The sequence below is a fragment of the Triticum urartu genome, chromosome 3A (genome assembly GCF_056163025.1).
Source record: "Triticum urartu cultivar PI428250 chromosome 3A, HENAU_Tu73, whole genome shotgun sequence".
In the NCBI taxonomy this organism is placed as follows: domain Eukaryota; kingdom Viridiplantae; phylum Streptophyta; class Magnoliopsida; order Poales; family Poaceae; genus Triticum; species Triticum urartu.
The window spans coordinates 505418787-505490875 of NC_141875.1; positions in this window are offsets into that span (position 1 = coordinate 505418787).

Here is a 72089-nt window from a genome sequence, read left to right on the forward strand (position 1 = left end):
GGTTTGAAAAATCATATTTGTGTACTTGTGTTCGAGTTAATTCGATGTGCAGTAAATTAGAAGGAATTTTCAAACATATTGGTCTCACGGCATGGACACATGCATGGAGTGCCATGGCATTTAAATTTCAAAAAAAAAGATCAGAAAAACATGAAACCTTGCTTGATGTAATGTCATGCAACCAAGATGATGTGGTAAAAAAATTGGCCTGTTTGACGAAAGTTTGGATACACACCCCTCACAAACCGGAGCAACTCACTAGAAGGCTTGTGGTTCCGAGAGGGAACAATGCATGTTTGATGACGAATGGGAGATAACTTCCTCTTACGGACTTCAAATTTTTTTCTATGTTTAACGTGCACTAATACAACTGTCATGTAAAAATTTGGAAAATTTTAGGGGTCATTTGACCTTTTGAAGACATTTAAGTGATTTTACAACCATTTAATGACCGTAATTCAAATTTGAACTACATCTACATGCAATGGCTAACCATAACGGTTCGAAAAATCATATTTGTGCACTTGTGTGTGAGTTAATTCCCTGTGCAGTAAATTAGAAGGAATTTTTAAACATATTGGTATCACGGCATGGACACATGCATGGAGTACCATGGCATTTTAATTCCAAAAAATTAAAAAACTAATCAGAAAAACATGAAACCTTGCTTGATGTAATGTCATCCACCAAGATGATTTGGTAAAAAAATTAGCCAGTTTGACGAAAGTGGACACACACCCCTCACAAACCGTAGCAACTCACTAGAAGGCTCGTGGTTCCGAGAGGGAACAATGCATGTTTGATGACGAACGAGAACTAGCTTCCTCTTACGGCCTTCAAATTTTTTCTATGTTTATTAACGTGCACTAATACAACTGTCATGTGAAAATTTGGAAATTTTCAGGGGTCATTTGACCTTTTAAAGACATTTAAGTGATTTTCTAGCCATTTAATGACCGTAATTCAAATTTGAACTACATCTACATGCAACGGCTAACCATAACGGTTTGATAAATCATATTTGTGTAGTTGTGTGCGAGTTAATTCTTGTGTAGTAAATTAGAAGGAATTTTAAAACATATTGGTCTCATGGCATGGACACATGCATGGAGTGCCATGGCATTTTAATTACAAAAAATTAAAAAAAGATGAGAAACACATGAAACCTTGCTTGATGTAATGTCATGCGACCAAGATGATGTGGTAAAAAATTGGCCTGTTTGACGAAAGTTTGGACACACACCCCTCACAAACCGGAGCAACTCACTAGACAGCTCATGGTTCCAAGAGGGAATAATGCGTGTTTGATGACGAACGGGAGATAATTTCCTCTTACGGCCTTCAATTTTTTTCTTTGTTTAACGTGCACTAATACAACTGTCATGTGAAAATCTGGAAAATTTCAGGGGTCGTTTGACCTTTTAAAGGCATTTAAGTGATTTTCTAGCCATTTAATGACCATAATTCAAATTTGAACTACATCTACATGCAACGGCTAACCATAACGGTTTGAAAAATCATATTTGTGTACTTATGTGTGAGTTAATTCCATTTGTAGTAAATTAGAAGTAATTTTCAAATGTATTGGTCTCACGGCATGGACACATGCATGGATTGCCATGGCATTTTAATTCCAAAAAATGAAAAAATAATCAGAAAAACATGAAACCTTGCTTGGTGCAATGTCATGCCACCAAGATGATGTGGTAAAAAAATTGTCCTGTTTGACGAAAGTTTGGACACACACCCCTCACAAACTGGAGCAACTCACTAGAAGGCTCGTGGTTCCGAGAGGGAACAATGCATGTTTGATGGCGAGTGGGAGATAGCTTCCTCTTACGGCCTTCAAATTTTGTCTACGTTTAACGTGCACTACTACAACTGTCATGTGAAAATTTGGAAAATTCTAGGGGTCATTTGACCTTTTAAAGACATTTAAGTGATTTTCTAGCCATTTAATGACCGTAATTCGAATTTGAACTACATCTACATGCAACGGCTAACCATAACGGTTTGAAAAATCATATATTTGTGTACTTGTGTGCGAGTTAAAAAATCATCAGGCGATGTAAATATCTGGTGTTCAAAAAAGAAAATGTAAAGATCTGGCAAGACAACCGGCCCCCACACAATTGGCACTCTATTTCGCGGCTCGGGATTTGGTAGGTGAGTGGTGGGGGTCATTAATCAGACACGGTTCTGTATTGAAAACCATCAGCTATTAAGTTCACACACGGATTTTGTTGTGGGAATCGTGTGTAATTCAAACTACGGTACTCTTAAATTCCGGTGACCGGCGCATGTACTGTTCCTGTTGATCTAGATTTCGGCCGCCAATAAATACTACCTTCCTCACGTCGTCCCGCCTGCATTCTCATCTACATCTTCCCCTCGCTCGCCCTCTCTCTCTCTCAAATATCTGCCATGGCGCCGCCGGTCTGCCCACGCGCCAACGAGGAGTCACCGCCCCTGAGGACGCTCACTCGAAGAGCAGCGACGAGGACTCCTACGCGCCGTCGGACGAGGTTGTGTAGGACCCCCCAACTTTGGATTGGTTTTGAGCCTAGTAGAATCTTTGTCTGTGGAAGTCGCTGCCGCTGGCTGAGAAAGCTAGGCAAGTGGCGTTCAAGAAGGAGATGGCAGAGGAGGAAGCCAGGTACCAGGTGGCCTGTGAAGCCCGTGATGCCACCTAGAAAAAAGGAGGCAATGGAGCTTTGGGGGCGGGCGCGTCGTCATGTGGAGGAGGTGTACGAAGACAGGTACTTCACGAGGAAGGTCAAAGGCGCTAGGCACCTCATCGCTGCATGGAGGTGGGTCGATAAGCTCTAGCGTGCCACTGACGAGGAGCTCTGGTGGGCGCCCAATGAAATGGCAAGATCGTTGGCGCTCGTCCGCCAGCAAGAAACAGATCGATACGTCAAGCGTTGTGAGGCGGAGGAGGCGGAGTACTACCTCCGCGCTAGGAAGACGCCAGACACCAGGGAGCTGCTGGCGAGCGGCTACCGGAATACTGGCCCCAGGAGGGATTATTAGTTTTTGTATTGTTCGTTTTCAATTTTATGCATTGTACCTAGTAGTTAAGTATCATAACGTATATGTGATGATATTATATATATTTTGTGATGAACTAATGAACAATTAAGATATATATATTATGAATTCCATTTTCTATCTATTTTTGTATACTAATTTGAATCTAGCTGTTATCATCCACATATACAGAATGGAAAGCGTATACACACACATTGAAATGGAACATATAAGAACGGAAAACAGAGTACACACATTGAAACAAAGCAATAAATAGAGCAATATTATGATTGCTATGAATACATAGCGATCCGTGTCGAAACGACTCAACAAAATAAAACACGCCCATGAGACCATGACCAGCAGCCCTTGCCTACGGTAGCTCTTGACTCTGCCTGAACTCGTGCAGGCGTTTGTCCAAGTGGTCGATATGCTCGCGGTACATCTGGAGCGCGATCTCGAGCTCCAAGTTGGCTATTTCATCGGAGATCACTAGCTCGAGGATGCGACGGCCATGTTCCTCTACTGCGCCCAGGTGGACACCTGGTCCAAGGAGGCGGTCGAGCCTACCGACCAGCACGTTGGCACTGAGCGGGCCGTAGACAAGGCGAACGGCGCGACCCATGCGAACAGCGCGGCGGGCATCCGGTGCAAGTACAGCGCGGCCGGCCTCTGGTGCAAGTACTTCGCAGAGGTCCTCTGCCCACACCTAGCGAGGAATGGGGGTACTGACGGGACATGTACCCAGCTGTGATGCCCTGTCGATAGCAGGCAAGCACCAATGGATCTGCTCTTGCTGTGCGGCGCGTCGCGCCTCTCACTCTGCGACGCTCTAAAAGTGCTAGTTATCGACTAGAGGGGGGTGGATAGGCGATTTTTATGTAAGTATTGAAAGCACGAGGTCTTTGAAGACAAACATTAGAAATGAACCTATTGATATGTAGCAGAAGGTAGACTACACTAGACAAGCCATAGTCAAGTAGTCAATGAAGTGAAAGCACGAAGACTATCAGCAGCTAGGTAGTATGGATCAGGATGGAAGACGGTATGAAGCCAAACAGTAAACAGTCTTCACTCAGTGAAGTCAATCAGATCAGACAAGCAGGCAATGACTTCACGAAGACAAACTGTAAAGTAAAGGGGAGTGGGAGATAGAACCAGTTGCTTGGTGAAGACAGGGATTTGGTAGACCAGTTCCAGTTGCTGTGACAACTGTACGTCTGGTTAGGGAGGCTGAGATTTAACTCAGAAGACCGCGTCTTCACCTTATTCCCCTTGAGCTAAGGACACCCAGTCCTAGCCCAATCACTCTGGTAAGTCTTCAAGGTAGACTTCCAAACCTTCACAGACTTTGTTCACTGGCGATCCACAATGGCTCTTGGATGCTCAGAACACGACGCCTAACCGGCTGGAGGATTCACAATCCTCAAGTGTAACATGTTTTCAGGTCACGCAGACAGAAAGACTTCAGTGATGCCTAACACTCTTTGGCTCTGGGTGTTTTGGGCTTTATCCTCGCAAGGATCTCTCTCTCTCAAATGCTTCGGGGGTGGGTTGCTCTCAAACGACAGAAGTCATGTACTAACTCTGAGCAGCCACCAATTTGTGGTGTAGGGACTGGGCTATTTATAGCAAGGAGGCAACCCGACCTGATTTGTCCAAAATGACCCTGGGTCACTAAGGAACCGACACATGTCCAACGGTCAGATTTCAAACACACGCGCCAGCTTTACTTGGGCTACAAGCAAAGCTGACTCATCCGGCTCTAGATAGGATTTGCTCTCATTGTCTTCGCTCAAAGACATAGGATTTTAGTTGAGCATCACTTCAGTCACTCTGACTTTGTTCACTTGGACCCCACTTACCAGTACGGTGGTTCCTATGACTCAACAAAGAAGAAAAGGAAACTATGAAGCAACTATGTCTTTGCACTCCATAGTCTTCACATGAATGTCTTCTCATGTCATAATATTCACTGTGAATGTCTTCACAAACCACCATTGTCTTCAATGTATTCACACATTTTTAGGGGTCATCTCTGGTAGGTAAACCGAATCAATAAGGGACTACTACCTGTGTTATCCTGCAATTCTGACAAACACATTAGTCACTCAACCAAGTTTGTCATCAATACTCCAAAACCAACTAGGGGTGGCACTAGATGCACTTACAATCTCCCCCTTTTTGGTTATTGATGACAAACTAGTTGAAGTTTTCAACGGGGATAAAAGTATATGAAAGTTTAGGATTAAGGCATTGTCTTCATAAGTTGCAAAAGGCTCCCCCTGAAGATGTGCATATAAGTAGTTTGCTTTTGAATGCAAATGCACATGGCATGTTTTACTTTGTGGAAATCCTCTTCAACTTACGAAGACAATTCATCATGCATATATAAGTATAACGAAGATAATGATGTGCATAACGAGAAATGGGCATCTGCAGAATGACTTCATGCGGAATTTATCATCGCATCACAAAGTAGCAGCAAGAGCAGCAGACGACCATCAAGTTTAAGCGTTACAACTCAAAAGCCAAATAGTTTCAAAATGAGAGTTGTAAGAACTTAGCAAAAATAATGCAACCACTCATATGGACCTCCTTGAAGACTATCAACTCATATGCTTCTCCCCCTTTTGTCAGTAATGACCAAAAAGGTTTGAAGACATAGAGTATCTCTTGTTCCCAGCAGGAGTAGGAGATGGAGCAGGGTCAACGTTGGAGTTTGGTGGTGCAGACGGGCCTGACGCAGAATCGTGATGTAGTGTAGTTGAGGTTGGTGAAGTGGCGTCATCTTCTTCATTGACGACTCTGGCAACAATAGTTGCAGCCGAAGATGAATGCTCAGAATCTTCAATTGAGGGAGTATGACGCCAACTTGCATTTTGAGGAGGCCTGGAGTCAAAATTGAAGTTCTCTATGAAGCCATCTTCGCAAAGATCTTCTTCAGGAAAGAGCATTGTGAGGCTCTTCCAGGACCACCTACAGGCTTCATGTGCAACAAATGAGTTCTTGGTGGCCAAGCAGCCCTGACTATGTCTCATATTTTGGATATTACCCCCTGGCCTGGCTTTGGACGTTAAGTCGCCAGTATATTTTGAATTGCGCCATTGGAATCATGCGCTTATAAATCATTGGATTGTTACCCTCAATGGGCATGGCAATGTAAGCCAGCAGTATAAATCAATCCTACAGGTATGTTTTCCTGGTTATATGAATATGCGAGGTTTGATAACCCGTCCTGGCTTTTAATTTTAAGTTGCTAGTATCTTTAGGCTTGAATGGCCTTAATGCTAGTCTTTTTCATAAATTGCATAAGACTATATTATGTTTGGGTTGTTACCCGTCCTGGCTTTTGATGTTAAGTCGCGAGGGCATACGTTGTTTAAACTCTGTGGAGGATTTGCAGAGCTATGACTTACATAAATGATTAAGTTCAAGCCCATCATCAAAAATTGAAATTGGTGTTTCAAAAGGGTTATCAATTGTTGATTTTCACAAAGTCTATAAACCGTCGGGTTACAAAAATATCGGATTACAATGGATGCGCATTAAGTCGCCATCGGCCAAGAGCCAGTGAGTGTTTAAACTCCGGATTTACTTGTCAATTGATAAGGTATTTAAATCTTTAATAGCCAAACTTGGCTGGATTGTCATGATGATATTGAATGATTGAGGTTTTCATACCGGATTATATTGTTCAAATTTGAATAGCCAATATGGCTGGATCTTTGTAGGGTTATCGATAACCAGTATTATGATTGAGGTTTTCAAAGTCGCTTTAGCGCAATGGCTATTATTTTATCAATGGATATGATTTATTCTACAATGGAAGGAATAGTCCTGAGTCACTGCAGGCTTACAACCCGGCACTTGGGGGCTACATTATTCAAGTTGAGATTACATCAAATATGCAAGTCCCATGTCACTGCCAACATGCACCATGGCACTTGGGGGCTAATGCAAAGTCATTTTTTGCTCGCTTTGTTGAAGACCCGACTAATCACATTGTAATGAGCTAGCCCTTGGGGGCTACTAATTGATCCTGTTAAAAATTCAAGGTACGCAAAGTTAAATCCATTATATTGAAGGGTCCATTGCTCAGTTGGTAAAGCACAAGGCTCTTAACCTTGTGGACATGGGTTCAAGCCCTACGCTGGAGGCTACATCATATGATGTTATTTTCAAATGAAGTATATATAAAGTCCCAGCTCAGTATTATCTTACTGAGTCGGCCCTTGGGGGCTACACTGGTTGAAGTTTTCATGAGTATAAGGCAATTACAAGTCCCAGGTTGCTGCAAGCATGAAAACCCGACACTTGGGGGCTACATATGTGGAATATTCAGTTTTGACTAATGAATGAGATGAACAACATGGATTTCTTAAAGGTTGCAACATTTATATTGAAGCAAGTCTTAAGCTGTTACTACGCTCCCTTCTTAAGACTTGGGGGCTACAAGTGATATGCGTATAAGAGAGGTACATTTTCAAGCTTGATGTTAGCAACAATTATGACCCGGTGCCATCAATATTTACAAACCGGCAATTTTGGCAATGATAAGCCAGCAAGTTCTACATCTTCAAGCCGGCTGAAAATCAGAAGAGTTTTTCAAGACCAATATTTTTGTTAAGCATTGGGAGCTGAATCAAATGAATTATTCTTCACAATATTTTTCTGTGTGAAGCCAATGTCAGCAAATTGATTATGAAGCTAGCCTATTGACCCGGACTTTCCAGAAGAAGGAAATGACAAGGACTTAAGGATGATTAGGTGCCGGCTTACAAGAACTTTTAACCCCGAGCACAACCGGACAGATTTGTTCTTGTGTTTATTTTGCAGGATCAGTTTAACATGGATAAATCCAAATTAGACTGGGGGCTAATGTCGGGGATATACCCCGCGGTACGATCCGGGCGGATATATGACCCAACCGGACTTGGCGACTCATTGATGACCCGCCTGGATGACCCGACCGAGCCAGGTGACTCATTGGTGACCCGGCAGGAGGGTCAGAGGAGCGACAAGACCTGGAGGCCTAGAAGGCGGTTCATGGAAGGCCGGCTCGTACTATGGTGGGCCGGCTTAAGAGAAAAGGCAAAAGGAATATTCCCTTGCAAAGGAAGCAAGACTAGGACTCCATTTGTAATAGAGTAGTCCTAGTCCTACTAGGACTCCACATGTAACCCGCCCCTCCAACTTATATAAGGAGGGACAGGGCACCCCAAGAGGGACAAGTTTGACAAGTTAGGGTTAGACAGGCAAGTATATACCTCTCAAGATGAGCACCCTTGTAATCGTGATCATCATCATCAATATCAATTAAGCAGGTTGTAGGATTTTACCTCCACCATGAGGGGCCGGACCTGGGTAATGTTGGGTGACATAGCAATAATTCAAAATTTTCTACGCATCACCAAGATCAATCTATGGAGAGACTAGCAACGAGAGAGAGGGGAGTGCATCTTCATACCCTTGAAAATCGCGATGCAGAAGCGTTACAAGAACGCGGATGAAGGAGTCGTACTCGCAGCGATTCAGATCGCGGTTGATTCCGATCTAAGCGCCGAACAACGGCGCCTCCGCATTCAACACACATACAGCCCGAGGACGCTTCCTCCTTCTTGATCTAGCAAGGGGAGAGGAGAAGTTGAGGGAGAGCTCCGGTAGCACGACGACGTGGTGGTGGAGCTTGCAGTTCTCCGGCAGGGCTTCGCCAAGCACTACGGAGGAGGAGGAGGTGTTGGGGAGGGAGAGGGCTGCGCCAGGGGAAGGGGGCCGATGCTCTCTCTCTCCCTCACTATATATAGGGGGGAGGGGGTGGAGGAGGCGCCCTAGGGTTCCCTAGGGGAGGGGCGGTGGCCATAGGGGAAACCTTAGATGGGTTTGGGCGCCCCCACCCTAGGAAACTTGCCCCCCAAGCCGGGAGGGGCGGCTGCCCTAGGGGAGGCGCCCCCACCTCTCTAGGTTACGTGAGAGGGGGTGGGAGGGGCGCACATCCCCTTAGTGGGCTGGTGTGCCCCCTCCCCTTGGCCCATAAGGCCCCCCAACGCTTGTCGGGGCCTCCGAAACACCTTTCGGTCACGCTGGTCGTCACCCGGTACTCCCAGAACAATTCCGGACTCCAATAACCTTCATCCAATATATTGATCTTCACCTCTGGACCACTCCGGAGTTCCTCGTCACGTCTGGGATCTCATTCGGGACTCTGAATAATCTTCGGTAACCACATACTATTTCCCATAACAACTCTAGCGTCACCGAACCTTAAGTGTGTAGACCCTACGGGTTCGGGAACCATGCAGACATGACCGAGACACCTCTCCGGCCAATAACCAATAGCGGGATCTGGATACCCATATTGGCGCCCACATGTTCCACGATGATCTCATTGGATGAACCACGATGTCGAGGATTCAGTCAATCCCGTATACAATTCCCTTTGTCTATCGGTATGTTACTTGCCCGAGATTCGATCGTCGGTATCCCTATACCTTGTTCAATCTTGTTCAATCTTGTTATCGGTAAGTCTCTTTACTCGTTCCGTAACGCATGATCCCGTGGCTAACTCATTAGTCACACTGAGCTCATTATGATGATGCATTACCGAGTGGGCCCAGAGATACCTCTCCGTCATACGGAGTGACAAATCCCAGTCTTGATTCGTGCCAACTCAACAGATACTTTCGAAGCTACCTGTAGTGCACCTTTATAGTCACCCAGTTACATTGTGACATTTGGTACACCCAAAGCATTCCTACGGTATCTGGGAGTTGCACAATCTCATGGTCTAAGGAAATGATACTTGACATTAGAAAAGCTCTTAGCAAACGAACTACACAATCTTGTGCTCTGCTTAGGATTGGGTCTTGTCCATCACATCATTCTCCTAATGATGTGATCCCGTTATCAATGACATCCAATGTCCATGGTCAGGAAACCATAACCATCTATTGATCAATGAGCTAGTCAACTAGAGGCTTACTAGGGGCATGTTGTGGTCTATGTATTCACACATGTATTACGGTTTCTAGTTAATACAAGTATAGCATGAACAATAGACAATTATCATGAACAAGGAAATACAATAATGACCATTTTATTATTGCCTCTAGGGCATATTTCCAGCAGTCTCCCACTTGCACTAGTGTCAATAATCTAGTTCACATCACTATGTGATTGTAATGAATCCAACACCCATGGGGTTTGTTCATATCTCGCTTGTGAGAGAGGTTATTAGTCAACGGGTCTGAACCTTTCAGATCCGTGTGTTCTTTACAAATCTCTATGTCATCTTGTAGATGCAGCTACCATGCGCTACTTGGAGCTATTCCAAATAACTGCTCTACTATACGAATCTGGTTTACTACTCAGAGTCATCCGGATTAGTGTCAAAGTTTGCATCGACGTAACCCTTTACGACGAACTCTTTTACCACCTCCATAATTGAGAAAATTCCTTAGTCCACTAGTTACTAAGGATAAGTTCGACCGCTGTCATGTGATCCATTCCTGGATCACTCTTGTACCCCTTAACTGACTCATGGTAAGGCACATTTCTGGTGCGGTACACAGCATAGCATACTGTAGAGCCTATGTCTAAAGCATAGGGGACGACCTTCGTCCTTTCTCTCTCTTCTGCCGTGGTCAGGTCTTGAGTCTTACTCAATACTCACACCTTGTAACACAACCAAGAACTCCTTCTTTTCTGATCTAGTTTGAACTCCTTCAAAATCTTGTCACGGTATGTATTCATTTGAAAGTGCTATTAAGCGTTTTTGATCTATCCTTATAGATCTTGATGCTCAATGTTCAAGTAGCTTAATCCAGGTTTTCCATTGAAAAACACTTTTCAAATAACCCTGTATGCTTTCCAGAAATTCTACATCATTTCTGATCAACAATATGTTAACAACATATACTCATCAAAAATTCTATAGTGCTCCCACTCACTTCTTTGGAATTACAAGTTTCTCATAAACTTTGTATAAACCCAAAATCTTTGATCATCTCATCAAAGCGTACATTCCAACTCCGAGATGCTTACTCCAGTCCTTAGAAGGATTGTTGGAGCTTTGCATACTTGTTAGCATCTTTCAGGATTGACAAAACCTTCTGGTTGTATCACATACAACCTTTCCTCAAGAAAATTGTCGAGGAAACAATGTTTTGACATCCCATCTGCAAGATTTCATAAATAATGCAGTAACTGCTAATATAATTCCAACAGACTCTTAGCATCGCTACAAGTGAGAAAGTCTCATCATAGTCAACTCTTGAACTTGTCGGAAAACATCTTAACGACAAGTCGAGCTTTCTTAATGGTGACACTTACCATCATTGTCAATCTTCCTTTTAAAATCCATCTGCACCCAACAGCCTTACGACCATCAAGTAGTTCTTCCAAAGTCTATACTTTGCTTTTATACATGGATCCTCTCTCGGATTTTATAGCCTCGAGCCATTCGTCGGAATCTGGGCCCACCATCGCTTCTCCATAGCTCGTAGGTTCATTTTTGTCTAGCAACATGATTTCCAAGACAGGATTACGTACCACTCTGAAGTTGTACGCATCCTTGTCGACCTACGAGGTTTGGTAGTGACTTGATCTGAAGTTTCATGATCACTATCATAAGCTTCCACTTCAATTGGTGTAGGTGCCATAGGAACAACTTCATGTGCCCTGCTACACACTAGTTGAAGTGATGGTTCAATAACCTCATCAAGTCTCCACCATCCTCCCACTCAATTCTTTCGAGAGAAACTTTTCCTCGAGAAAGCACATGTTTCTAGAAACAATCACTTTTGCTTCCGGATCTGAAATAGGAGGTATACCCAACTGGTTTGGGTATTCTATGAAGATGCATTTATTCGCTTTGGGTTCAAGCTTATCAGCCTGAAACTTTTTCACATAAGCGTCGCAGCCCCAAACTTTTAAGAAACGACAGCTTAGGTTTTTTCTAAACCATAGTTCATACGGTATCGTCTCTACGGAATTGCGTGGTGCCCTATTTAAAGTGAATGTGGTTGTCTCCAATGCCTAGCCCATAAACGATAGTGGTAATTTTATAAGAGACATCATGTTTTGCACCATATCCAATAGGGTGCAGTTATGATGTTCGAACACACCATCACACTATGGTGTTCCAGGCGGTATTAGTTGTGAAAAAAATTCCACAATGTCTTAATTGTGTGCCAAACTCATTACTCAGATATTCATCTCTATGATCATATCATAGACATTTTTATCCTCTCATCACGACGATCTTCAACTTCACTCTGAAATTACTTGAACCTTTCAATAATTCAGACTTGTGTTTCATCAAGTAAATATACTTAGCATCTACTCAAATCATCTGTGAAGTAACAACATAACGATATCCACTGCGTGCCTCGGCACTCATTGGACTGCACACATCAAAATGTATTACTTCCAACAAGTTGCTTTATTGTTCCATCTTACTGAAAACGAGGCCTTTCAGTCATCTTTCCCATGTGGTATGATTTGCATGTCTCAAGTGATTCAAAATCAACTGAGTCCAAACGATCCATCTGTATGGAGTTTCTTCATGCATATCTACCAATAGACATGGTTCGCATGTCTCAATCTTTTCAAAAACGAGTGAGTCCAAAGATCCATCAACATGGAGCTTCTTCATGCGTTTTATACCAATATGACTCAAATGGCAGTGCCACAAGTATGTGGTACTATCATTACTATCTTATATCTTTTGTCATGAACATGTGTATCACTACGATCGAGATTCGGTAAACCATTCATTTTAGGTGCAAGACCATTGAAGGTATTATTCAAATAAACAGAGTAACCATTATTCTCCTTTAATGAATAACCGTATTGCGATAAACATAATCCAATCATGTCTATGCTCAATGCAAACACCAAATAACAATTATTTAGGTTTAACACCAATCCCAATGGTAGAGGGAGCGTGCGATATTTGATCACATCAACCTTGGAAACACTTCCAACACATATCGTCATCTCACCTTTAGCTAGTCTCCGCAGCCTTTTATTTCGAGTTACTAACACTTAGCAACCAAACCGGTATTTATTTCCCTGGTGCTACTAGGAGTACTAGTAAAGTACACAATAATATAACGTATATTCAAAATACTTTTGTCGACCTTGCCAGCCTTCTCATCTACCAAGTATCTAGGGTAGTTCTGCTTTAGTGACTGTTCCCCTCATTACAGAAGCACTTAGTCTCGGGTTTGGGTTCAACCTTGGGTTTCTTCACTAGAGCAGCAACTGATTTGCCGTTTCATGAAGTATCCCTTCTTTTCCTTGCCCTTCTTGAAACTAGTGGTTTTACTAACCATCAACAATTGACGCTCCTACTTGATTTCTACTTTCGCGGTGTCAAACATCGCGAGTTACTCAAGGATCATCATGTCTATCCCTAATATGTTATAGTTCATCATGAGGCTCTAATAGCTTGGTGGCAGTGACTATGGAGAACCATCACTATCTCATCTGGAAGATTAACTCCCACCCGATTCAAGCGATTGTAGTACTCAGACAATCTGAGCACATGCTCACCGATTGAGCATTTCTCCCTTAGTTTGCAGGCTTAAGAAACTTGTCAGAGGTCTCATACCTCTTGACGTGGGCACTAGTCTGAAATCCCAATTTCAGTCTTTGGAACATCTCATATGTTCTGCGACGTTTCAAAACCATCTTTGGTGCCACAATTCTAAACCGTTAGCATTACACACTGAACTATCACGTAGTCATCAAAATGTGTATGTCAGATGTTTTGCAACATCTACAGACGATGCTCGAGGTTCAGCATACCGAGCGGTGCATTAAGGACATAAGCCTTCTGCGCAGCAATGAGGATAATCCTCAGTTGACGGACCCAGTCCGCATAATTTCTACTATCAACGTTCAACTAAATTTTCTCTAGGAACATATCTTTAACAGTAGAACTAAAGCGTAAGCTACGACATAATTTGCAAATACCTTTTGACTATGTTCATGATAATTAAGTTCATCTGATTATTTAATGAACTCCCACTTAGATAAACATCCCTCTAGTCATCTAAGTGATACATGATCCGAGTCAACTAGGCCGTGTCCGATCATCACGTGAGAAGGACTACTCATCATCGGTGAACATCTTCATGTTGATCGTATCTACTATATGACTCATGTTCGACCTTTCGGTCTATTGTGTTCCGAGGCCATGTATGTACATGCTAGGCTCGTCAAGTCAACCTAAGTGTTTCGCATGTGTAAATCTGGCTTACACCCGTTGTATGCGAATGTTAGAATCTATCACACCTGATCATCACATGGTGCTTCGAAACAACGAACCTTCGTGTGCACAGTTAGGGGGAACACATCTCTTGAAATTTGAGTGAGGGATCATCTTATTTATGCTACCGTTGTTCTAAGCAAATAAGATGTAAACATGGTAAACATCACATGCAAATCATAAAGTGACATGATATGGCCAATATCATCTTGCGCCTTTGATCTCCATCTTCGTGGCGCGGCATGATCACCTTCGTCACCGGCATGACACCATGATCTCCATCATCATGATCTCCATCATCGTGTCTTCATGAAGTTGTCTCGCCAACTATTACTTATACTACTATGGCTAACGGCTAGCAATAAAGTAAAGTAATTACATGGCGTTTTACATTGACACGCAGGTCATACAATAAATTAAGACAACTCCTATGGCTCCTGCCGGATGTCATACTCATCGACATGCAAATCGTGATTCCTATTACAAGAACATGATCAATCTCATGCATCACATATATATATAATTCATCACATCCTTTTGGCCATATCACATCACATAGCATACCCTGCAAAAACAAGTTAGACGTCCTCTAATTGTTGTTGCATGTTTTATGTGGCTGCTATGGATTTCTAGCAAGAACGTTTCTAACCTACGCAAAAGCCACAACAGTGATATGCCAATTTCTATTTACCCTTCATAAGGACCCTCTTCATCGAATCCGATCCGACTAAAGTGGGAGAGATAGACACCCGCTAGCCACCTTATGCATCAAGTGCATGTCAGTCGGTGGAACCTGTCTCACGTAAGTGTACATGTAAGGTCGGTCCGGGCCACTTCATCCCACAATGCCGCCGAATCAAGATAAGGCTAGTACCGGCAAGCAAATTGAACAAATCATCGCCCACAACTACTTTGTGTTCTACTCGTGCATAGAATCTACACATAAACCTGGCTCTGATACCACTGTTGAGTAACGTAGCAAGAATTCAAAATTTTCTACGCATCACCAAGATCAATCTATGGAGAGACTAGCAACGAGAGAGAGGGGAGTTCATCTTCATACCCTTGAAGATCACGATGCGGAAGTGTTACAAGAACGCGCATGAAGGAGTCGTACTCGCAGCGATTCAGATCGCGGTTGATTCCGATCTAAGCGCCGAACAACGGTGCCTCCGCGTTCAACACACGTACAGCCCGGGGACGTCTCCTCCTTCTTGATCCAGCAAGGGGACAGGATAAGTTGAGGGAGAGCTCCGGTAGCACGACGGCATGGTGGTGGAGCTTGCAGTTCTCCGGCAGGGCTTCGCCAAGCACTACGGAGGAGGAGGAGGTGTTGGGGAGGGAGAGGGCTGCGCCAGGGGAAGGGGGCGGCTGCCCTCTCTCTCCCTCAGTATATATAGGGGGAAGGGGGTGGAGGAGGTGCCCTAGGGTTCCCTAGGGGAGGGGCGGCGGCCACAGGGGAAACCCTAGATGGGTTTGAGCGCCCCCACCCTAAGGAAACTTGACCCCCAAGCCGGGAGGGGTGGCTACCCTAGGGGAGGCGCCCCCACCTCTCCAGGTTACATGAGAGGGGGTGGGAAGGGCGCACAGCCCCTTAGTGGGCTGGTGTGCCCCCTCCCCTTGGCCCATAAGGCCCCCCAACGCTTGCCGGGGCCTCTGAAACACCTTTCGGTCACGCTGGTCGTCACCCGGTACTCCCAGAACAATTCTGGACTCCGATACCCTTCGTCCAATATATCGATCTTCACCTCTGGACCACTCCGGAGTTCCTCGTCATGTCCTGGATCTCATCCCGGACTCCGAATAACCTTCGGTAACCACATACTATTTCTCATAACAACTCTAGCGTCACCGAACCTTAAGTGTGTAGACCATACGGGTTCAGGAACCATGCATACATGACCGAGACACCTCTCCGGCCAATAACCAATAGCGGGATCTGGATACCCATATTGGCTCCCACATGTTCCATGATGATCTCATCGGATGAACCACGATGTCGAGGATTCAGTCAATCCCGTATACAATTCCCTTTGTCTATCGGTATGTTACTTGCCCAGATTCAATCGTCGGTATCCCTATACCTTGTTCAATATCATTACTGGAAAGTCTCTTTACTCGTTCTGTAACGCATGATCCCCTGGCTAACTCATTAGTCACACTGAGCTCATTATGATGATGCATTACCGAGCGGGCCCAGAGATACCTCTCCATCATACGGAGTGACAAATCCCAGTCTCGATTCATGCCAACTCAACAGATACTTTCGGAGCTACCTGTAGTGCACCTTTATAGTCACCCAGTTACGTTGTGACGTTTGGTACACCCAAAGCATTCCTACGGTATCCGGGAGTTGCACAATCTCATGGTCTAAGGAAATGATACTTGACATTAGAAAAGCTCTTAGCAAACGAACTACACGATCTTGTGCTATGCTTAGGATTGGGTCTTGTCCATCACATCATTCTCCTACTCAACCCACTCAACCCCTCTCAAGCTACCACATAGATGCGTTGGCCTCATGACTAAGTCCTCACACTAAGGACATTTGTCGTAACAAATCAACGGCACACCAAGAGACTCTGCATCTGACGCTTCAGCCAATCATGATGCCTATCCTGCTTTTGATGTAAAGCCACCAGAAGCTCACGGTTGTTGAGGACACGAGGACACTTCTGAGGCCTTTGAGTGAAGGTGCTTGCAGTGGCTTCAGTATTGGCTCAGTGTGGTATGCGCAGGTTGCCAGCCAGAGGATATGCAGGAGTTGCAGCATTTGGCACAAGAATCCCTTCAATAGGCTGTGTGAAGCTCTAGAATTCTGCATTTTGAAGGTGGAGTGGCTTCTTGGCAGGCTCGGGGTAGATGGCTTCAATAGCATATCAACTTCAGGCAGAAAAACAATATGGTTGCGCGCTGAAGGCTGATAGTCAATGGTTGAATGAAGCTTAATCAAGCGCATCACCAATGGAGCATAGAATTTCAGACCAAACAAATCAATCCCAGAAGCAGCAAGTTGTCTGATGAAAAAATCCTGAGTGTTGAATCTGATGCCATTGATAGTATAGAATAGCAAAGTCTTCATAGCGCCTTCAAGTTTAGCTTCAGAAGAATTTCCTTTGATGAGCCAGAGAGTACGCCTCAGAATGTGGTACACTATGTGTGGCAAGTACTCTAGGTCCTTGACAAAGAACTCCTTTGGGTATTCGGCGTCTTGTGGCAATGGCTTCATCATGCTAAGCATTTGGCTCATGTTTAGCTCTGGCTTCTGAAAAATGCTCTGCGGCTCATTTTGATGAAGATGACAACCAGGTTCGTATAACTCACCTAGAGTGGGCAGGGAAGTAAGCTCGATGATATCTTGAGCTTTGGCTTCGTGATGTACATCACCTGTCATCCACTCAAGGATCCAAGTCTTCAGATCCCTGTTGTAGCCTTGGATATGGAGAGTAGCATAGAACTGCAACAAAAGCTCTTCGTTCCAATGCTCCTTGTCAGTCACGAAGGCCAGAAGACAAACATCCCTAAAGCAGTCAAGGGCCTCTTCAAGACATGGTAGCCCAGCCATAGCATCACAATCCAGACGCTTGTGCGGAAATATCCGGTCTTGGTTGTACAGGATGCAAGAGTAATAGCTTCGCTGCAGATGCCTCCAAAATCTGTCAGAGGTGATCTTGGGTTTCGTGTACAGGTTCTTGGCGCTGTCAAAGAAAGTATTGTGCTCTCTGAAACTGAGCACACTGAATGAACCCTGGGTTGTGAAAGCACTTGGAAGCCTTGGCACGTGTGGCTTTGGCTTCTGAACTTGAGGCCTCTGCTCCACATGATAGTCATACCGTGGCCCGGGAGCAGTGGGTGGAACCATAATTGGCCATCTGACAGTCACCAATTCGCCATGATTGAACACACGTTCCATAGTATGTGGCCTTGGAGGAGGAACGGCGCCATCAGAGGTGATTGGCCTCACAGTGGTGTCAGCATTCACATTGGCTTCGGGCTCCACATTATCTTCAGCCATGACGGAGTCATTGGCTTCAGTGGCGTTGTTGGTGGCAGCCTCAGTGTTTTCAACCTCCATCTGTTCAACGATAGGAGGGTCGGGCATGATCACATTCTCTTCAAGAATGACTGGATCACTGTCAAAGGGTGTGGCTTCTCTTTCTTCTTCGGCTAATGCAGCCGGAATGTCTTCAGCAGTCTTGGCTTCAGACTCAGAGGCAGTCTCAGAAGGAGTGGCTTCAGGAAAAACTTGACGTGCTACTCAGCTAGTGTGTTGCGCTTCTTGTTGTGGAATGCTTGACATGGATACCTGTGGCATGATGCCCTTACGAAGCCTGCGACGCTGGCGACGCCTTTGGGGAAGGAGTGGTCTGTTCCATGTAGTCTTCATCATCAAGTACCGAAGAAGTAACTTGAGCAGGGAGAGTACGTGGTGTCTCATCTTGCACTGGGGTGTCTTGTTGTTGGTGCTCGGCCCATGAGTCATCTTAAGCAACTAGCGTCAATGGACGACCAATGCTAATAAGTTCACTGCTCGTGGGAGCAGGCGATGATACCGACCGGGGCTCGAGCTGAGGAAGGACTTTATCATCATGCACATTGTCTTCATGACCATTGTCTTCAGCTGCGTTGGGGTCAACAGCTGGAACTTCTTCACTCTCTGGAGCCCTGTGGAAGCAGGCTCATGAATCACAAGGAGACGTTCTTGGTTGGTTGAAGCAGGGAGAGCAACTGAGATAGGTTCAATGTAACATCCCAAATTTTCAATTTGGAATGTTATACATAGCTCATTCATGCACATCATATTTTACTGCATTTCGTTTCGCGATCCTCAAAATCCTAAGCAACTCAAGGACCCTCGGAGAGAGTTGGGGATTTCCCTGTTTTCATATTTGAGTTTTATCAAATATTGAAACGAGGATTTTTGGTTTTAATTATTTTTCTCTCCAAAAATATTTCATATTAAAATATATGAGAGGAGATAATATGACTTCTCCAAAATAAATGAAATATTGGAGGAAAATATTAAAACCAAATATTGATTTTATTCGGAGTTTATTGTTGTTTTATTTGAATTAGAAAATTGTACGTTTTTCAAAGTTGCATTTTAGGGCCAAGAAAATGTTCATCTCATTCTAAATATTTTATTTAGACGGTGAAAATTTGTTTTGGCATTTTTAAATTTTTATTTTATTTTCTAGGATTTATTTTAGTTTTGGCAAAACTATTAAAAAAAGAGTCTCCTTTGCCGACTGGGACGAAGCCCAGTCAGCCGGCCCAGCCAGCCCACCCGAGCGGCCCGCCTCGTCCCCGACGCGGAGCCACCGCCGCCGAAGCTGAGTCCGGCCGGGACTCCTCCCCCGCGCCGTTTGCCCCCTCCCCTAAGCTAGCCCCCCTCCTAATTATACGCCCCCTCCCCCCCCCCCCCCGCACCCCACACCGCCACCCCACCCGAGCCCCGCGTCGCCTAGCCTCGCGTTGCCGCCGCCCTTTGCCGCGCCGCCGCCTGCCGCCGTGATACGTCTCCATCGTATTTACTTTTCCAAACACTTTTGCCCTTGTTTTGGACTCTAACTTGCATGATTTGAATGGAACTAACCCGGACTGACGATGTTTTCAGCAGAATTACCATGGTGTTATTTATGTGCAGAAACAAACGTTCTCGGAATGACATGAAACTTCACGGAGCAACTTTTTGGAAAATATAAAAAATACCTGCAAAAAATGAAGGCCAGGGGGCCCACCACCTGTCCACGAGGGCGGGGGCGCACCTGCCCACCTAGGGCGCGCCACCCTACCTCGTGGGGCCCCTGGAGCTCCTCCGACTCCAGCTCCAACTCTATATATTGTGTTTCGGGGAGAAAAAATCAGAGACAAGATTTCATCGCGTTTTACGATACGGAGCCTCCGCCAAGCCCTAAAACCTCTCGGGAGAGCTGATCTGGAGTCCGTTCGGGGCTCCGGAGAGGGGAATCCGTCGCCATCATCATCATCAACCATCCTCCATCACCAATTTCATGATGATCACCGCCGTGCGTGAGTAATTCCATCATAGGCTTGCTGGACGATGATGGGTTGGATGGGATCTATCATGTAATTGAGTTAGTTTTTTAGGGTTTGACCCCTAGTATCCACTATGTTCTGAGATTGATGTTGCTATGACTTTGCTATGCTTAATGCTTGTCACTAGGGCCCGAGTTCCATGATTTCAGATCTGAGCCTATTATGTTTTCATCAATATATGAGTGTTCTTGATCCTATCTTGCAAGTCTATAGTCACCTATTATGTGTTATGATCCGTTAATCCCGAAGTGACAATAATCGGGATACTTACCGGTGATGACCGTAGTTTGAGGAGTTCATGTATTCAGTATGTGTTAATGCTTTGTTTCGGTACTCTATTAAAAGGAGGCCTTAATATCCCTTAGTTTCCGTAAGGACCCCACTGCCACGGGAGGGTAGGACAAAAGATGTCATGCAAGTTCTTTTCCATAAGCACGTATGACTAAACTCGGAATACATGCCTACATTACATCAATGAACTGGAGCTAGTTCTGTGTCACCCTAGGTTATGACTGTTACATGATGAACCGCATCCGGCATAATTCTCCATCACTGATCCATTGCCTACGAGCTTTCCATATATTGTTCTTCGCTTATTTACTTTTCCATTGCTATTGCTATCATCACCACAAAATACCAAAAACATTACTTTTACTACTGTTACCTTTTGCTACCGTTGCCACTACTATCATATTACTTTGCTACTAAACACTTTGCTGCAGATATTAAGTTTCCAGGTGTGGTCAAATTGACAACTCAGCTGCTAATACTTGAGAGTATTCTTTGGCTCCCCTTGTGTCGAATCAATAAATTTGGGTTGAATACTTTACCATCTAAAACTGTTGCGATCCCCTATACTTGTGGGTTATCAAGACTATTTTTTGGTGCCGTTGCCGGGGAGCATAGCTCTATTATTTGAGTCACTTGGGATTTATATCTACTTATCATTATGAAGAACTTGAAAGATCCAAGAACCAAGATTTATCCCTCAACTACGAGGGGAGGTAAGGAACTGCCATCTAGCTCTGCACTTGATTCACCTTCTGTTTTGAGTAAGCTTGCGACACCTAAACCTGCTTCTGATATTCGTTCTGATATGTCGCATGTTATTGATGATGCCACTTCTGCTATACATGATACTTATGATGAAACTACTTCTATGTTTGATACTACTGTGCCACTTGGTGAATTTCTTGATGAACAACTTGCTAGGGCTAGAGAGATTGAAAATATTGAATCTGATAATACTGATGAAATTGATGATGAAGACTTGCCTATTATTCCTGAGGGTTATGTTTTTGATAAAGAACTTCTTTAGCTATTTTAGCTTGCAAAGATAGATACGAACTTAAGAGGTTATTAGCTAAATGGAATAAGCAATCTCTAAATGCTAGGATGAAACCTGACCCTACTTTTGCTACTTCACCTATATGTGTTACCGATAAGGATTATGAATTCTCTGTTGATCCTGATATAATTACTTTGGTTGAATCTGATCCTTTCCATGGCTATGAAACTGAAAATGTTGTGGCACACCAGATGAAGCTGAAATTCTATTGAATAATATGTTGACAAATGAAAATAATTGGACACCTCCGGAGCCAATTCCTGAGCCTATTCCTAAACCAACTCCTAAGAAGAGGGGTATTCTATTTCTCAGTCCTCAAGATATGCAAGAGGTAAAGAAATCTATGAAAGAAAAAGGTATTAAAGCTGAAGATGTTAAGAATTTACCTCCTATTGAAGAAATACATGGTCTTAATTTACCGCCTATTGAAGAAACATATGATCTTAATCCATTACCTATTGAAGAAACTCATGGTCTTGATAACCCGACACAAGTAGTAAAGGTAAATTCTCTCTATAGATATGATAAAGCTGAAATCCCATCACTAAGTTTGCTAGCCCATGCTTAGATGAGTTTGATAAATTTATGGCTAAGCAAGAAGATTTTAATGCTTATTTTGGTAGACAATTGAAATACAATTCAAATATGCTTGAACACTTGCGTGATTATATGGCTAATGTCAAAGGTGAACTTAAACTTATTAGCAAACATGCTTCTATGGTTACCACTCAAGTAGAACAAGTACTTAAAGCTCAAAATGATTTGCTCAATGAATTGAATAGTAAGAATAATGATAATGCTGTTAGAGTGGCTACTAGAACTGGTAAAATGACTCAGGAACGTTTGTATCCTGAAGGCCACCCTAAGAGAATTGAGCAAGATTCTCAGAGAAATAATATAGATGCACCTAGTCCTTCTAAAAGGAAGAAAAAGAAAAATGATAGGACTTTCCATGCTTTTAGTGAACCTGTTATTGAACCACCTGAGAATCCAAATGATATTTCTATTTCTGATGCTGAAACTCAATCTGGTAATGAACCTGAAACTAGCGATAATGTTAATAATAATGTTCATGATGATGCTCAACCTAGTAATGATAATGATATAGAAATTGAACCTGATGTTGATCTTGATAACCCACAATCAAAGAATCAACGTTATGATAAGAAAGACTTTGTTGCTAGGAAACATAGTAAAGAAAGAGAACCATGGGTTCGGAAACCCATGCCTTTCCCTCCCAAACCATCCAAGAAAAAGGATGATGAGGATTTTGAGCGCTTTGCTGAAATGATTAGACCTATCTTTTTGCGTATGCGATTAATTGATATGCTCAAAATGAATCCTTATGCTAAGTATATGAAAGAAATTGTTACAAATAAAAGAAAGATACCGGAAGCTGAAATTTCCACCATGATTGCTAATTATACCTTTAAGGGTGGAATACCAAAGAAACTTGGAGATCCAGGAGTACCCACTATACCATGCTCCATTAAAAGAAACTATGTTAAAACTGCTTTATGTGATCTTGGAGCCGGTGTTAGTGTTATACCTCTCTCTTTATATCGTAGACTTGATTTGAATAAGTTGACACCTACTGAAATATCTTTGCAAATGGCTGATAAATCAACTACTATACCTGTCGGTATTTGTGAGGATGTGCCTGTTGTAGTTGCAAATGTTACTATTTTAACGGACTTTGTTATTCTTGATATTCCCGAGGACGATAGTATGTCTATTATTCTTGGAAGACCCTTTTTGAATATTGCAGGGGCTGTTATTGATTGCACTAAAGGCAATGTCACTTTTCATGTTAATGGTAATGAGCACACGGTACACTTTCCAAGGAAACAATCTCAAGTTCATAGTATCAACTCTATTGGAAAAATTCCATCGATTATATTTGGAGGTTTTGAATTTCCTCTTCCTACTGTCAAGAAGAAATATGATATTCTTATTATTGGGGATGTGCATATCCCCGTTGAGGTAACATAGTGTTATTCGAAATTTCTCCGGTTCCATGTTATTCGGAATGAGTTCGTTAACAAGACTTGATCAACCTTGTTAGTGGATTCCTTTTGACGAGCATGAGATGGATGAAACTAGAAGGCACAACCTTTTGTACCCCACTTTTACTTTCTGTTATTTATTTTAAATAAAATAAAAATAAATATTTTTCTATCTGTTATCTGATTATCTGTGCAATATAAAAATACCCCAAAAATAAAAGTTCTCCAAATGCCCTGAAATTTAAATATGATTTTTTCTGGAATATTTGAGAATATTTGGCACTGAGAACACAGCAGGGGGTCAACCACCTGCCCACAAGGGTGGAGAACGCGCCCTACCCCTGGGCGCGCCCCCCTGCCTCGTGGGCCCACGGTGGCCCTCCTCCACTTATCCTTTCACCCACACACTCCTTCTTCCTCCCCCAAACACGAATAACCAGCTCAAACCCGAGTCCAAGCTCGTTTTGCTGCCATTTTCGATCTCCTTGCTCAGAGCACCTCTCACAAAACTGCTTGGGGAGATTGTTCCTTGGTATGTGACTCCTCCATTGGTCCAATTAGTTTTTGTTCTAGTGCTTTATTCATTGCAAATTTTTGCTGCTTAGGTGACCATGTTCTTGAGCTTGCATGTCAAATTTGTATGGTTCCAAGTAGTTTTGATGCATGATATAGGCCCTAGGCACTTGTAGGAGTAGTTTCTATCAACATTATTGAGTTTGGTTTACTTTTATTTTGAGGTTACTAAAAAAATTCAGAATTTTTCAGAGGAAGAAAAATGCTTAGGAAAATGTTCCAAGGTGGTTCCTCAAGGAAGCAAGGACACAGGCTTGCAATGCGTGATGCTGATGAAGAGCCACCAAGAGACGCTCCAGTGCGTCCTTGTGAGTAGCCTTCTGAAAATTTTATGGATTGAGCAGGAATTAAGGAAGAATTCAACGCATATTTGCGTAACGCCGATCTTGTGAGCTTCGAGGAAGAGAGGTGCGGCCAGTATCACAATCTCACTAGTACCTTTGTGGGGAGGTTTGAATTTTCATCTTCACTTAATTCTCCAACTGTCCTGTTTGATCTTTATGAAAATTCCTATACTATGGACTCAGAGGATTTTACCATTGCTTGCAAACTTCCACAATGGGGTAGTATAAGGGATCCTCGCAAATCTGAATTTAGAGATTTTCTTGCTAGCATAACTGTGGGAGAGTCTAGAGATATAACACAAGCCACCATAGGGAGCATTCACTTTCCTTCTATACATTATTTTGCTCTCTTCATAGGTAGATGCATTAATGGAAAAGATGAGGCATGTCACATGTGTGTCCCTGACCTCGGTATTCTTAGGAGTGCTGTGTTAGGAGATGAATCTTATAATTTGGGAGCCATTGTTGCACGTAGGTTGCATCTTAATAGATTTAATGGAGATTTCTTTGGAGGAATTTATGCAACCCGCATAGCTAATTTTCTTGGTGTAGCCATACGCGAAGATGATATTGAATTACCACCTGCTTACCTAGAATTTAATGCTATGGTTCACCACCAGTTTGTCGCGAGGAATGAATCACCTCTCCAGTATCGACTAATCTTTGACAGACGTCGTGCTGTCCATATTACTCTCCCTGCTCCTGCCTTCTTTGATCATCAGGCAAAAGGAAGATATGTTATTACCAGAGAGGAGGCAGATGAGTACGAGAGGAGAGCGGAGGCCGCTCGTCGCCATGCTGCAGCTGAGGAGGCGATAGCCGCTGCATCTCAATACGACCCCAACTATTATTATGGATATCCGCCAGGCCAGCCGTGGCCATAGACCAACTTAGGCCAAAAGCCTAAGCTTGGGGGAGTACGTATTTCCCACCGACATTACATTTATGTTCACACACTTATTGCTAGATGTCGGTGCTCATACTTTTTCATTGTATCATCCATGCTAGTTTAATTCCCTTTTTATGCTTTCTTCTTGTGTGTCTGATAAACCTTAGAAAAACCAAAAAAATAGTTTAACTTTTAATTAGTTTACTTTCCATGCTTGTAGTAGTAATTAAAAAGAAAACCCAAAAATATTTCCTGTCCTTCTTTTTTCTTGTTGGGAGCTTTCCCATGTAAATAGTTTTATTTCTTTTCTTTGGGGGTCGATAGGAGAAGACCATGATTAAATTGTTGAAGTGGCTCTTATATACATTATTGTTGATCTGACAAAAGAGCCCATATTGCCTTGTCTTCTCCTATTTATTGAATGCTTGCAGATTCCAGCTTAGTCCAATGCACGTGCACTATTATTATTATTCACATTGTTCGGTCGTGCAAGTGAAAGGCAATTATGAAGACATATGATGGACTGGCTGAGATGAGAAAAGCTGGTATGAACTCGACCTCTTTCGTTTTTGTAAATATGATTAGTTCATCGTTCCTAATTCAGCCTATTATGAATAAACATGTTTGCAATGACAACTAGAGATCATAGTTTCTTGTGCCATGCTTGATTAGCTATGAGTTATAATGGTTTACCTTGCGTGCCAACATGCTATTAAAATGGTTGTGATGTGGTATGATAGGGTGGTATCCTCCTCTGAATGATTTAAGTGACTTGACTTGGCACATGTTCACGCATGTAGTTGAAACAAAATCAACATAGCCTTCACGATATTTATGTTCATGGTGGATTATATCCTACTCATGCTTGCATTCGGTGTTGATTAAATTTAATGCATGTTCATGACTATTGTCGCTCTCTAGCTGGTCGCTTCCCAGTCTTTTGCTAGCCTTCACCTGTACTAAGCGGGAATACTGATTGTGCATCCAATCCGTTAAACCCCAAAGTTATTCCACATGAGTCCACTATACCTACCTATATACGGTATCTACCTGCCGTTCCAAGTAAATTTGTATGTGCCAAACTCTAAAACTTCAAATAAATATCCTGTTTTGTATGCTCGAATAGCTCATGTATCAACTAGGGTTGTCCGTATCTTCCATGTTAGGCGGGTTATTCTCAAGAGGAGTGGACTCCGCTCCTCACTCATGAGATAAATGGCTGGTCACCGGGATGCCCAGTCCCATGCTTTATGCAAACTAAATCAAAATAATTGCAAACAAAACTCCCCCTGGGATTCTTGTTAGTTGGAGGCACTCGTTGTTTCGAGCAAGCCATGGATTGATGCTTGTTGGTGGAAGGGGGAGTATAAACTTTACCATTCTGTTTGGGAACCGCCTATAATGTGTGTAGCATGGAAGATATTGCCATCTCTTAGTTGTTATGTTCACAATGAAAGTATACCGCTCAAAATATTATTCATCTTTGTTTCAAAACCGAACTCTGGCACCCCTACAAATCCCTGCTTCCCTCTGCGAAGGGCCTATCTATTTACTTTTATGCTGAGTCATCATCCTCTTATTAAAAAGCACCAGTTGGAGAGCACCACTGTCATTTGCATTCATTACTGTTAGTTTACATTGAGTATGACTTGACTGGATCTCTTTTACCATGAATTACAATGTCTAGTCAGTCCTTGGTCTTTAAAGGTGCTCTGCATTTATGTCTTGCGGTCTCAGAAAGGGCTAGCGAGATACCATCTTGTTATATCATATTATGATTGTTTTGAGAAAGTGTTGTCATCCGAGATTTATTATTATTGCTTGCTAGTTGATTATGCCATTGATATGAGTAAACTTGAGACCTAAGTGTTATTGTGAATGTGGTTAGTTATAATCTTTGCTGAAAACTTGAATGCTAGCTTTACATATTTACAACAACAAGAGCAAACAGAGTTTGTAAAAGTTTTTCTTTATCACTTTCAGTTTGTCAACTGAATTGCTTGAGGACAAGCAAAGGTTTAAGCTTGGGGAGTTGATACATCTCTGTCGTATCTACTTTTCCAAACACTTTTGCCCTTGTTTTGGACTCTAACTTGCATGATTTGAATGGAACTAACCCGGACTTACGCTATTTTCAGCAGAATTATCGTGGTGTTATTTATGTGCAGAAACAAACGTTCTCAGAATGACCTGAAACTTCACGGAGCAAATTTTTGGAAAATATAAAAAATACCTGCAAAATATGAAGGCCAGGGGGCCCACCACCTGTCCACGAGGGTGGGGGCGCGCCTGCCCCCCTAGGGCGCGCCCCCTACCTCATGGGCCCCCTAGAGCTCCTCCGACTCCAACTCCAACTGTATATATTGTGTTTCGGGGAGAAAAAATCAGAGAGAAGAATTCATCGCGTTTTACGATACGAAGCCGCCGCCAAGCCCTAAAACCTCTCGGGAGGGCTGATCTAGAGTCCGTTCGGGGCTCTGGAGAGGGGAATCCGTCGCCATTGTCATCATCAACCATCCTCTATCACCAATTTCATGATGCTCACCGCCGTGCGTGAGTAATTCCATCGTAGGCTTGCTGGACGGGGATGGGTTGGATGGGATCTATCATGTAATCGAGTTAGTTTTGTTAGGGTTTGACCCCTAGTATCCACTATGTTCTGAGATTGATGTTGCTATGACTTTGCTATGATTAATGCTTGTCACTAGGGCCCGAGTGCCATGATTTAAGATCTGAACCTATTATGTTTTCATCAATATATGAGTGTTCTTGATCCTAGCTTGCAAGTCTATAGTCACCTATTATGTGTTATGATCCGTTAACCCCGAAGTGACAATAATCGGGATACTTACCGGTGATGACCGTAGTTTGATGAGTTCATGTATTCACTATGTGTTAATGCTTTGTTCCGGTACTCTGTTAAAAGGAGGCCTTAATATCCCTTAGTTTCTGTAAGGACCCCGCTGCCACGGGAGGGTAGGACAAAACATGTCATGCAAGTTCTTTTCCATAAGCACGTATGACTAAATTCGGAATACATGCCTACATTACATCAATGAACTAGAGCTAGTTCTGTGTCACCCTAGGTTATGACTGTTACATGATGAACCGCATCCGGCATAATTCTCCATCACTGATCCATTGCCTACGAGCTTTCCGTATATTGTTCTTCGCTTATTTACTTTTTCGTTGCTATTGCTATCATCACCACAAAATACCAAAAACATTAGTTTTACTACTGTTACATTTTGCTACCGTTACCACTACTATCATATTACTTTGCTACTAAACACTTTGCTGCAGATATTAAGTTTCCAGGTGTGGTTGAATTGACAACTTAGCTGCTAATACTTGAGAGTATTCTTTGGCTCCCCTTGTGTCGAATCAATAAATTTGGGTTGAATACTTTACCCTCGAAAACTTTTGTGATCCCCTATACTTGTGGGTTATCACGCCACTGCCCGCGCCGCCCCGCACACCCCACCACCGCAGCCCGCCTCACCGGAGCCACCCCGCCTCGCCGGACCTCGCCGAAGGTATAAGCCGCCGTTCGGTTTTAAAAAACGATTCGGTTTTTTTAGAAAACCCTAGGTTCGTTTTTTTAGAATAGATCAGATTTTCCGGTTTAGTTTATTTAGCGGACGTTCGTTCGTATGTTTGTTTTAACGAATGGTGTTCACTCATTAGCCGCAGACAGCGAATGTTCGTTCGTTAGCCTGTTCGTTAGTTTTTCTTTTTCTCGGATTTTCCGCGATTATTTTCGATCGCGATTTCTGATCCGATTTTCGTTTTAGTTTATCTTTTCACTCGTTTATCGGAATCAGGCGATTCAAGCGCCTAGATCTTCGTCTCGAAACCCTCTTTCTTCTTAACCAACTTGAACAAGATTTTGGTACTGTAAAATTTGACTTTAGTCCAGATTAGTAAACGGATCTTGTTTCCTTCATAGTTGAGTTTCGTTGCTCCGTTTGATTTGATTCTTTTTGCAAACCGGAGTTCTTAAGTTGAACTTTCTGGTTAGATCTTCTATTTTGAGTTTTACCCGCATTTCTTTGCTTGATTGCTTATGCATGCTATTGTTTGTTTGTGATAGAACACCCGGAGTGCGAAGCATGCTACTACGAGTCTCTAGGTTTTGCGGATCATCAGCAAGGCAAGTAACACTTTGATCATACTCTCTTCATACCCAGTTTTTATGCATTATCTCCAATCCTCAAACATTGCATGATTAGGATGTGTTTAACATGTGGGTTGGGAAGTAGTTGATGAGGTAGAACCTATTGCCCTGTTATTATCAAACCCTTGAGAGTTACTTCTACGTATTGCTTATATTGCTATGCTATGCTCGTAGACGTGGTTTGGGCGAGTGAATCCATGACAGATGTGAGATTACTAATTAATGGTTCAACTTAAGGTGGCAACTTAAATACACATCTGGGTGGATTGTTTGTTGGGCACCTGGAGAATCCAGTGTTGTCCTAGGATATCCCGGAGTACCCGTGCGATAATCCTGAGGTCCGCCACCCAGGCTCAAAGGGAACTGAGATATTTCATGCTAGACACTTCCGTGTGCAGCCACATGCTATTATGGGCTCTAGCATAGTTGAGTAAGTTGCATGAGCTCTTGAAGAGGTGGATCAGCAGGTAGAGGGATGTAGGTTGGTATGGTCTGCCCGGAGTAAGGAGTTAATGTTTCTGAAAGACTGTGTCTCGGTCATCCGTTTCTCAAACACCCGGCAATGCAAGAAATCCAACGGAGGAGATCGGGTCTTGTGGGGAAAAGTGCATAAACCTCTGCAAAGTGTATAAACTAATCATGGTTAGCCGTGTCCCCGGTTATGGACAATCTTGAGTATCTAGTACTTGGATTATCATATGTATCTCATCACTCTAAATTAATATTGTTGGGTTGATAATTACTTTTAATTGGGATTGAGTTGGAGGAACCTTCTCAATGATGTTTCAACTACCATGATAGTTAAATAAAATCTATTCCTTGGTTGTAGGGAAAAATTGCCTTTTCGCAAAACAATAACCATAGAGCTTTCCACCAGCCAAATATGCATGTAGTGATAGCATTATTCTGTTCTTGCTCTACTGTGTTATATTGCTAGCATATTCCATGTGCTGACCCGTTTTCGGGCTGCAACGTATTATGTTGCAGACTTTTCAGACGAGGAGTAAGGTTCGTTAGGTCGTTGTCGTGTAGCTCAGCTATGCCGTTGGAGATGATGGACTCACTTTATCTTCCAAGCCTTCCGCTGTTATTGTATTAGATGGCCTTAAGCCATATTTATTGTAATAAGTTCTCTTTTGAGACATTCGATGTAATAAGTGTGTGATTGCTACTCTTTTATAAATCCTCGAGTACTGTGTGTGTCAGCATTACCGATCTAGGGATGACACTGAAGCACAGAGACTTGACCGTTTGAGGTCGGGTCGCTACATTCAACTATGAGTGGCTCTAGGGAAGCAGCATGCTCTTTCTTCGAAGACTTTGAAGGCTTTGTCTTCAATTTTTTCTTGGAGGGAGCATCATCAGAGGTGTCCTTGACCTTCCTCTTCTTGTCTTCGGCCTCAGCTTGCCTTGTCTTCTTCATTTCTGAAGCTGCTGAGGGGACCTTTGGCTTCGAGCCAGTCATGCTGGCAGGGAAGACAATGCTTGGTCGATCCTGCCGTTGAGCTTCGGGTTGAGCTTCAGCAAACTTCTTCTTTTGCTTGGCAGCCATCCTGGGGTCGATGCCAGGACGCCCAAGAGCCTTTCGCTTCTCGGCCTCATTCTGCGCTTGAACACATTTCTGCGCATAGTACTTCATGCGCTCGTGTGAGCCTTTGGCTTCTTCACGCTTCTTGGTGAAATCGGCCTTGAGGTCATTCATCATCTTCTTGAAGGTTTGCACATCTGCCACACTGAGCTTGGCCATGTGCTTCTTTAAGTGTGCCTTCTCATAATCAATCTTGTTCTTGATTTCGATGATTTTCTGAGCCAAGGCCAGTTCATTAGCAATGGCTCCGTGAAACGTGACGCTGATGTCCACTGGCAGCTGCAGATCATCAATATTGATGCTTTGGTCCTCAAACCATTCATCGATGAAGTTGTTCAGAATATCAACATCAAAGAGGGGCAGATCATTGAAGATCTCCTCCTCTTGCTTGCTCTTGATCAGCATCTCTAGAGCTTCATCACCAAGATCTTCATCACTTGATAGATCAATGGTGTCTTCCTCATTGCGCAGAACAACAACAGGAGTCAGGTCCTGCCCTGAAGACTTCTTGGGCTTCTTGGTCCTCTTGGAGACACGAGACAAGTCTTAAGACTGCACACTGGGTTCAGGAGGTGCAGCCTTCAACGGCTTCACAGTCGAAGCGGTTGGTGCAACGGAGGGCCTTGAAGCTTTTGACTTCTTCTTCTTCTTCTTCTGCTTTGGTGGTGCAGGAACATCTTCAGAGTCTGCATCATCAGCAAAGTGATCCACGGTGGCCCTTTGAGCAGCAATGTGAGAGAGGAGCCCATCGAAGCTAGTGAATGGGCCGATGACATTGGGATTGGCTTCATGTGAGCCATCGTGTCTTGGAGCAGACGGACCGGGGTTGAAGTTGAGTCCGAGCTCCTTTATTTTCTTGGCAGCTGACTCCTTTGTGAACTGGTAGTTGCGCTTGAAGAGATTGTCGTCACGACACCATAACAAAGATGATGGGCCGGCATTTTCAGGTTGTGGTCCTCTAACCATGCAAGGATAGAAGCCTTGGGCAATAGCTTCAGGCTTGGACTTGGGTTGCACATTCTTGTAGAGAATATCGCCCCATGGGCGCTTGATGGCATTCTTCTCAGCATATTCAGCAGTGACAAAGTTGTACTTGAACCACTGTTCTGCCCAATATCTTCATATCCATTGAATCCAGGTCTTGTGTTGATTTTAGTTCTCCCCAGGATCAGTCTTGTACAGTTCATGCAGATCCGGAGGCAAATCTAGAGAAGTATTTCCACGTCGCTGTCTACCACCCTTCCTAGCAGATTTCTCAGTGGCCATGATATTTAGACAGATAGGCTTCAGAACAGTGAAAGGCTTCCGTCTGCTTGTCAAGCAAGAACTGCCTTCAGGGGAGTGAATATGATGTTGTAAGAATTCTGCAAATGAATGCAGAGTATGAGAACCAAGGGATTCTCCCACGGACATGTACCTGTGACAGCATTAGAGATGCGAGGGAAGGGGAAGAGGTCATATGCATTCTCAGAAGATTTTGAAGATAAATCAGTTTGAAGACATGGACCTCATAGTGCGAAGACATTCACTTATTTGAAGTGAGTTGGTTCCAGATTTGTACGAATCCATGAATAAGTACAAGTGAGGAATCTAACTAGTTATGAAGCATAAGTGAATATACTTTGCAAGATATGAGATTCAGAAAGAGACAGGTCCAGATTTGGAAGTGTAGAAACCACTTTTGGTTGAAGTGGATGGATTTGACTGATCAAAAAGACTGTAAAAAGTGAGATTTATTTACCCCAAATGAACTGCTAGACGAGGGAGAAGGGAGGCTGAGTAGTCCAATCCCCTGCACCCTAACTTGGCTGCGGAAGACACCTATGGCGGCGGCAGGAAAGACGAGGTCTGCGGCCGGCGTGAGGATGGCGTCGAAGAGGTCGCGGCAGCTAAGCGCTTCATCTCCGGCGTCGACATGAGCTAACGGTGGCGCTAGGGTTTGAGCGAGGTGGCGAGATGGAAGAGGAGATAATGACCGCACGTGGATGTGTATTTATAGGGTAAAGGGCTGCGCAGCGTAATTACGCAGCTGCCCCTGGCGGTTCACATCTGATGGACACGTGGCATGCATGCAACTCATTGAAAGTTGTTCCATGTTCCCACACACGCCTGGTTTGTCGGGTGGTCGTTCCGGCTTCTCCGGTATTTAGGCAAAAGGATATAACATTGAAAGTAGTTTTAAATGTGTGTCTCTGTATCTTCAGCTGACAAGGACCTAGTGAAGACATTCGACATGTTTCAACAGAATGCATATGACTAGATAGATAGAATTTGAGGAAGAAGCACGGAAGGGGTTAGGGTCTGATCACATTCACTTAGTTCAGAAAATTGCAAGTTTGAAGACATAGCTATAAGTGAATGCTGTAGAGGACAGAACATATATAGATTTATATATCAGAGAAGACCAAATCAACATAGCGAAAGTAAACCTTGAAGTCAAATCAATGTTGAAGACAAACCAAAAAGCAAAGATAATGCAATCATGACGCCGGATGAAAATCTTTGAGAAAGTTTGGTGGTGGCGTTACCCACCGTATAGGAGGTATTAGACCCAGACACGGCGCACAATTATCGTGGAGCTCAGAAGTCAAATTGCGCATTAATGTATTCACACTTAGAGGATAAGTCTTCATTGATTGAAGATATATGTACTTCGTGTGTTTCACACCTAAGTCATCAACATGCATAAGCGTTAGGATGTGTGTCCAATCACATGACATTTGAGGATTCTAAGATATTTAGCTCACACCGCAACTTGCAAAAACTTTTCTCATCCAAGGGCTTTGTGAAGATATCTACCAATTGCTCTTCAGTGTTGACGTGAATGATATCAATATCTTCCTTCATGGCATGATCTCTGAGAAAGTGATGACGGGTCTGAATGTGCTTTGTCTTCGAGTGCTAGACTGGATTGTTGGCAATCTTAATGGCGCTTTCATTGTCGTAGTAGAGTGGCACATGCTTCAGGTAGATGCCATAATCCTTGAGAGTTTGCTTCATCCATAGAAGTTGAGCACAGCAAGATCCAGCAGAAATGTATTCGGATTCAGCAGTGGAGAGTGATACACAGTTCTGCTTCTTTGAAGACCAACAGACAAGAGATCGTCCAAGAAAGTGACATGTGCCCGATGTGGACCTGTGATCAACCTTGTCACCAGCATAATCAGCATATGAGAATCCAACTAGATCAAACTCTGAGCCCTTTGGATACCATAATCCTAGTGTTGGGGTGTAAGCCAAATATCGAAGAATTCGCGTCACAGCTAAGTGATGCGATTCCTTTGGTGCCGCTTGGAATCAGGCACACATGCAAACGCTAAGCATTATATCAGGCCTAGATGCACATAAGTAGAGTAAATAACCAATCATGGAGCGGTATACCTTTTGATCGAACTCTTTACCATTGTCGTCGGGGCCCAATTGGCCTTTGGTTGGCATTGGCGTCGTGTACCCTTTGCAGTATTGCATTCCAAACTTCTTCAGGCAATCTTTGAGGTATTTTTCTTGTGATATGAATATGCCATTACTCTGCTGACGGATTTGAAGACCAAGGAAGAACTTCATCTCACCCATCATGGACATCTGATATTGCTCTTGCATCATATGCCCAAACTCATCACTGTATCTGTTGTCAGTGCAGCCAAAGATAATGTCATCCACATAGATTTGGCATACAAACAGTTCACCGTCATATGTCTTCGTGAAGAGAGTGGGATCAAGAGAACCAGGTTTGAAGCCTTTGCTCTTCAGGAAGTCTTTGAGTGTGTCATACCAAGCGCGAGGTGCTTGTTTGAGGACATACAGTGCCTTGTTGAGCTTGTATACCATGTCAGGACGCTTTGGGTCTTCAAAACCAGGTGGTTGTGCAACATACACTTCTTCTTCAATTTTGCCATTGAGAAAGGCACTCTTTACATCCATTTGGTATAGAAGAATGTTATTGTGGTTGGCATAGGCTAGCAGTATGTGAATGGCTTCAAGCCTAGCCACAGGAGCAAATGTTTCATCAAAGTCAATCTCTTCAACTTGTGTGTAACCTTGAGCAAAGAGACGAGCCTTGTTTCTGACAACTTGACCATGCTCTTCTTGTTTGTTGCGATAGATTCGTTTGGTACCGATGATGTTGTGCTTGCGAGGATCTGGACGCTTTACAGGCTCCCATACATTGTTCAGCTCGAACTGTTGAAGCTCTTCTTACATAGCTTGAATCCATTTAGGTTCCATGAAGGCTTCATCAACTTTCTTGGGTTCAGATATAGAGACGAATGCAAAGTACCCACAGAAATTTGATAGCTGTGTTGCTCTTGAATGAGTGAGTGGACCAGGTGCATTGATGCTATCAATTATCTTCTCAATATGTACTTCATTTGCAACATGAGGATGAACTGGACGAAGATTTTTCCCTTGCTGATCATTGTCTTCATTTTTAGCATTGGCTTCAGGCTGAGCAGAGTCTTCAGGCTGATTAGGTGCGGAAATGATGATGTCCTCATCAGCATGTGCCTCCGAAGGTATGATTTCTCCAGTACCCATAAGCTTGATTGATTCACTTGGTGTAGCTTCATCTAGCACATTTGGCAGGTGCTCTCTTTGTGAGTCGTTAGTCTCATCGAACCGTACATCCACAGTTTCAACCACTTTGTAGTGAAAGAGGTTGAATACTATGTAGGAGTGCGAGTCCTTCCCGTAGCCAAGCATAAAACATTCATGTGCTTTCAGTGCAAATTTTGAAGTGTGATGTGGATCCTTGATCCAGCACCTAGCACCAAATACTTTGAAATAGCTGACGTTTGGCTTCTTACCAGTCAGGAGCTCATATGATGTCTTCTTATGGAACTTGTGAAGATAAACACAGTTGATGACATGGCATGCAGTATCAATAGCTTCAGGCCAGAACTTCCTTGGAGTCTTGTACTCATCAAGCATCGTCCGTGCCGTCTCAGTGAGGGTTCTGTTCTTGCGCCCCCACAATGTCATTCTGCTGAGGTGTGTATGGAGCCAAGAACTCATATGTGATGCCCAATGTATCAAGATAAGTGTTGAGGCCGGTGTTCTTGAATTCAGTGTTGTTGTCACTTCTGATGTGCTTGATCTTGATGCCATAGTTGGCCATGGAACGATTGGCGAATTGTCTGAAGACATCCCGCACTTCAGTCTTGTAGAGAATTATGTGCACCCATGTATATCTTGAGTAATCATCATCAATGACGAAACCATAGAGGCAAGCAGTGGTAGTAAGGGTAGAGTAGTGAGTAGGGCCAAATAGGTCCATGTGAAGCAGCTCGAAGGGACGAAACGTCGTCATGATTGTCTTCGAGGGATGCTTGGCCCTAGTCATCTTTCCAGCTTCACAGGCGCCGCATAGATGATCCTTCTTGAACTTGATGCCCTCGATGCCTATGACATGCTTCTTCTTCGCGAGAGTGTATAAGTTCCTCATGCCCGCATGCCCTAGCCTCAGATGCCAGAGCCAGCACTCTGAAGCTTTTGCTAGAAGACATATGGCCAGCTGTGGTCATGCGAAGAAATCTACCATGTACAGATCGTCTTTTCGATATCCTTCGAAGACTAGAGATTTGTCAGATTCCATAAGCACAAGGCAACGATATTTTCCAATATCACAATCATGTTCAGATCACAAAGCATTGAGATAGACATTAAGTTTAAACCAAGGGATTCAACAAGCATCACTTTATCCATGTGCTGATCCTTTGAGATTGTAACTCTACCTAGGCCCAATACCTTTCTTTTACCACTGTCAGCAAATGTGATGTGACTCTTGTCAGACGGGAGTAGGGTTGAATCCATAAGAAGACTTCGATCACCAGTCATGTGGTTAGTGCATCCACTGTCCATAATCCACTTAGAAGCCTTTTGGTGTCGTACCCTACAGTGCAGTTTGGGGGATAGGCTTCACCAAGGGAAATGTGAAGCATAAACATTTGACAAACAAGCATATTATCAAAGTTCAGATCCTTGTTAGGGTAGATAGGATGTTCGTCAAGAAATCTTGGGATGAAATACATAGTTAGACCATTCTGGCATTTTATCTTGCGTCTCACAAGATGTTTTAGGTCCCCAGCATAAGCATCAGAAGCCTTTGATTTTCGGCTGGAGACCTTTCCCTGGAAAAGAAAGTTAATTTTTCTTAACCACCCACATCTTCAGAGGTGGCTTAGAAGCAATGAGTCTAAGTGCAGCATCTGAGAACTTTGGCTTTGGAGTCCTAGCAAATAGCCTTCCAGGGGTGAATAATACTCATAAGAATAAGCAGAAAAGTTCTTGCTCTTATGAACATAGCGGTTTAATGAAACACGCTCATATTCATAAGTCTGAGTATGGTTTCCTTGCAAAACATTGGCGTTGGGGTGACCCTGGTGGGTGCTCTGTCTATATGAAGCCTTTGGACCATACGAAGCCTTTGGTCTGGGGTTTGTCTTCTTCCCAGGTGGTCTCATGATGACATTCACAGGAAGCTTCTCAAGACAACTTTTGGGCACCCAGATCTTCTTCAAAGGTGGTCCATTCCTGTAGTTAGTACCAATATACCTGGCGAACACTTCACCATTCTGATTCTTAAACAGTTTATAGTTTGCATCAAAGGATTCATCAATGATAATCGGGTGAGCACAAGTGAAGCCAGATAAGGTAGATAGGTCCACTGAATGTCCCTTTGCAGCAACCCATGTGGTTTTGGGGTACTGCTCACGCTTCTAGTATGAACCATCAACGTTCATTTTCCTCTCGAATCCAACACCCTCTTTCCTAGGGTTTCGGTTCAGAATCTGTTTCTTGAGGACATCACATAGTGTCTGATGCCCTTTGAGGCTTTTGTACATCCCTATTTCAAGCAATGTCTTCAACCTAGCATTCTCATCAGCAATGGTAGTGGTATCCTCAGAAGAGGGGTTAGTTGCCACATCCGTAGTTAAAGATATAGCAACAGTAGCAGCAGTAGAGCATTCAACAACAGAGACAACATTATCACACTCAAGACATTTTAAACATGGTGGCTCAAAGTCTTCCTGGGCGGTATTGATCTATTGAGTGCAAAGTGACTCGTTCTCCTTTTGAAGATCTTCATGAGACGCTCTCAGATTCTCAAGTTCTTGCTTCCTTTGAAGATAATCATAGGAAAGCTTCTCATGAGTAGCTGCGAGTGTTTCATGACGACTTTCAAGTTCTTCGTACTTAACGTGAAGATTTTTAATGTCTTCAATTAAGGACTGAGTTCGAGTCATTTCCGCGTCCAACAGGTCATCGCTTTTGTCTAGCAACTTTTGAATATGTTCCATAGCATTTTGTTGTTTCGTTGCAATTTTAGCAAGTGCTTTGTAGCTAGGTTTAGATTCACATTCAGAGTCATCTTCACTGGATGTTTGAAAGTAAGCATCGCGTGAGTTTACCTTCGCAGCACATGCCATGAAGCAATAGGTACGAGCAGAGTCATCCTCATCATCAGCATCAGTGTCGGCGACGAGGTCATTGTCTTCAGTGTTGAAGATGGACTTGGCGACATAAGCTGAAGCTATAGCCAGGCTTGCCACACGTGAATCGGACTCCTCCTCAGACTCTACCTCCACTTCCTAAGAAGTAGACTCCTCCTCTGAATCCATCTCCTTGCCAACAAACGCACGAGCCTTGCTTGATGAGCTCTTCTTGTGTGATGAAGACTTTGATGAAGACTTTGAGGATTTCTTCTTCTTGTTGTCATCATAATCATATTCCTTGCTCTTCTTCTTCTTCTTGCTCTCATTATCCCATTGAGGACACTCAGAGATGTAGTGACCAGGTTTCTTGCATTTGTGGCATGTTCTCTTCTTGTGGTCACGAGTGGAAGCTTCATCATTTCTTGAGCTGGATATTGAAGACTTTCTGAAACCTTTCTTCTTGGAGAACTTCTGGAACTTCTTAACGATCATAGCTAGCTCCTTTCTAATGTCTTTAGGATCCCCAGAACTGCAGTCAGATTCTTACTCAGATGAGTACACCACCTTTGCCTTCAAAGCCCTGGTTCGGCCATAGTTGGGGCCATGGATGTCTCTCTTCTCATATAACTGGAACTCATGTATGTTGAGCCTCTCAAGTATGTCAGACGGATCGAGATCTTTGAAGTCTGGATGCTCTTGAATCATCAGGGCCAGGGTGTCAAATGAGCTGTCAAGTGATCTCAGTAGCTTCTTGATGATTTCGCGCTTGGTGATCTCAGTGGCGTCAAGTGCGCGAAGCTCATTTGTGATATCAGTGAGGCGATCAAATGTGAGCTGGACATTCTCATTGTCATTTCTCTTGAAGTGGTTGCGAAGAACATCAATCCTTGAATATTTCTAAGTTGAGACGCCTTCGTTGACCTTGGAGAGCCAGTCCCAGACTAGCTTTGTAGTCTCCAGTGCACTCACACGGCCGTACTGTCCTTTGGTCAGATGACCACAGATAATGTTCCTGGCAGTTGAATCCAGTTGAATGAACCTGTTGACATCAGCAGCTGTGACACCTTCATCGACCTTGGGAATGCCATTCTTGACAACATACCAGAGGTCGACGTCAATGGCTTCAAGATGCATGCGCATCTTATTCTTCCAGTAGGGGTAATCAGTGCCATCGAAGACTGGGCACGCAACGGAGACCTTGATTATCCCTCCAGTCGACATAGCTAAAACTCCAGGTGGTTAAACTGAATCACACACTACAACAGGAACCCCCCTTCAGCAACGCATCGATGTGTTTCCTTTTGTTCATATAGGCGTTGCTATGGTCTACACCAACGGATTTGTATGCGTTGCCGTTGGTGGCGTTGGAAGGGTCTACAACCACGTGTACACATGTGTTGGTAACTGGTGTGTATAAGTGTTGTAAGACAACAAGGTATTAAACTAAAGCCTAACAACACATCATATGCATTGGTGATTACCCTGCACAAATGGATTTTCAATTGGCGAAAATAAATCATTGCAACTCCAGAATTAGTTGCTACGTAGTCCCTCTGTTCCCAAGTATATGATGTTTTGGTAGTTCAATTCAAACTACCAAAACGTCATATATTTAGGAACGGAGGGAGTAGAATATTAGGAAATGTTGCTAGTATACAGGAGATGGAATATAGTAAGAAAGACCTCATATATTAAATCAACAATGTTGTTTTACAAAGAACACCATCCAAAGAACACATTGTTGCTTTACACCATCATCTTGTACACATGTGTTTTACAAGAACATGTGCACTCTACACATAAATAGATCGAAGCTTCATTGAAGGAAACAAAAAACTAAGCTCATCACATGAGCATCTAGACAACTAAAACCAAAATGATCAGTTTCCCTTGGCATCCATAACTCCATATCCTGAATATAGTTCAGGCCAATTGCAGCTATAATAAACTGCATATTCTTCATCTCTCTGCTAGCAATGAATGAAATACGAATAGTTAATATAGCACTTTGGGTAATAATAAGTTCTTGATGAATTTCAGTGCATGCACCAGCCAAGAATTTCTTTCTTATTTCGAGGTTATCCCTTTGTAGTTATGTACAAATTTAGATTCAGACAATATAAGCAAAGACAAAACATACAAGTAACAAAATTTAGTTGAGGCTACATTCCTGTAATTTGGTATAGTGAATGCCCGGCCACATATTCAATTAATAATGTTCATTACAATGAGTGAACAGATTGTGCTAAATGTGGAAGAGATGATAAAGCTAACCACAACTTATGCTTGAAAATATTGGGTCATGTTCACATTTATAGTCATCAGAAATTGTAGGAAACAAAATACGAATTAGAAAGGGCTCTATGTTTGGAGCTTACCTTCTTATTGGTTTGCACTTCCGAAGTCAGAGCATATGAATAGGCGCAGGCACAGAGCAGTTGTTAGAGTTAATTATCCTACAATCATATGCATCAATAATTAAGATTCTTGAGAAAGAAAAAAATAATATTGCACAACATGAAAAACATATACACAAATTACAACAGAAATTACCTCTAGTGATATTATTTTTCTAATCGAGACATCACATCTGAAATAATCTAGAAAGAGTTGGCACCAAAACTAATCAATCTTTTCTAAGATGATATCAAATACATGGGGCAAACATTCTCGAAGAGGGATATCAATCTAAATGAACAATTAACATGACATATAAAGATGAATCCATATACACACGCCACCCACACAAACAAAAAGAGAGAAGGGATCGATGAACACCACACCTCCATGACGTCGTTGATGTGCTGCCATCATCGCTGGTCATATTTACCTTCCCAGCTGGCAGCACTCACTCAAATGCACAATCTGATTACATCATGTAGATTTATATCTTTAATATTATGTGTAAACCTGCAAGACTATAGTTCACTAAGTAACAACTTAAAATTCACATACTAGTGAGAAAAAAAGATGTGAAGTGGCATCTCGTGAAGCATTTTTTGTTGTTATGCATTCTTCTGATCTAAAAAAGATTGCATTTCATCATAATATGCGAATAAATACAAACATATGAGAATTTAGAAGTACCTAAAGTTAAACAAAATCATCAAATTGATCAAATTTACGTACACACTTATGCATGCTAGCAAGTGTGAGATGTCTAGACTATGATTCATATACCTTTTTAATGTGTAGTTTTGTATAATCATGCTTAATATTACTGAATAAGAAGTAGTCATGCACTTGGAATATTACTGCCTCCTTGACAACAGAAGCTTTAGTAACATGAGTGAATAAATAATGCACGATCACCCTTGTTTCCATGGAAAACTAGATTCTCTTCTGATAAGCCTCGGAGAATGCAAGCATTGATATAAACAAGACTGGTGGACAACTAATTGTTTTGTTCTGCAGTGTAATCTAGCACTCTAGAGTATGATATACATACAGAGAAATACGTACATATGGATATGCAAACACGATTATGTTTGAACAACTACAGCAGAAGATCACTAGCAGAAACCTGCATAGCAAAATTAGAGCATCAGGTTTCCTTCAACAACAAAAAAAGCGAACACTAGCCATAAATTTAATAAAGTAATTGGTCCACACCCATGGCACAAGTGGAAGGTTAGAGAAGCTAGGGAACCAAATGCCAATGGAATTATAGAAGCCACAATGTTGTTAAATTCGGGGGAACAAATTAGTGGAAATAATAGAATTGTCACATTCTTCAGGGAGATAATCCAGGTGAGCGATGAGGTAGGCAGTAGGCGACCATGGCAGCCTCCCTGGGAGAGAGCGGCTATAGGTATTGGTATATCCAGCCGTCATCTATGATGCCACGATGACAAACCCTTGGTAGCCATGCCACATAAAGCACCAGAGAGGATAAGAACATAGGGGAGAAGTGTCTCACTATTGGCACCGGAGTCGAGGTAGATATTGCGGAACAGTGTCGTCCAGCCTGTGGAGGCAACCGCCCATCCAGAGATGCGCGGGGTAGTGAGCCGACCAACCGGAGGGGCAGGAGTTGCGCCCTCGACCCATGGTGACTAGGGTTGATGCAGGGGCACGGGCAGGGGCGTTGAGGACGTCGCGGAAGTGGAGTATTGGCTGGGAGCACTAAGGGTAGCAGAGTTGGTGAGCTATGTCGCGGGAGAGCGCTAGAGCTCGCCCAAATCATAGGAGGCGGCGGCGGATACGGCGTCGTGGTTATGGAGCTCTGGTAGGAGAGGAATCGGGGAGGGGGAAGAGAAGGATAAGGAAATTTGTTTTTCTAACAATGTTTGGACGGAAGAGGTACAATACTGGAGGTGAGCACGTGGAAGTTAGCTGCTATTTTGAAGGGAACGAGGAGATCAACGCTAAGTGGGGAGGTGGTAGGTTTAACTAAATAATTCATTCTTTATTATCATTGGTAGACATGCGTTGCTATATGGGGGTTCTTGTTGTAGTGTACAGAACAAGGGAGCACCTTGCACTGATACCAATTGAAAGTGATAGTTATCGACTAGAGGGGGGTGAATAGGCGATTTTTATGAAAGTCTTCAAAGCTCGAGGTCTTTGAAGACAAACAGTAGAAATGAACCTATTGATATGCAGGAGAAGGTAGACTACACTAGACAAGCCATAGTCAAGTAGTCAATGAAGTGAAAGCATGAAGACTATCAGCAGCTAGGTAGTATGGATCAGGATGAAAGACAGTATGAAGCCAAACAGTAAACAGTCTTCACTCAGTGAAGTCAATCAGATCATACAAGCAGGCAATGACTTCACGAAGACAAACTGTAAAGTAAAGGGAAGTGGGAGATAGAACCAGTTGCTTAGTGAAGACAGGGATTTGGTAGACCAGTTCCAGTTGCTATGACAACTGTACGTCTGGTTAGGGAGGCTGAGATTTAACTCAGAAGACCGCATCTTCACCATATTCCCCTTGAGATAAGGACACCCAGTCCTCGCCCAATCACTCTGGTAAGTCTTCAAGGTAGACTTCCAAACCTTCACAGACTTCGTTCACTGGCGATCCACAATGGCTCTTGGATGCTCAGAACGTGACGCCTAACCGGCTGGAGGATTCACAGTCCTCAAGTGTAACAAGTCTTCAGGTCACACGGACAAAAAAACTTCAGTGATGCCTAACACTCTTTGGCTCTGGGTGTTTTGGGCTTTGTCCTCGTAAGGATCTCTCTCTCTCTCTCTCTCAAATGCTTTGGAGGTGGGCTGCTCTCAAATGACAAAAGCCATGTACTAACTCTGAGCAGCGACCAATTTATGGTGTAGGGGTGGGCTATTTATAGCCAGGAGGCAACCTGGCCTGATTTTTCCGAAATGACCCTGGGTCAATAAGGAACTGACACGTGTCCAACGGTCGGATTTCAAACACATGCGACTGCTTTACTTGGGCTACAAGCAAAGCTGACTCATCCGGCTCCAGATAAGATTTACTCTCATTGTCTTCGCTCGAAGACATAGGATTTTGGTTGAACATCACTTCAGTCACTCTGACTTTCTTCACTTGGACCCCACTTAACAGTACGGTGGTTCCTATGACTCAATAAAGAAGAAAATGGAACTACGAAACAACTATGTCTTCGCACTCCATAGTCTTCACATGAATGTCTTCTCATGTCATAATCTTCACTGTGAATGTCTTCACAAACCACCATTGTCTTCAATGTCTTCACATATTTTTAGTGGTCATCTCTGGTAGGTAAACCGAATCAATAAGGGACTACTACTTGTGTTATCCTGCAATTCTCACAAACACATTAGTCCCTTAACCAAGTTTGTCGTCAATACTCCAAAACCAACTAGGGGTGGCACTAGATGCACTTACATGCTCCAACGGTCTCGCCGTGCGGTGAGCTGCAGCCTATCGGCGCGGACGCGCCTAGCTTACTCTGCGGCGCGCCATCGATCATGTTGTGCGGCGAGCTACAGCCTCTCGACGCTGACATGCCTATCTTGATCTGCGGCGCTGAAGCGCCATGCGCCAAGGGTCTGCTTAACCCTGGCGATGGCGCGCATCACAGCATCGTCCATCGCGTTGCCGGGGAGCGCCTCAACCTCGACGGGCCGTGGCACCTGCTCGTTTTCCTCATCGACGAGGTTGATGGCAAAGGCGGCGCTTTGGTGGGTTCGCATGCTTGGAAAAGGTGGGTGTGCTACAGGCTATGCTTGTTACCTCAGTGCGTCGCGCGCCACCTAGGTTTATGCGCAATATCGCTGGGTGGCGGGAAATCGGTGAGGAAATGGCGGGAAATGGTGGCGTGTTCATAAAATTCCATCAATTAATGGAAACTTATAATAGAAGGAACATCGAGCTAGCACAAGAAGTAGATGATGATCAGATGATCGTTTATCCTAGTTAATTATGCATGTAATAGTTTACTTTGGTGTGTGGAAATGTCATGTGTGTACTAGCCACCTATGTAATTGGATGTTTGTCGCGTATTACACACATCTTGTTTATGTGAAACTTTTCTGTTCTCTTGGCTCAACACAAACAGTTTATCGAAATGAACTGTATGCCCTCCATTGCACACACCTTGATCTAGTTGAACCGCTTCTGTTGCGTTGCCTAATCGAAAACAGTTCATCCGAGTGAACTATATGTCGTATATCGCACACACCTCGATCTGGCTGACTGTTTCTTTTGTGTTGCGTAATCACAAACAGTTCATCCGAGTGAACCGTAAGCTATATATCGCACACGCCTTCATCTAGCTGTCTATTTATTTTGTTCTGCCACATCACAAACAGTTAATTGAACTTAATCGTATGCCCTGCATTGCACACCCAACTAAAATCTGAACCATGTTTGATGCATCCATCACCGCAAACATTTTGCACCTTTTTGACGGGTTTTTACCCCACCGTTTGCGATTAATGCATCGCACACAGTTTCATCAAAGGGTCTCTGGTCGTAGTTCCGCGTTAGCAGCAACCTGAGTAGTGAAATTATGATTGTGTAGAAAAAACACTTGGCGATCTACTTCAGTAAGTAGAACAATGAAACCAAAGTCGACATGTCTAGATATGAAAAGAAGATTGTAACGAAGAGATTCAACAAGCATAACATTTTGAATGGAGCTATCATTGGATATGGCCACCTTACCAAGGCCAAGTACCTTACCCTTGGAGTTGTCTCCAAAGTGACATACTTGTGTGGACCATCATTTTGACCAAGCTCACAAAACTTGTCTCTATCTCCTGTCATGTGATCGGTGCAACCACTATCGAGAATCCACTCTTTTCCTCTAGCCATGTAGTTCCAAAGATTAGCCATGAGACTAAGATTTCTCATAGTATTTTAATATTCGATGTTGGATTCTTCATCTTCATCATAATATCCATGCTCAATATCATAATCATGTATGTAATCATCACCTAGGGCAAATGATTCGTTAGATTTATGATCATGACAATGTGCAAGTTTGTGAATTCTAATGGTTTCCGAGATAATGTTGCTAATGGTTCTGATGACCCACAAGTATAGGGGATCGATCATATCCCTTTCGATAAGAGTGTCGAACCCAACAAGGAGCAGAAGAAAATGACAAGCGGTTTTCAGCAAGGTAATCTCTGCAAGCACTGGAATTGTCGGTAACAAGTAGTTTGATAGCAAGATAATTTGTAACGAGCAAGTAACAATAATGGTAAATAAAGTACAGCAAGGTAGCCCAATCCTTTTGTGGCAAAGGACAAGCCAAAATGGTCTCTTATAATAAGCAAAGTGTTCTTGAGGGTACACGGGAATTTCATCTAGTCACTTTCATCATGTTGATTTGATTCGTGTTCGCTACTTTGATAATTTGATATGTGGGTGGACCGATTCTTAGGTGTTCTTACTTGAAAAAACCTCTTACTTATGATTAACCCCCTCACAAGTATCCACAACTATGAGAAAAGTATTAAGATAAAATCTAACCATTGCATTGAACTTTTGGATCCAAATCAGTCCCTTACGAAGTAGCGCATAAAGTAGGGTTTAAGCTTCTATCACTCTAGCAACCCATCATCTAATAACTACTCCACAATGCATTCCCTTAGGACCAAATATGATGAAGTGCCATGTAGTCGACGTTCACAAGACACCACTAAGGGAATCACAACATACATATCATCAAAATATCGAACACATATCAAGTTCACATGATTACTTGCAACACGATTTCTCCCGTGACCTCAAGAACAAAAGTAACTACTCAGAAATGATAATCATGCTCAAGATCAGAGGGGCATTAGATAGCATAATGGATCTGAACATATAATCTTCCACCAAATAAATCATATAGTAATGAACTACAAGATGTAATCTACACTACTAGTCACCCACAAGTACCAATCTAAGGTTCCGGTACAAAGATTGAACACAAGAGATGAACAAGGGTTTGAGAGGACATGGTGTTGTTGAAGATGTTGATGAAGATTGCCCTCCCCAAGATGGGAGAGTTGTTGGTGATGTTGATGACAATGATTTCCCCCTCCAGGTGGGAAGTTCCCCCGGCGGAATCACTCCGCCAAAGGGCAAAAGTGCTCCTGCCCAAGTTCCGCCTCGAGACGGCGCCGCTCCATCCCGAAAGTCCTCTCCTTATTTTTTTTCTAGGTCAAAATGACTTGTATACCAGAAGATGGGCACCAGAGGTTGGCTGAGGAGGGCACAACCTATCAGGGTGCGCCTGGGCTGCCTGGTGCGCCTAGGTGGGTTGTGCCCACCTGGTGGGCCTCCTCTCGTAGTTATTTGCTCCATTATTTTTCATATATCACTACAACAGGATGCTGCTAACGTGACACTACGATCAGAGACCCTTCGACGAAACTGTGTGCGATGCAATAATCGCAAACTATGGTGTAAAAACCGTCAAAAAAGGTGCAAAACGTTTGTGATGACAGATGCATCAAACACGGTTCATATTTTAGTTTCCTGTGCGATGCAGGGCATACGGTTCAGTTCAATTAACTGTTTGCGATGAGGAGGAACAAAAGAAATGGGCAGCCAGATGAAGGTGTGTGCGATATACAGCATACGGTTCACTCGGATGAACTGTTTGTGATTAGGCAACACAAAAGAAATGGTCAGCCAGATCAAGGTGTGTGCGATATACGGCATGCCGTTCACTCGGATGAACTGTTTGTGTTGAGACAAGAGAACAGAAACGGTTCAATATAACAAGATGTGTGTGATACGCGGCAAACAGGTCTGTAATCAGAAATGTGTGCGATGACTGATAATAACACAGAAGATTGCTTCTAATAAGACGTGTGTGTTGTGCAATGGGATTGCATACAGAACAACAACATATATATACACACTTATAGGGACATGGTTGCATAACCAAATTAAACATCCACTTACATAGGTGGCTGCTACAACCATGGCATTTGCACACACCAAAGTAAACTATTACATGCATAATTACATAGGTGCCTACTACACACATGACATTTCCACACCCAAATAAAGTAAACTATATATTACATGCATGATTAACTAGCATAAACGATCATCTGATCATCATCTACTTCTTGTGACGCTTGCTCTACTTATTGTGGCTCGATCCGGTCTCGTCGATTTGGGTAACGATGCACTTCCTCATGTCAATGATCCGCATGTGCATCTCATAGCATGTGTACACGCTCTTGGCCGCAAACCTGTGGTGAGGTTCATTCAGTTGCCGCATCCAGGCCCTGTGCCAGGATACGGGACTTGTTCTCTGGGCATCCTTCTTCATCTTTATGTGGTAGGGGTCGATGATGGCCGAGGCGAGTACAACCAGGGAATCCTTCTTCATGCTGCCCCAGACCCTATAGTGCTCATGGATTTCAACAAGGTTCTTGCAGGCCAAGCCCGTAACATTGAGCGCTTTTACATCGTCGGTGGTTTCCACCATGGCGAACTTGTAGTCGGTGCTGTTGACAAACCTGTTGAAATGGTCACAAGGCTCTGTGGCCATGCAGTAGTGGTAGATGAGGAAATGATGGTGCACGCACAACTGGGCAATGGCAACCTTCTGATCTATGCTGGGACGACCGGCGGTGTACTGGAGGTCGATGTCGACCACCTTGTACTTGTCTCTAGCAAGCAACTGTTCAACTCTATTGATGTAGTCATCCACCACGGTCGGGTCGATGGTGTACAACACCGAGAGATCAGTCTCCCTCGCGTGGGTCTCCACTCTATGCTCGCCGAACACCATTGGAGCGCCGCTAGACATCCCCTCTCTAATTTTCGTCGTGGGTGTGCTTGTTGTGTTGTGGGGCGTGATCAAAAGGTTGAAGAGACTAAGGTTATAATGGCCGCGGGAATTAAAGGGGAAGCCGGACAGCCAGGAATATCGGCCTTGATGGTAGTTCTAATTTGCAGCGCGTAACTCCATCGTGCCGCATGTAACTGCATCGTGTGGCAACGCGTGTGGCGCAACCGCATGCATATGGGCGCCCGACGTGATCATGCGCATGCCCAACCGCTGGCAGAGCGTGCGCAGAGGGACGCGAGCAGAGGGCTCTGCAGTAGGATTTTCTACAAGTGCTTGCCACAGAACTAGTTAAGGGTTCAACGGTGCAAAAGTTCTCAAAAATTCTGAAAAAAATACTAAACCAACACACCTATAATATAACATGATCCAATGGAGGGATTGAAAAAATATGACTGTATGTGTCCTGGACAAAAAAACAAATAGTTCAGTATATATTTATGTCGCGGTGAGCTGAAATGCTTATTATTTTTGCCGAGGACACATAGATGCATATTTTGACAATCCCTCCGTTGGATCATCTTATTACATTAGAGAGATGCTCCCATATTTATTTCATATTTTTTGATAACTTTTGAACCATTAAAAGTTTAGGGACACTTAACTAGTTCTGTGGCAAGCTATGGTAGACACAGTTTTACCTATATATATATATATGCATATAGCAGTTGAACACACAAGGAAAAGCTGACCACTGGCCGAGCGCGCCGCAGCGCCTAACGGCGAGCACAGTGTGCTGCGGCACCTAATGGCGAGCAGAGCTTGCCGAGGGACGCAAGCAGAGGTCGGCATAGTGATACATGGCAAATAAGATGAACTGTGCGAGCGATGTCGGAGACATCAAGCACGAATCAAATTAGAGTTGTGTGTGCGATGCGTGGCATACAGTTGATCCATCCGAGTTGTTTGTCATGGAATAAGCCGTGTGCGTTGTGGGCAAATGCTTGCTAGTATATAACCTTAAATTTAACCAAAAAAGTGTTAGTGCATGTTACAAAAATTGTATAACTGGAAACTATGTTCAAATACGAATCCAACGATATAATCTTTGGCGACATGCATTCATATTTTATTAGTTAAATCCTACTTATAAACCAGGACGGGGTATAGTAGGTAATTAAATCGCAAACATTTTTTTGTATTAATCGTATGTGTACATGTCCTTTCGTCCTCCTCTCACACGTCTTTTCACCCCGCAGCCGCAGGCGGCTTACAGCGCAAGCTTGCGTATCGCGCGGGGGCGTTCTTTTGGCCAAACAGTGGCGCCAATGAATCGTCAGTGAGCCCGTTCCCGTGCAACCTCGCAGGTTCCCGCGCAAGCTTCCCGCCCAATTCGGTGAAATCCCCCAAAATCCCAATGCTTACCGGCCTGCTATATAAACCCTCACGGCCGGCGAGTCCTGCGTCGCCTTTTCCCCTCCCTCCCTGTAGCTTATCTTGTATGCTTCTCCCACAATCGCCAATGGCACTGGTCCGTCATCGTCGCTCAGCCACTCCGCCATCATTGGAGGACAGATCTATCTGGGAGGCTACACCGCGGCGGCGGCTCAGTCCCAGGCGTAGTGTAGTGCGCGTGGCGTCCCTGTTGGGTGTGCGCGGAACACCCACCACACGCTCCGCCGCAGGTGCCCGTCGGCAGCTGTTGCCGGCCGCCGTTGCCTCCACACAACCGTTGAAAGCCAGGGCCATCGCCCGCTCCGCCGCCGCGACCGAAGGCGGGAGGTGGCCGTCGTGGCCGCCACCCCACTGTCGGCCATCACCCGCTCCGCCACCGCGGCCCGAAGGCGGGAGGTGGCCGTCGTGGCCGCCACCCCACTGTCGGCCATCACCCGCTCCACCACCGCGGCCCGAAGGCGGGAGGTGGCCGTCGTGGCCGCCACCCCACTGTCGGCCATCACCCGCTCCGCCACCGCAGCCGGAAGGCGGGAGGTGGCCGTCATGGCCGCCACCCATCGCCGGCCGCCGTGGCCGCCATCCCACCGTCGACCACCGGGATCATCACCCGCTTCACCACCGCCGCCCGAAGGAGGGAGGCAGAGGTAGAGGCCCGCACGTGCGTCAACGACCTTGCTCGCTACATCGAGTTCCTGTGGGAGGAGGAGGAACGCCTCGTCGAGCACGCAAAGAGCCTTACCACAGCCGTGGCTGTTGCACACGCCGACATAGAGGCGAGGAATCAGGAGATCTAGGAGCAGTCCGGCCGCTTTGAGAGGGATCTAGAGCGGCAGTGGGCATTCGAGCTGACGAGCGTCGCTGAACGTGCAGCAGCGGCAGGCACCGTATTGCGTTTGTCTGGCTCGTCGGTAGGCTCCTCCTCCTCCTTTGCCTCTTACTGAGCGCGCTCGGTAGAGGAGAGTCTGCCGGAAGTAGCACAAAGCCCCTCCGTAGTAGTAGTAGTATTTAGGCACTATTTTGTTCAGTTCATCTGACTATAGATGTGTAGTGAAATTGTACAACGTACTTTAAATTAGCTAGTATATATAGTTGAACTAGCTATTTCAGTACGTGGTTGGCAACAATTGGGCAAAAGTTTGATTGGTTCAGTTGTCGAGTTGAACGGTTTGTATAAATTAAGAATGACTGCTTAATCTATGAATGAAATATATGCTTAATTACTCAATTTTAGTTGCAAAAATTAGATAGTGCTAGTGATTTTTAGCTGCATATTTTGACAAATCGCAGTGTTACAAGGATTGACAAATGGCAATGTTACTAGATCAACAAATGTCAATCTTTCCAGTTTGACAAATGACAACATACCCAATATGACAAATGAAAATCTTACCAAATTGTTTGTACGTGGTTGCACACGGGTCATCCAAAACAATCGTTTGCGTTGAAAGGATGCACAAATCCTGCACTGCGAATTTTCCCTCGACTTAAGGGGGAAGACCATAGCTCTCACTTTGCATACAAGTGTTCTATCTAAAACGTTTGTGATCAAGAGCTGCAGAAATCCTGCTCGGCACATTTTCTCTTGGCTTCCTGGGGAAGCTGTCAGTTTGCATACGGGTGTTCTAACTAAAACGTTTGCAATCAAGCATTACTGCAGGATACTTCTAACGCGACACTATGATCAGAGACCCTTTCCCGAAACTGTGTGCGATGCAATAATCGCAAACGGTGGTGTAAAAAACCGTCAAAAAGGTGCAGAACGTTTGCAATGGTGGAGCCATCAAACACGATTCGGATTTTAGTTGCATGTGTAATGCATGACACACGGTTAATCCATTCACATTGTCTGCGATGAGGCAGAACAACAGAAACGGGCAGCCATAACAATGTGTGGGCGATGCAGGACACACAGTTAATCCATTCAAACTGTTTGCGATGAGGTAGAACAACATAAACGGGCAGCCATATCAATGTGTGTGCAATATACGGCATACGGTTAACTCGGGCGAACTATTTTTGATTAAGGAACACAACAGAAATGGTTCAACTTAACAAGATGTGCGTGATATGCGGCATACAGTTCACATGGATGAACTGTTTGCGATGAGCCAAAAGAACACAAACGAGTCGTGTAAACAAGATGTGTGTGCTACGTGGCAAACAGCTGACTCGGATGAACTGTTTGCGATGAGAAATTACAACACAGACGGTTAATGCAGTTACTTCGTGTGCGATTCTGTGTGTACAAAAAACTTTGAAAAATGCAAACTAGTTGCTTGCGGTGGCGAAGTATCGCACATAATGCGTCTGCGAGTACTCGTGTGCGATGATTAGTATGTTACACATACGTTTCCTTATGTTAACATGTGTGTGAATTTGCGATGTGGACAATTAATATGCAAATGCCTTTTGGTCATCGGGCACACGCTTAAACTCAATGAATTGTGTATGATACTAATACTTTCCATGAAAATTTATGAACTTTGGTAACAACATTTGAGTAACATATATATAGTGGTTACACTATTCGACAAAAGGAGGATCTTCGTAACACGGTTTTGACAACCATATAGTCCATATCTACATACTTAACATAGTAACAACTATCACATTTTAAGAGGCTAAGGGCCAACAACCATATGGTCCATATCTACATACTTAACATATATAGTAACAGCTAGCACATTTAAAGAGGTTGGGGGCCAACAACCACAACTCTCCATTGGAAGCAGCTTGATCACGGCGACTCGACATCTCGTCAATGAAAAGGAAGAGCCCTCCTCTGCCTTGGTAGATCATGAGTAGAACAGTGTCTCCAATTTTCCAATATGGATGCATTGTCACGAGAAGCGAGAACTTGTTAATTTGAATGGTTCCATTTCTGCAGGAAATGCAGTACCTTGCAATCACTTTGGCGTTATTAGCAGGCACAAGTGTAATTCGACCACGTCAGGAAATCGATCCAGGAACTGTTACAGGGGCAATTTCTGTTGACATGTAGAATAAAAAACAATTGTAACATATCGTTGAAGATATATATAGTTTATGAGCATCAACATTAAAATAAGACTTTTTACCAGCGTTTTGTGCACACAATTGGTCTTGTTGAGTGTGTGCACCATAGGTCTAATTAATCCCATCCAAAATCCAGCGTTCATACGTTGTGCTATCTCCGTCAGATTATCAACAAAGTTTATGGTATGCTTCAAGTCCTTCCAGTGAAATTTGGTACGTTTAGTAACATACAGATCGTTCACTATGCATCCAACATATCATGCTTAAAAGGTGGAAAGGTATTATTTATTCAGAACATGGCAGAAGAATATATAGTGCGCATAAATTGGTAAATAGAATTTGTTACTGCCTAGGAACAGAGTCAGAATATGATATCACAATTGGTTGCTTAAATAGTGATCAATTGGTTGCTTAAATAGTAATATGACAACAAGGAGAAAGTTGAAAGGACACTAACCTCGATCAGACTTTGATCGGCTGATGACGTTGGGGAAGTAAACATCCATGTTAATTAGACCAGGCTGTGGTGCACGCACTAGAATTTTATTGCCAGCTTTCAGTTCATAACACTTAGACATTTTTCTCCAAAGGTCCGCATTAAAATAGGAGTGACCATCTTTATCAAGTTTTATGCTAACCGTCATTGTAAATCCATGTTGCGTCGTCAATATGACATCCTGGGAGTCATGTCGCAAAGAAATGGTCTTCTTAGGTTTGGCAATTTTACTACCTCCTGTCGAAGAGCCGTCCATCTACTTACTGCCTGCGACCGCCTTCTTGTCGCCCACCTTTGTCTCTCCCCTCTTAGTGAACCCACTTTCTTTAGTAAAGCGGTTTGTAATCCGTTTACTTCTTGACTTTCCATGGGTTTCTTAGAGAAGAGAGCAGGTGGTTCTCGGTTCCCCACATTTGTCTACCCCTTCTGTTCTGAGACGTGACTTTTCGTCGCAGCAAAGTAAAGCCCAAGATTTCCTTCTACCCATGTTCTTGCAAAGCAAGGGATGTACTGCTTGAAATGAAAATTAAGATCGTAAATTAGATATATTGAAATAACAGAGTAAGATGCAAATATGGGAGTAACTGATAGAATAGATCCATATATATATATGAAAGCAAAGCACAAAAATATGGAATTAAAAATAGATAATGTAACAAAGATTTGATGCAAATATATAGATAATGTAGCAACAGACGGTATATGTTCACAAATTTAGGCCATGCCGACCGTGGTAGGTTGTCATCCGGAATGGTGAGATAGAACTTCGTTTCTGACTGGCCACGACCACAGTTGCCCGATTTGTGCTTGCACTATGGACACATGAATGAACACCCACGAATCAGTTAGAACAAAAATGATTCTACGGCGATTTCCGCCGGTTGATTAACAGCGACGGACGGACTGCGATAAGAGATGAGTGAATATTTCGCTAATTAAGTTGATTACCTTCTCCATGGGAAAAATCTCCGGCCTAATCCCGCAGAAAACCCCAGTCGACCAGAGTCTAGAATGTCAGTGCAGATAGGCGGCGGAAAGCGGTGGGGGCGAAATCCGGTGCCGTCTGGAGCGTGACCTACGCCCGCCGCCAACAGCCGTCGAGTTTAGGGTGCAGAGTTGTAGAGGAGTCCACGACAAGTGAGTGAGGACGAAGTGGGCGAGGTTTTTTTCCTTTTGCATGTGTGAGTGAACACACACGGTTCGCAGAGGCGACGGAGATGAATCGTGTGCGATAGTAAATCACCGATATTGAATGGGAATCCAAATTTCCTTTGTCCTTCATCCATGAGTTTTTTTCCACGATGAACATAAACCCCTGCTAATCACCATGTTCAAATTTGATACTTTTCTGGGTTCATTTACAATATTTAGGGGATTATGTGCATTTTGTAGGCATTAATGCACGTAATTCAAATTCAAACAATCGATGCATGAAAGGGTGCACAAGAACGGTTTGGAAAAACCATACTCGTGGTATTTAGTAATTTCTCAAGCCTTTTACAAGGAATGGGCAGAGATTTCAATGGAATGCATGGCAATAGTCAACCACAAACGTGTCATTTACTAGGTTATCAACTATAGAACAATGAAATATGTTCTTCAAAAACATGACGGCTGGCACGGTGCCATGGTATGGCCTCACCTTACCCTGGTTAAAAGCTGAGAAGGTTTGATTTATGTCGTCATGCACGGCCTTCATAAATCGAACCATCCCGAGGAAGTTCAATGCTTTCGAGAGGGAAATCACCAAGATTGAAGGGGAATCCAAATTTTCGTCCTAGTTTTTCATTCAGTTTTTTTCCAACGATCAACATACCACCTCAAATGCAACGTGTTCAAATTTGACATTTTCCCGAACTCATTTACCATATTTAGGGGATTATGTGCATTTTTCTAGGTATTAATTATGCACATAATTCAAATTCGAACAATCGGTGCATGAAAAGGTGCACAAGAACGGTCTGAAAAACCATGCTCGTGCCATTTAGTACATTCTCATGCCTTTTACAAGGAATGGGTAGATATTTTAAAGAAATGCGTGGCAATAGTCAACCATAAACGCGTCATTTACTGGGTTAAGAACTATACAAAAATGAAATACATGCTTGGAAAAACATGACGCCTGGTGTGGTGCCATGGCATGACCTCATCGGGCCCTCGTAAAAATGTCGTCATGCACGCCTTTCATAAAACGAACCATCACCAAGGAAGTTTCATGGTTTCGAGGGGCAAATCACCAAGATTGAAGGGGATCCAAATTTCCTTTGTCCTTTGTCCATGAGTTTTTTCTATGATCAGCATACAACCTGCAAATCACTGTGTTCAAATTTGGCACTTTTCCAGCTTCATTTGCCATATTTAGGGGATTATGTGTATTTCCTAGGCATTAATGCACATAATTCAAGTTCAAACAATCGGTGCATGAAAGGGTCCACAAGAACGGCCTGGAAAACCATGCATGCTTGTGCCATTTAGTAAATTCTCATGCCTTTTACAAGGAATAATAGATAGATATTTCGATGAAATGTGTGGCTGTAGTCAACCACAAATGTTTGTTTGTTGGGTTTTCAACTATAGAAAAAATGAAATAAATGTTTAAAAAATATGACGCCTGACATGGTTCCATGGTATGACCTCATCATGCCCTGGTAAAATTTTGAGAAGGTTTGGCTTATGTCGTCATGCACGCCCTTCAAAAATCGAACCATCATCAAGGAAGTTCCATGCTTTCGAGAGGGAAATCCCCAAGATTGAAGGGGAATACAAATTTCCGTCCTAGTTTGTCATTCGTTTTTTTTTTCAACGATCAACATACCGCCTCAAATGCAACGTGTTCAAATTTGACATTTTCCCGGGCTCATTTACCATATTTAGGGGATTATGTGCATTTTCAAGACATTAATGGGCATAATTCAAATTCGAACAATCGGTGCATGAAAAGGTGCACAGGAACGATCTGAAAAACCATGCTCGTGTTATTTAGTAAATTCTCATGCCTTTTACGTGGAATGGACAGATATTTCAAGGAAATGTGTGGTAATAGTCAACCATAAATGCGCCGTTTACTCGGTTACCAACTATACAAAAAATGAAACACATGGTTGAAAAACATGACGTTTGGCGTGGTGCCATGGTATGGTCTCACCATGCCCTGGTAAAAATTGGAGAATGTTTTCCTTATGTCGTGATGCGCGCCTTTCATAAATCGAACCATCACCGAGGAAGTTTCATGGTTTCGAGGGGGAAATCACCAAGATTGAAGGGGGGGTCCAAATTCCCTTTGTCCTTTGTCCATGAGTTTTTTTCTATGATGAGCGTACAACCTGCAAATCACCATGTTCAAATTTGGCACTTTTCCGGGTTCATTTGTCATATTTAGGGGATTATGTGCATTTTCTAGGCATTAATCCGCATAATTCAAGTTCAAACAATCGATGGATGAAAGGGTCCACAAGAACGGCCTAGAAAACCATGCTCATGCCATTTAGTAAATTCTCATGCCTTTTACAAGGAATGGACCGATATTTTGATGAAATGTGTGGCAATAGTCAACCATAAATGTTTGTTTGTTGGGTTTTCAACTATTAAAAAATGAAATAAATGCTTAAAAAATATGACGCCTAGCATGGTGCCATGGTATGACCTCACCATGCCCTGGTAAAAATTTGAGAAGGTTTGGCTTATGTCGTCATGCACGCCCTTCATAAATCGAACCAACGCCGAGGAAGTTCCATGCTTTTGAGAGGGAAATCCCCAAGATTGAAGGGGAATTCAAATTTTCTTTGTTCTTTGCCCTGGAGTTTTTTTCTACGACGAACATACACCCTGCAAATCACCGTGTTCAAATTTGGCATTTTTCGGGCTCATTTACCATATTTAGGGGATTATGTGCATTTTCTAGGCATTGAGCGCATATAAATCCAATCCGGCTACAGGTGCACGGGTGTGATGTAAGGGACGTGGATTGTCGTTCAATCACGGCGCATCCTACGGTGCACACGCGCGATCCGTGTGGCTGGGGTTCCGACCAATCATAACGCAACACACAATAGGCTCAGTGCACACTGTTTCCGGAAGCGACGGAGATGGACCGTGTGCGATAATGAACGAGCAAAATTGTAAGGGAAGCCAAATTTCTATTGTCATTTGTCGTTGAGCTCTTGAATACCACCGCACTGTATAGCTGCCCGGCCCCTCCGTCCCAGAGGTCTCTCCAGGCGTCGTCCATGGCACCGCGGCGCACAGTAACTGGTAAGGAAGCGATGGCATCCCGCCGCGCCGCGTTCCTCGCCGCCCGTGACCGCACACATGGTAAAGAAGCGATGGCATCTCACCGCGCCGAGTTCATCGCCGCCGGCTGCCAGACAGTTACATGGGCAGACTTTGAGACTGCCATGACCGAATGGGTGGTGGATCTAGAGGCGGCCAAAGCCGCACAGAAGGAGCGGAAAAGGCAGAAAGTAGTCAAGAAAAGAGAGTTCCACCGCCGTAAGAAAAAAGAGGTCGCACACCGTGGTGAGGAAAGCTTGGCGGAGATCGCAGCACGGTGGGCTGCCGCCTACAAGGCCGGGAAGGAGAACGCCGGCGTCTGACCAGCAGGCCCTGATGGCAGCATGTGAGAAGTAGTTTAAGTTTGTAGTATTTGATCAAATTACCAATAGTACTTTAAGTTTATAGTATTAACGTACAATGTCGGTAAGAGCATTCTTTGAGGGCTTTGAGCGTTGATTAGCATGTGTGCCCGTGTGCGGGTTTTTTTGCGTTAATCATTAGAAGATCACAAAACACACGGTTTCTATGCCATACTCGTCTGCGTTTTTTTGCGTTAATACCCATAAGTCAGTTACCTGTGTCATGTTTCCTAATAAACCAGGTGTACCATTGACCGAAAAAAATCAAGTACACGTGTACATTTTTTTGAAGATGGGATCTGCCAACTTTCTTTTTGTTGGGGAACGTAGTAATTTCAAAAAAATTCCTACGCACACGCAAGATCATGGTGATGCATAGCAACGAGGGAAGAGTGTGATCTACGTACCCTTGTAGACCGACAGCGGAAGCGTTAGCACAACGCGGTTGATGTAGTCGTACGTCTTCACGGCCTGAACGATCAAGCACCGAAACTACGGCACCTCCGAGTTCTAGCACACGTTCAGATCGATGACGATCCCCGGACTCCGATCCAGCAAAGTGTCGGGGAAGAGTTCCGTCAACACGACGGCGTGGTGACGATCTTGATGTACTACTGTCGCAGGGCCACCGCTACAATATTATCGAGGATTATCGTGGAAGGGGGCACCGCACATGGCTAAGAATATGATCACCTGGATCAACTTGTGTCTCTAGGGGTGCCCCCTGCCCCCGTATATAAAGGATCAAGGGGAGGAGGCCGGCCGGCCCCTATGGCGCGCCAAGGAGGAGTCCTCCTCCTAGTAGGAGTCCTTCTCCTAGTCCAATTCGGACCAGGGGGGAGGAGGCGCGCGGCCCACCTTTGGCTGCCCCTCTCTCTCTCCACTAAGGCCCATATGGCCCATTACTTCTCCCGGGGGGTTCCGGTAACCCTCCGGCTCTCCGGTTTTCTCCGAAATCACCCGGAACACTTCCGGTGTCCGAATATAGCCGTCCAATATATCAATCTTTATGTCTCGACCATTTCGAGACTCCTCGTCATGTTCGTGATCACATCCGGGACTCCGAACTAACTTCGGTACATCAAAACTCATAAACTCATAATATAACTGTCATTGAAACCTTAAGCGTGCGGACCCTACGGGTTCGAGAACAATGTAGACATGACCGAGACACGTCTCCGGTCAATAACCAATAGCGGAACCTGGATGCTCATATTGGCTCCTACATATTCTACGAAGATCTTTATCGGTCAGACCGCATAACAACATACGTTGTTCCCTTTGTCATCGGTATGTTACTTGCCCAAGATTCGATCGTCGGTATATCAATACCTAGTTCAATCTCGTTACCGGCAAGTCTCTTTACTCGTTTCGTAATACATCATCTTGCAACTAACTCATTAGTTGTAATGCTTGCAAGGCTCATGTGATGTGCATTACCGAGAGGGCCCAGAGATACCTCTCCGACAATCGGAGTGACAAATCCTAATCTCGAAATACGCCAACCCAACATTCACCTTTGGAGACACCTGTAGAGCTCCTTTATAATCACCCAGTTACGTTGTGACGTTTGGTAGCACACAAAGTGTTCCTCCGGTAAACGGGAGTTGCATAATCTCATAGTCATAGGAACATGTATAAGTCATGAAGAAAGCAATAGCAACATACTAAATGATCGGGTGCTAAGCTAATGGAATGGGTCATGTCAATCACATCATTCTCCTAATGATGTGATCCCATTAATCAAATGACAACACATGTCTATGGTTAGGAAACATAACCATCTTCGATTAACGAGCTAGTCAAGTAGAGGCATACTAGCGACGTTTGGTTTGTCTATGTATTCACACAAGTATTATGTTTCCGGATAATACAATTCTAGCATGAATAATAAACATTTATCATGATATAAGGAAATAAAATAATAACATTATTATTGCCTCTAGGGCATATTTCCTTCAGTCTCCCACTTGCACTAGAGTCAATAATCTAGATTACACAGTAATGATTCTAACACCCATGGAGCTTTGGTGTTGATCATGTTTTGCTCGTGGAAGAGGCTTAGTCAACGGGTCTGCTACATTCAGATCCGTATGTATCTTGCAAATCTCTATGTCTCCCACCTGGACTAGATCCCGGATGGAATTGAAGCGTCTCTTGATGTGCTTGGTTCTCTTGTGAAATCTGGATTCCTTAGCCAAGGCAATTGCACTAGTATTGTCACAAAAGATTTTCATTGGACCCGATGCACTAGGTATGACACCTAGATCGGATATGAACTCCTTCATCCAGACTCCTTCGTTTGCTGCTTCCGAAGCAGCTATGTACTCCGCTTCACATGTAGATCCCGCCACAACGCTTTGTTTAGAACTGCACCAACTAACAGCTCCACCGTTTAATGTAAACACGTATCCGGTTTGCGATTTAGAATCGTCCGGATCAGTGTCAAAGCTTGCATCAGCGTAACCATTTACGATGAGCTCTTTGTCACCTCCATATATGAGAAACATATCCTTAGTCCTTTTCAGGTATTTTAGGATGTTCTTGACCGCTGTCTAGTGATCCACTCCTGGATTACTTTGGTACCTCCCTGCTAGACTTATATCAAGACACACATCAGGTCTGGTACACAGCATTGCATACATGATAGAGCCTATGGCTGAAGCATAGGGAACATCTTTCATTTTCTCTCTATCTTCTGCATTGGTCAGACTTTGAGTCTTACTCAATTTCACACCTTGTAACACAGGCAAGAATCCTTTCTTTGCTTGATCCATTTTGAACTTTTTCAAAACTTTGTCAAGGTATGTGCTTTGTGAAAGTCCAATTAAGCGTCTCGATCTGTCTCTATAGATCTTGATGCCCAATATGTAGGCAGCTTCACCAAGGTCTTTCATTGAAAAACTTTTATTCAAGTATCCTTTTATGCTATCCAGAAATTCTATATCATTTCCGATTAGTAATATGTCATCTACATATAATATTAGAAATGCTACAGAGCTCCCACTCACTTTCTTGTAAATACAGGCTTCTCCAAAAGTCTGTATAAAACCAAATGCTTTGATCACACTATCAAAGCATTTATTCCAACTCCGAGAGGCTTGCACCAGTCCATAAATGGATCGCTGGAGCTTGCACACTTTGTTAGCTCCCTTTGGATCGACAAAACCTTCCGGCTGCATCATATACAACTCTTCTTGCAGAAATCCATTCGGGAATGCAGTTTTGACATCCATTTGCCAAATTTCATAATAATAAAATGCGGTAATTGCTAACATGATTCGGACAGACTTAAGCATCGCTACGGGTGAGAAGGTCTTATCGTAGTCAATCCCTTGAACTTGCCGAAAACCTTTTGCGACAAGTCGAGCTTTGTAGACAATAATATTACCATCAGCGTCAGTCTTCTTCTTGAAGATCCATTTATTCTCAATTGCTTGCCGATCATTGGGCAAGTCAACCAAAGTCCATACTTTGTTCTCATACATGGATCCTATCTCAGATTTCATGGCTTCAAGCCATTTTGCGGAACCTGGGCTCACCATCGCTTCTTCATAGTTCGTAGGTTCATCATGATCTAGTAGCATGACTTCCAGAACAGGATTACCGTACCACTCTGACGCGGATCTTACTCTGGTTGATCTACGAGGTTCAGTAGTATCTTGTTCTGAAGTTTCATGATCATTATCATTAGCTTCCTCACTAATTGGTGTAGGTGTCACAGAAACAGGTTTCTGTGATGTACTACTTTCCAATAAAGGAGCAGGTACAGTTACCTCGTCAAGTTCTACTTTCCTCCAACTCACTTCTTTCGAGAGAAACTCCTTCTCCAGAAAGTTTCCGAATTTAGCAACAAAAGTCTTGCCTTCGGATCTGTGATAGAAGGTGTATCCAATAGTTTCCTTTGGATATCCTATGAAGACACATTTCTCCGATTTGGGTTCGAGCTTATCAGGTTGAAGCTTTTTCAAATAAGCATCGCAGCCCCAAACTTTCAGAAATGACAACTTTGGTTTCTTGCCAAACCACAGTTCATAAGGCGTCGTCTCAACGGATTTTGATGGTGCCCTATTTAACGTGAATGCGGTCGTCTCTAGAGCATATCCCCAAAATGATAGCGGTAAATCAGTAAGAGACATCATAGATCGCGCCATATCTAGTAAAAGTACGATTACGACGTTCGGACACACCATTACGCTGTGGTGTTCCGGGTGGCGTGAGTTGCGAAACTATTCCACATTGTTTCAAATGTACACCAAACTCGTAACTCAAATATTCTCCTCCATGATCAGATCGTAGGAATTTTATTTTCTTGTTACGATGATTTTCAACTTCACTCTGAAATTCTTTGAACTTTTCAAACGTTTCAGACTTATGTTTCATTAAGTAGATATACCCATATCTGCTTAAGTCATCTGTGAAGGTGAGAAAATAACGATATCCGCCACGAGCCTCAACATTCATCGGACCACATACATCTGTATGTATGATTCCCAACAAATCTGTTGCTCTCTCCATAGTACCGGAGAATGGTGTTTTTGTCATCTTACCCATAAGGCACGGTTCGCAAGTACCAAGTGATTCATAATCAAGTAGTTCCAAAAGCCCATCAGTATGGAGTTTCTTCATGCGCTTTACACCGATATGACCCAAACGGCAGTGCCACAAATAAGTTGCACTGTCATTATCAACTCTGCATCTTTTGGCTTCAACAATATGAATATGTGTGTCACTACTATCGAGATTTAATAAGAATAGACCACTCTTTAAGGGTGCATGACCATAAAAGATATTACTCATATAAATAAAACAACCATTATTCTCTGATTTAAATGAATAACCGTCTCGCATCAAACAAGATCCAGATATAATGTTCATGCTTAACGCTGGCACCAAATAACAATTATTTAGGTCTAATACTAATCCCGAAGGTAGATGTAGAGGTAGCATGCCGACTGCGATCACATCGACTTTGGAACCATTTCCCACGCGCATTGTCACCTCATCCTTAGCCAATCTTCGCTTAATCCGTAGTCCCTGTTTCGAGTTGCAAATATTAGCAACAGAACCAGTATCAAATACCCAGGTGCTACTGCGAGCATTAGTAAGGTACACATCAATAACATGTATATCACATATACCTTTGTTCACCTTGCCATCCTTCTTATCCGCCAAATACTTGGGGCAGTTTTGCTTCCAGTGACCAGTCTGCTTGCAGTAGAAGCACTCTGTTTCAGGCTTAGGTCCAGGTTTGGGTTTCTTCTCTTGAGTAGCAACTTGCTTGCTGTTCTTTTTGAAGTTCCCCTTCTTCTTCCCTTTGCCCTTTTTCTTGAAACTAGTGGTCTTTTTGACCATCAACACTTGATGCTCCTTCTTGATTTCTACCTCCGCAGCTTTCAGCATTGCGAAGAGCTCGGGAATAGTCTTATTCATCCCTTGCATATTATAGTTCATCATGAAGCTCTTGTAGCTTGGTGGTAGTGATTGGAGAATTCTGTCAATGACGCAATCATCTGGAAGATTAACTCCCAATTGAATCAAGTGATTATTATACCCAGACATTTTGAGTATATGCTCACTGACAGAACTGTTCTCCTCCATCTTGCAGCTATAGAACTTATTGGAGACTTCATATCTCTCAATCCGGGCATTTGCTTGAAATATTAACTTCAACTCCTGGAACATCTCATATGCTCCATGATGTTCAAAACGTCGTTGAAGTCCCGATTCTAAGCCGTAAAGCATGGCACACTGAACTATCGAGTAGTCATCAGCTTTGCTCTGCCAGACGTTCATAACATCTGGTGTTGCTCCAGCAGCAGGCCTAGCACCCAGCGGTGCTTCCAGGACGTAATTCTTCTGTGCAGCAATGAGGATAATCCTCAAGTTACGGACCCAGTCCGTGTAATTGCTACCATCATCTTTCAACTTTGCTTTCTCAAGGACCGCGTTAAAATTCAATGGAACAACAGCATGGGCCATCTATCTACAATCGAACATAAACAAGCAAGATACTATCAGGTACTAAGTTCATGATAAATTTAGGTTCAATTAATCATATTACTAAAGAACTCCCACTTAGATAGACATCCCTCTAATCCTCTAAGTGATTACGTGATCCAAATCAACTAAACCATGTCCGATCATCACGTGAGATGGAGCAGTTTCATTGGTGAACATCGCTATGTTGATCATATCTACTATATGATTCACGCTCGACCTTTCGGTCTCTGTGTTCCGAGGCCATATCTGTATATGCTTGGCTCATCAAGTATAACCTGAGTATTCTGCGTGTGCAACTGTTTTGCTCTCGTTGTATTTGAACGTAGAGCCTATCACACCCGATCATCACGTGGTGTCTCAGCACGAAGAACTTTCGCAACGGTGCATACTCAGGGAGAACACTTCTTAATAATTAGTGAGAGATCATCTTAAAGTGCTACCGTCAATCAAAGCAAGATAAGATGCATAACAGATAAACATCACATGCAATCAATATAAGTGATATGATATGGCCATCATCATCTTGTGCTTATGATCTCCATCTTCGAAGCACCGTCGTGATCACCATCGTCACCGGTGCGACACCTTGATCACCATCGTAGCATCGTTGTCGTCTCGCCAATCTTATGCTTCCACGACTATCGCTACCGTTTAGTGATAAAGTAAAGCATTACAGCGCAATTGCATTGCATACAATAAAGCGACAACCATATGGCTCCTGCCAGTTGCCGATAACTTGGTTACAAAACATGATCATCTCATACAATAAAATTCAGCATCATGTCTTGACCATATCACATCACAACATGCCCTGCAAAAACAAGTTAGACGTCCTCTACTTTGTTGTTGGAAGTTTTACGTGGCTGCTACGGGCTTAAGCAAGAACCAATCTTACCTACGCATCAAAACCACAATGATAGTTTGTCAAGTTGGTGTTGTTTTAACCTTCGCAAGGACCGGGCGTAGCCACACTCGGTTCAACTAAAGTTGGAGAAACTGTCACCCGCTAGCCACCTTTGTGCAAAGCACGTCGGGAGAACCGGTCTCGCGTAAGTGTACGCGTAATGTTGGTCCGGGCCGCTTCGTCCAACAATACCGCCGAACCAAAGTATGACATGCTAGTAAGCAGTATGACTTATATCGCCCACAACTCACTTGTGTTCTACTCATGCATATAACATCAACACATAAAACCTAGGCTCGGATGCCACTGTTGGGGAACGTAGTAATTTCAAAAAAATTCATACGCACACGCAAGATCATGGTGATGCATAGCAACGAGGGAAGAGTGTGATCTACGTACCCTTGTAGACCGACAGCGGAAGCGTTAGCACAACGCGGTTGATGTAGTCGTATGTCTTCACGGCCCGACCGATCAAGCACCAAAACTACGGCACCTCCGAGTTCTAGCACACGTTCAGCTCGATGACGATCCCCGGACTCTGATCCAGCAAAGTGTTAGGGAAGAGTACCGTCAGCACGACGGCGTGGTGACGATCTTGATGTACTACTCTCGCAGGGCTTCGCCTAAGCACCGCTACAATATTATCGAGGATTATCAGGGAAGGGGGCACCGCACACGACTAAGAATATGATCACCTGGATCAACTTGTGTCTCTAGGGGTGGCCCCTGCCCCCGTATATAAAGGATCAAGGGGAGGAGGCCGGCCGGCCCCTATGGCGCGCCAAGGAGGAGTCCTAGTCCAATTTGGACCAGGGGGAGGAGGCGCGCGGCCCACCTTTGGCTGCCCCTCTCTCTCTCCACTAAGGCCCATATGGCCCATTACTTCTCCCGGGGGGTTCCGGTAACCCTCCGGCTCTCCGGTTTTCTCCGAAATCACCCGGAACATTTCCGGTGTCCGAATATAGCCGTCCAATATATCAATCTTTATGTCTCGACCATTTCGAGACTCCTCGTCATGTTCGTGATCACATCCGGGACTCCGAACTAACTTCGGTACATCAAAACTCATAAACTCATAATATAACTGTCATTGAAACCTTAAGCGTGCGGACCCTACGGGTTCGAGAACAATGTAGACATGACCGAGACACGTCTCCGGTCAATAACCAATAGCGGAACCTGGATGCTCATATTGGCTCCTACATATTCTACGAAGATCTTTATCGGTCAGACCGCATAACAACATACGTTGTTCCCTTTGTCATCGGTATGTTACTTGCCCCAGATTCGATCGTCGGTATCTCAATACCTAGTTCAATCTCGTTACCGGCAAGTCTCTTTACTCGTTTCGTAATACATCATCTTGCAACTAACTCATTACTTGTAATGCTTGCAAGGCTCATGTGATGTGCATTACCGAGAGGGCCCAGAGATACCTCTCCGACAATCGGAGTGACAAATCCTAATCTCGAAATACGCCAACCCAACATTCACCTTTGGAGACACCTGTAGAGCTCCTTTATAATCACCCAGTTACGTTGTGACGTTTGGTAGCACACAAAGTGTTCCTCCGGTAAACGGGAGTTGCATAATCTCATAGTCATAGGAACATGTATAAGTCATGAAGAAAGCAATAGCAACATACTAAATGATCGGGTGCTAAGCTAATGGAATGGGTCATGTCAATCACATCATTCTCCTAATGATGTGATCCCATTAATCAAATGACAACACATGTCTATGGTTAGGAAACATAACCATCTTCGATTAACGAGCTAGTCAAGTAGAGGCATACTAGTGACGTTTGGTTTGTCTATGTATTCACACAAGTATTATGTTTCCGGATAATACAATTCTAGCATGAATAATAAACATTTATCATGATATAAGAAAATAAAATAATAACATTATTATTGCCTCTAGGGCATATTTCCTTCACTTTTTTCTCGCACGCGAGTATTTTACGCTCTTCGTCTGCGTTATGTGTTTCTCCCGCCCAAGTTTCAAGTTTCGCACCGGAATTTTCATTAGGCGCGCGACTTCAGAATTTATCCTCCAACCACATCCCCTTTCTCTTAGTATCCCCCCTCGCTCGTGCCTCCCCCTACCAGCATCTCAAACCGCCGCCGCCGCAACCACAACTTCAACCACATCTACGTTCTGCTCGGATCCAGTCAAGTAACCCACCGATCTCTATCACGTCCCCGGCCTGATTGCTTAAATGGCGTCTGCGAAACATCCTCTTGCCTCCAACCCCCCCCCCCACCCCACCCCCCCCCCCCCCCCCCGCCAGGAGCTGATGGCGGTCCATGACGCGATGGCCGCTGTGCACCCGGAGGAACACCTCGCCTCCGCCGCCACCGACGATAAGTTAGAGCTAGAGCATCAATCCTAACCGTTGGTCTCCTAAAACGAACGGCTAAGAGCAGTAGGATTCGCAGTGAACAGTACACTGAATAGTACATCACTTGTGCATCCAATGTATTCTAGAACATTCACTTGGCCCTTTCCTGAAAATAAAAAGGTCAATTGGTGTCTCATGGGCCATGTTGTAGCTTGAGTGCAATACGATTTGAGTCCAAAGAGCGTCACAATGCCTGGGAGGGGAGTATGGCGAAAGAGATAGTAAAATAATGTACGTTTTTTGAATTTTCCATGCCACCAAACAAGAGAGTTTGTATTACTAATTTTCCCTCACAAAAAAGAGTTTGTATACTAATTCCTAGTTTTATAATAGCTAATATCATTAATGCATCATTATTTATTTGCCTAAAAGTGATTTTTTATTTACTAAAATCAGTTCACAATACTAAGACGTCCATTGCACGTGTATACATACTAATGTTTCTAATAGTTACATGGCAATTTTCAGATATTTGTTTATGCTTGTTGTAAGAAAAGTTGTTTTTAACACATGGCAAATTTACAAATATTTCTACTGGTCACGTGGCAAATTCATAACAGTTTAGTCTTCCAAACATGGCAAATTAGGACGTTTTGTAACTCTCCCATGGCAAAATTTACAGATTTTTCTCCCTTGTTCATGACAATTTTTCTAATTGTTTCTACTTCGTCACATGATAATTTTACATTTTTTTATTTTCTAAGGAAAATCATTTTATACACATTGCAACTTTTTTTTAAAAAGAAAATATAGTGGTCACATGAAAAATTCATAGCATTTTGTTTTTCAAACCTGAGAGATTTATAAAATTTAATAATGTGCACATGACAATGTTATGAATTTCATTTTTGCAACGTTCACATGTCTACTTTTTTAGGATTTTTGGTTTTTAAAACATAGGCTTCTAGGATCATGTTTATATTAGGCACATGGTAAATTTACATTTTTTGTGTTTTCATTTTCATTATGGCATTTTCAGAGAATAAAAATGTTTTAGATCTCTAATTTTAATTCTCCCTGTCGCTTGTGTGGCGATTTAATTTTTTTTGTATGGTTAGTTTTGTATTACTGGATAGAAAATTTAGTATTTCAAGAATTACAATTATTTTTGTACTACCCACACAATAATATTTGACATTTTTTGTAAAATTTTCATATGGCATTTTTTTTAAATTCTGTGATAAAATAGATACTTTTTAAAGATTCGGGCTATACACGGCAAATTTAGAAACAAATTACTAAATGATGCCAACCGTATCTCTTTCTCTTCTCTTCGCTTGACAAAGCAAATATATTATTAGGTTCATGCCAATTCTAGGTAGTGCACCATGGCAAACTCAATTTCAAGTTTCTGCTTTTTCTTATGACCTGGCAATTTTCAATCAAAGGCTATATCTCACTTCACGCGAGACGGAAGGATCTCTTGTGTGAAGTGTCTACAGTAATGGGCCAGCCCACTCTCGAACATTTAAAAGAAATAAGTGAGCGTTTCTGACGAAGTATAGTAGGGCGTGAAATACTTGAGGCGAAACTGCCGGTTTCAACTGGTTTTTCACGGTTTCCTGTTTTTATTGATTTTTTCCTTTCTTTCTTTTTTCTTCATTTCTATTTTGTTTTCTTTCGGGTTATTTTTTTGTGTTCTTATTTTTTGGTTTGCTTGCCTTATTTCTTCTCCATTTTTTATTTATTCTTTGTTTCTTTCACTGTTTTTATTGTTATTCTTTCTTATTCATTTTCCTTCTTTTTTCTTTCTTTCTTTCTTTCTTTCTTTCTTTCTTTCTTTGTTTTCAATGTTTTTTTTTTCTTTCTGCTTTATTCATTTCGAGGTTTTTCTATTGTTTTTGCATTTTTTTTCTTTCCATTTGTTTGTCAATTCTTTTTTTCTTTGGTTCTTTGTTCATTTTTTGATTTTCGTTTTTTTATTTTTCTTTGTTTCTTTTGGTTTCCATTCTATACTTTTTTTATATGTCAATAACATTTTTCTAATAAACGTTTAACATTTTCCCAATACAAATTCAACACTTTCTCAATACATGGACGACATTTTTATACACATTTTAAACATTTTTCAAATGCTTGATTAAAAAATTCTAATACAAATTTCACATTTTTAATACATGATAAAATATTTTCTATACACATTTTAAATATTTTCAAAATTCTTTATTAGAACTTTTAAATACTCCCTCAATTCCAAAATATAGTGCGCCCACGCTTCCCGAGGTCCAACTTTGACCATAAATTTAACCAATGAGGCCGACTGTGGCGGGAGAAAAAAATATAATTGAAAACTTCTTTTGAATATGAATTCATTGGTATAACTTTTGCTTCCGTCGCGGTCGGACTCGGTTAAATTTATGGTCGTAGTTGAAGCACGAAAATAGAGGAAGCACTATATTTTGGAACGGAGGGAGTACAAGATTAACATTATTTGAATACATGGTCAGCATTTTTTCTATACACATTAAAATAAATAAATGCTTGATTAACATTTTGAAATACAAGATTAACATTATTTCAATACATGGTTAACATTTTTCCTATACACACTATTTAAACATTTTCAAATGCTTGACTAGCATTGTTCAAATACAATATTAGCATTTTTTTAACACATGGTCAACATATTTTCTATACAGAATTAACATTTTGTAAATGTTTGATTAACATTTTTCACATACTTGTTCAATATTTTTCAAATGCTTGATTACCATTTTTTTCAAATACAAGATTAACATTTTTGAATACATGGTCAACATTTTCATATACATATTTAACATCTTTCAAATGCTTGGTTAACATTTTTCACGTAATTGTTCAACATTTTTCAAATGCTTGATTGTCATTTTTTGCATATACAAGATTAACATTTTTTCTATACACATTTAACATTTTCACATACTTTTTCATCATTTTTCAAATTCTTGATTTTTTTTCAAATACAAGATTAATTTTTTTAATACATGGTCAACATTTGTTCTACACACATTTAACATTTTTCAAATGTTTGATTAACATTTTCCAGATACTCGTTCAACATTTTTTCAAGTGCTTGATTAAAAAAATCAAATACAAGATTATAATTTTTTTAATACATGAAAAACATTTTTTCTATACACATTTAACATTTTTCAAATGCTAGATAAAGATTTTTCACATACTAGGTCTACATTTTCTTCAAATCCTTGATTTACTTTTTGAAATACATGATCTTTTTTTCATACACATTGTTTTTATTCATATACATTTTTTGTATACATGATAAACATTTTCTGTATGCACATTTAACATTTTTTAAATGCTTGCTTAACAATTTTTCTAATGTTTTATGTACAGGGTTTTTTTGTAATATATATTATTAGAATATTAGAGAAATAAAAACATTTTTTTAAAAAGCAAAAAAGAAACAGAAAACGTGAAAACCCCAAAAGAAAAACGAGGTTGTAGTCTTGCGTGCGCCTGGCCGGCCCATCTTGGGCTCCCTTCACACGAGGGTTCCCTTTGTCGTGCACTTGGTCGACCCATATGCTCGCCGCCTTCAGCGAGTCGGAAGGCTATTTCGCTATAAGCGAGGCATAGCCGTGCACTAAATTTTCATGCCTTACACACTAGCAGTTTTTTGGCTATGACATCGGTTTTTTAGATTGGACTACTTTTGCATTTATTTTTTCTTTTCACAGTGGTGTTTGGTAGGTCTAACATTGGGCCCGTTGGGCCGTTGAGTTGGGTTCACATTTTTTTCAGCGAAGGAGTTCGTTTGAGAAGGATCTTTTGCATATACCCCTTAAAAGCGAATCAATCCGTGGTTGGATGTGTAGGAGGACAGTGATATTTTCAACCATTAGGGTTCAAGTCCTGATGCTCGCATTATCCTGAATTTATTTCAGGACTTTCAGCGATGCACGTTCAGTGAGAAAAGACGTTTTCTTTGACTATGAGACGCATGTGATGACTTCTTTAATCCCAAAATAATATGCATTTTTGAAGATGCTCATAGGATAGGATGTTCCTATGTACATAAGGGGTGAGCGCCACGATCCAAGGACCGGGATCCGAATCTCCAAACACCACGGGCGGTTGGCTAGAAAATCACTTCTCTGATACAAGGACACCATACATCGATCCACTCAAACACTGCTCCTTTTTGGCCCGTCTCCCTCCACTTTACCGCCATCAGTGCTGCACACCCCTTCTCTCCGTCCGTGCGGGTGTGTCCCACGGCGCCCCGCCGCTGATCGTGCACGCCTCGGCTGCCACTGCAG